The 65128-nt window shown below is 36.5% G+C and overlaps 1 protein-coding gene and 2 pseudogenes across 1 annotated transcript; all 3 read left to right on the top strand.

The window, feature by feature from the left end:
- Nucleotides 1-4492: 4492 nt before the first annotated feature.
- On the top strand, nucleotides 4493-17302 carry LOC100663954 (olfactory receptor 5D13-like; annotated as a pseudogene).
- Nucleotides 17303-34834: 17532 nt separating this feature from the next.
- LOC100676112 (olfactory receptor 5D13-like) lies at nucleotides 34835-36490 on the top strand. Its single transcript, XM_064275151.1, has one exon. It carries the CDS (start codon nucleotides 35576-35578, stop codon nucleotides 36488-36490), a length of 915 nt encoding a protein of 304 aa, XP_064131221.1. The 5' UTR covers nucleotides 34835-35575.
- Nucleotides 36491-41684: 5194 nt separating this feature from the next.
- On the top strand, nucleotides 41685-53315 carry LOC100677519 (olfactory receptor 1165-like; annotated as a pseudogene).
- The last annotated feature ends 11813 nt before the right edge of the window (nucleotides 53316-65128 follow it).

Below are 65128 nucleotides of genomic sequence, written 5' to 3'. Positions count from 1 at the left end.
CATCCCAGGGAAACTCCCTTTACATTGGATCAGGGACATGACCTGGGTAAGGATGTTACAATCCCACCCTAATCCTATTTAACATAAAATTACAATCACAAAATGGAAGAAAATCACACAATACTGGGAATCATGGCCTAAACAAGTTGACACATATTTTTAGGGGACACTATTCAATTCATTACCCTGGGAATCACAGCCTAGCCAAGTTGACACACATTTTTGGGAGACACAGTTCAATGCATAACACGTACAAAAACCTGAAGTAATTGCTATTTTATGTAAATCAGATTTCACAGTGGGAACTACCCAGACTGAATTAAGACACCTAACTACAATAGGGCTGAATGGACCCTGTGGTGGTAGGAGCCAAGTGGTGGCATTGAATAAACAAAGACAAGGAAGATGTAGTTACCACAATGAACTGCAGAGTCAAAGCAGTAATCAGAATAGTCTGATTTGTATGGAATTGTGGTGTTGTCTACTTGTCATGATGTCCCTAGGAATGAAATAGATATTTACTTGACCTGTACAAGCAGAAGAATTTTAGGTCAAGTGAACAGCAGTCTAACCTGAATCCTCAAAATTGAGAGTCACAGCACATCAATCAATTCCCATTCTTGAGCGAGTTTATGGACCCACAACTCCTTGAATGAAGGAAGGCTAGGCCTCGTTCCCTTGAGGAAGTACTTCATTACACTGGTAAAATTTACACTGTTAATCTTTCTACCAGCCTCCCCAAAGGAATCTACAACCTTTCACAAGAGATACTGTTCAGTGGGGAAAAGGAAATAATCAAAATTTTTTGGAATTACTGGATACTGGTTCTGAACTGACACTAATTCCAGGAGGCCCAAAATGTCACTGTGGCTTACCAGTCAGAGTAGGGGCAAACGGAAGTCAGGTTATTAATGGAATCTTAGCTCATGTCCATCTCACAGTAGGTTCAGTGGGCCCACGAATCCATCATGTATTGATTTCTCCAGTTCTAGAATGCATAATTGAAATAGATATGCATAATTGAAATAGATATACTCAGCTACTGGCAGAATACTCACATTGGATTCCTGACTAGTGGAATAAGGACCATTATTAGAAAAAGCCAAGTAGAAGCCATTAGAACTCCCCTACCTGGTAAATAGTGAACCAAAAACAATACCACATTCCTGGAGGGATTGCAAAGATTACTGCCACCATCAAGGACTTAAAAGATGAAGGGGTGGTGATTCCCACCACATCCCCAACCAACTCACTTATTTGGACTGTGCAAAAAACAAAACAACAACAACAACAAAACAGATGGAACTTGGAAAATGAAAATGGATTATTAAAAACTTCACCAGGTGGTGACTCCAATTGGAGCTGCAGTTCCAGATGTGGCTTCATTGCTTGAGCAAATTAATACATCTGGTACCTGGTATGCAGATATTGATCTGCTTAATACCTTTTCTCCATACCGTTTTTAAAGGACCACTAAAAGCAGTGTGTCTTCAGCTGGCAAAGCCAGCAATATACCCTCAGTGTCCTATCTCTGTGATATATCAACTCTCAAGTCCTATGTTATAATTTAGTCCACAGGTACCTTGATTGCCTTTCCCTTCCACAAGATATCACACTGGTTGTCATGAACTGAATTGTGTTCCCCCAAAATCTCCATTATCTTGGCTAGATCACGCTTCCCTTGTATGATTGTATGATTGTCTACCATTTTCCCTTCTGGTGTGATTTCCCTATCTGTTGTAAATCCTATCACTATGATGTAATAAGATGGACTAGTGGCAGTTATATTGATGAGGCCTAAAAGATTAGGTAGTGTCTTAAGCCAATCTCTTTTGAGATATAAAAGGCAGAAGTGAGCAGAGATATTTGGAGACCTCATACCACCAAGAAAGAAGCATCAGGACTAGAGCGTGTGCTTTAGACCTGGGGTTCCTGCACAGAGAATCTCCTAGTCCAGGAAAAGACTGATGCAAAAAGACCTTCCTCCAGAGCATATATAGAGAGAAAGCCTTTGCCTGGAGCTGACGCCCTGAATTTGGACTTCTAGCCTACCAGACTGTGAGAAAATAAATTTCTCTTTGTTAAAGCCACCCACTTGTAGTATTTCTGTGACAGCAGCACTAGACGACTAAGACAGAACTTGGTACCGAGAGTGGGGTGCTGCTCTAACAGATTCCTAAATGTGGAAGAGGTTTTGAAACAGTGAATGGATAGAGGAACAGCAACAACAGAGGGCCAGCAGCAGCAGAGAACTGGCAACAGCAGAGAACCTGCAGCCACAGAGAAGTGCCAGCCACAGAGAATCAGAGCCAGGAGACCAGTGCCAGACAGCATTTGAGCAAACTCAAGGAGTGAGAAAGTTGAATGCCTGTGTACAGGAGACTTCTTGGTGGAGTAGAGTGCCTCCAGGCACTTACTCGTGGAGCTACAGAACTTTGGAACACTTGCCCCATCAGAGCAGGTGCAGGCGTGAGGCCTGAAGAGCCAAGAGGCCAAGAATCCAGGAAACAGGAGCTACAGAGACAGGAACACAAGAAGCCAAGTTGCCTCATTCTCAAAAGCTATGGCCATGACCTCAAGGGTTTCAAAGGGTGGAGTCATGGCCTCTGGTGTTTCCAAGGGTGGAGGTGCCACTCAGATGGACTAGGAGGGTGTTACACCTAAAGCCAAGGGAGCAGGGTTGCCATCCTAATGGGCCTGGAAGACATTGCTGAAGCCCAGAACAGGTGGGCCTCCACTCAGAATCCAGAGTGTGGCCCGTGCCTAGGGTCTGGAGGGCAGGGATATTGTGTAAATTGCCTCAGAGAACAAAGGATTATTTTCAAGCCTTGAGGGCTAATGTAATGTGTTCTGCTGACTTGCTTGGTGCCTGTTATGCCTTCTTTCTCTCCAATTTCTTCCATTTGTAATAGAAATGTCTAGCTTGTGCTTATTCTGTACTTTGGAAGCAGATAACTTGTGTTCTGGATTTCACAGATGAAGAGGAATTTTTGGATTTTGGACTTGGTCTTGTTTTAAGGTTTTTGTTATGATATGATGAGTTGAATATGTTTTATGTGTGTCAAGGGAATGAATTTTGGGGGGCCAAAGGGTGGAAAGTCATGGATTGAATTGTGTCCCCCCAAAATATCTGTCAACTTGGGTAGTCATGATTCCCTCATATGATTGTATGATTGTCTACAGTTTTATCTTCTGATATGATTTCCCTATGTGTTGTTAATCCTATCACTATGATGTAATAAGTCAGATAAGTGGCAGTTATACTGATGAGGTCTACAAGATTGCGTATTGTCTTGAGCCAATCCCTTTTGAGATATAAAAGAGAAGTGAGACGAGAGACCTGGGGACCCCATACCACAAGAAAGAAGCCCTGGGAGCAGAATGTGTCCTTTAGACCCAGGGTTCCTATGCAGAGAAGCTACTAGTTCAGGGGAAGATTGATGTGAAAGATCTTCTTCCAGAGCATACAGAGAGAGAAAGTCTTCCCCTAGAGCTGTTGCCCTGAATTTGGACATCTAGCCTACCAGACTGTGAGAAAATAAATTTCTCTCTGTTAAAGCCATCCACTCATGGTATTTCTGTTAGAGCATCACTAGATGACTAAGACAGTGGTCCATTACACTGATGACATTATGCTGATTGGACCTAGTAAGTGAGAAGTGTCAATGACTCCAGACTTATTGCTAAAACATTTGCATGCTAAAGGCTAGAAAATTAATGTGACAAAAATTCAGGTATCTTCCACCTCAGTGAAATATCTTGGGGTTCAGTGGTGAGGTGCATGTTGAGATATTCCTTCTAAAGTAAATAAGTTATTGTATCTGCCCCTCCACCCCCACACACACACAACTAAAAATGTGACATCATACCTTGTAGGCCTCCTTGAATTTTGGAGGCAACGTATTCCTCATTTGGGTGTGCTTCTCCAGTTTATTTATCAAGTGACTCGAAAAGCTGTTAGTTTTGAGAGCTGCCCAGACCAAAAGATGGCTCAGGAACAGGTTGCAGCTGTGGTACAAGTGGTTCTGACAGTTAGGCTGTATGATCCAGCTGATCCAATGGTGCTTGAAGTGTCAGTGGCAGATAGAGATGCTGTTTGGAGTCTTTGGCAGGTCCCTATTGGTGAATCATAGCACACATCCTTAAGATTTTTGAGCAAAGCCCTGACATTTTCTGCAGACTGCATTCCTTTTGAGAAACATCTTTTGATTTTCTGCTAGGCCTTAGTAGAGACTGAATACTCAAACATAGTCCAACAAGTCACCATGTGGCCAGAGCTTCCCATCATGAACTGGGCATTGTCTGACTCACAGAGCCATAAAGTTAGATGTGCACAGAAATACTCCATCATTAAATGGAAGTGGTATATACAACATGTGGCCTGAGCAGGACCTGAAGACACAAGAAAGATCCGTGAGGAAGTTGCCCAAAAGCCGGTGGTGTCAACTGCTGTCACATTACCTTCCATCTCCCAGTCTGCACCTATGTCGTCATGGAGAGTCCTTATGATCTTTTGACTGAGGAAGTGAAAACTGGTGCCTGGTTTCCAGATGGTTCTGTGTAATATGCAGGCACCACTCAAAAGTGGATAGTGGTAGCACTACAGTCTCTTTCTGGGACCTTCCTGAAGGACAGTAATGAAAGGGAAATCCTTCCAATGGGCAGGACTTTGAGCTGTGCACTGGTTGCTAACTTTGCTTGAAAGGAGAAATGGCCAGATGTGCAATTGTTTACTGACTCATGAGCTGTGGTGAATGATTTGGCTGGATGATCAGGGACTTAAAATGAACTTGATTGGAAAATTGGAGACAAGGAGGTATAGGAAAGAGGTATGTGGATAGACCTCTCTGAATGGCCCAAAAAGTGAAAGTATTTGTGTCTCATGTGAATGCTCATCAAAAGGATGACCTCAGCAGAGGAGAATTTTAACAATCGAGTAAATAGGATGATGCCTTCTGTGAAAACCAGGCATCCTCTTTCCCCAGCTACTACTGTTATTGCCCAATGGCCCATGAACAAAGTGGCCATGGTGGGAGGTTGGAGGTTATGCATGGGCTCAGCAACATGAGCTTCCACTCACCAAGGCCAACTTGGCTACAACAACTGCTGAGTGCCCAATCTTACAGCAACAGAGACCAACACTGTGTCCCCAATAGGGCATCACTCCCTGAGGTGATCAGCTAGCAACCTGATGGTGGGTTTATTACGTTAGACTGCTTCCATCTTGGAAAGGGGCAGCATTTTTGTTCTTAGTGAGATAGACAATTACTCTGGATACAGATTTGCCTTCCCTGCATGCAATGCTTCTGCCAAAACTGCCATCCATGGACCTACAGAATACCTTACCTACCATCTTGGTAGCTGTTATGGATTGAATTGTGTTTCCTAAAAATATGTGTCAACTTGGCTGGGCTGTGATTTCCAGAATTGTGTGATTGTCCACCATTTTTTTTATCTGATGTGATTTTCCTGTGTGTTGTAAATCCTACATCTAATATGTTAATGAGCAGGCTTGGGGCAGTTATGTTAATGAGTCAGGACACAATCTCCAAGATTAGGTTGTGTCTTGAGTCGGTGTCTTTTGAGACGTAAAAGAGAGAAGCAAGCAGAGAAACAGAAGAACCTCATTACCACCAAGCAAGAAGAGGTAGGAGTGGGTGTCCTTTGGACCTGGAGTCGTGCTCTGAAAATTTTCTAGACCGGGGAAAGATTGATGACAAGGACCTTTCTCCAGAACCAACAGAGAGAGAAAGCCTTGCCCTGGAGCTGGTACCCTGAATTTGGACTTCTAGCCTCCTAGACTATGGAAAAAAAAAAAAAACCCATTGCCGTTGAGTCGATTCTGAATCATAGAGACCCTGTAGGACAGAGTAGAACTGCCCCATAGAGTTTCCAAGGAGCACCTGGAGGATTCAAACTGTCTACCCTTTTGTTAGCAGCCATAGCACTTAACCACTACGCCACCAGGGTTTCCCCTAGACTATGAGAGAATAAATTTTTGTTTGTTAAAGCCATCCACTTGTGGTATTTCTATTATAGCAGAACCAGATAACTAAGACAGTACCCTACACAGCATGGCCTCAGATCAATGGACTCATTTCACAGCAAATGAAGAGCAGCAATGGGTCCATGCTCATGGAATTCACTAGTCTTAACCAGTTCCCCATCATCCTGAAGCAGCTGCCTTGATGGAACAATGGAATGGCCTTCTAAAGACACAATTAATGGCACCAGCTATGTGGTAAGGCCTTGGGGTAATGTCCTCTAGGAGGCAGATATGCTTTAAACCAGCATCCAATATGTGGTGCAGTTTCTCACAGAGCCAGGACTTATGGATCCAGGAATCAGGTGGTAGAAATGGAAATGGCACAACTCACTATTACCCCTAGTGAGTCACTTGTAAAATTTTTGCTTCCTGTCCCCATGACCCTATGCTCTGTGGGTCTAGAGGTCTTAGATTCAAAAGTAGGAATGTTCCCAACTGGAGATACATCACTGATTGCATAGACCTGGAAGTTAAGAATGCCACCTGGCCACTTTGGGATCCTTCTGCCTCTGGATCAATAGGCAAAGAAGGGAGTTACCATATTGGATGGCGTGATCCATCGTGATCACCAAGAGGAAATTGGATTGATACTACATAATGGAGGTAAAGAAGAGTGTGTCTGGAATGCAAGAGATACCTTAGGGAGTCCCTTAGTACTACCATGCCCGGTGATTAAAGTCAATTGAAAACTACAACTGAATTCTAACAGGATTATGAATGGCCTGGACCCTTCAAGAATGAAGATTTGGGTTACCCCTCCAGGCAAAGAAGCACGGCCAGCTGAGGTGCATGCGGAGGGCAAAGGGAATACAGAATGGGAGGTAGTTTTAAATTTCAGTTACGACTACATGACCAGTTGCAGAAACAAGAACTGCAACTATTATAAGTATTTCTCCCTTGGAAGTGTGTATCTAACATTTTTGTTTTCTTCACTTATAAAATATAAGATGCAAATGAGGCTAGTTGCATTTTTGGTTGTATGAGTGTTATTTGTATCATGTTAGGCCCAAATATGACCTTATAATTGTCTTTAATAAGAGATTATGTATGCTTTAAGGAGATGTGTACAGGTGCTTTTTATACAATTCTGACAGGGGCTGATTAATTAGGAGTAAGCATCTTTCACCATGGCCTTTATAATTATTGGAAAATTACCAATGAATAAATTACTTACAGACTATGATTTCTTAAAGACAAGGAACTAACATCAAGATTGGGTGACTTTTTCATGTTTTTCTTTTCTCACAATTTGGTCTTTTGGTTCAGGGGTCCTGAGTCTGTCATGTGATGGTTGTTTTTTGTTATGAGGGCTATGCATGATATTGGGTAGGTCTTTAACTCGCTTCCTGGGGTAAATTGTTATTTAGTTTTGGTATGCATGTCCATAGTCTATTGAACAGTTTAGAGCACTCTATCCTACCCCTTTGATGTAGTTTCCTATTGTTTGAAGTCCTGCAGATTCTGACAAACATATTGGCCTTTTGTAGTTATTGCCTGCTGTGGTTAGGTTAACCTTTTATCACTTCTGCACATGAAGAAAACTAAAATTCTCATAAATGGACAAATAAACCAAAACATGATAAATGGAGAACAAATTGAAGTCGGCAATTTTATTCTACTTGGGTCAAGAATCAGTCTTTATGGAGGCAGCTGAAGAGAAAGAAATGACTTATTACACTGAGTAAATCTGGAACAAAAGAGCTCTTTAAAGTTTATAAAGCAAAGGTGTCACTTTGATGAATTAGGTGCTTTTAATCCAAATCATGTCTTTTCAATTATTTCATAGCATGTGAAAGTTGGATAATGGATAATGTGATGTTCACAAAGACTGACAAAAGAACAGTCTTAGAAGAAATACAACCAGAACGCTGTTTGGAACAGAGAATGCTGAGGCCAGCTTGCTTACTTAGACATGTCATCATGAAATACCAATTGTTAGAAAAGGACATCATGTTTGGTAAAGTAGGAAAAAAAAAAAAAAGTAGAGGGTCAGTGGAAATGAGGGAAACCTTCAATGAGTTTTATTGACACAATATTTGCAACAACAGACTCAAACACACCAAGGATCATGAATGTGGTGCTGGACCTGGCAATGTTTTGTTCTATTATGCATAAGGTCAACATGAGTTGGAGCCGGTTTAATAACAACAAATGAATAATTAAGTTGAATATCTTTCATGTGATCTTTTGATGCCTGTTTCTTTTCTTTGGTAAAGTGTCTGTTTATATCCTTTTCTCAATTTTAATAGCATTTATTTTATTTTTATTGGATTTTTAGGGGTTATTTTTGTATCTTTAGATTCTGTCTATATATATATATTTGTAAAATGTGTTATTTGCAAATATTTTCTACTATTCTGTGGTTGGTCTCTTATTTTCTTAGTGTCTTTCAAAAAACAGATATTCCCAGTGTGAGTAAAGTCTCATATGTCAATTGTGTTTTTAGCAGTGGAATTAAAAAAAAAAAAAAAAAAAAAAACCTTTTACTTCCTCAAGATAACAAAGATTTTCTTTTTTTGACATTCTATAATTTTAGGTTACACATCTATGTCTATTGTCCATATCAAGTTATTTGTTTTTTTTTTTTTTATGGTCCAAGTTATCTATTGAAGTTCATTATTTTTTTAATCTGGATATTCAATTTTTTCAGTACCATTTTTTAAAATTACCACTCTTACTTCATCGAGTTACATTTGTGCTCTTGTCAAACATCATTTTGCTATATATTCTTGGAATTATTTCTATATTATAGCCCAAGAATTTTAGAATTAGGTTGACAATGGATACAAAAGGCCTGTTGGGATTATTATTGTGATTGCATGAAATTTATATATTAACTAGGAGAGATGATATCTTAACAGTATTGAGTTTTCCAAATCATGAAAGTATTATATCTCTTCATTGATTTGGTCTTCTTTAATGTTTTGTGTGCACAGATCCTGCACATTTTCACCAGATTCATCTAAAAATTTTGAATATTTATGATATTTTATTGGAACTATATTTTAATATAAATTCTTATTCATTTTAGCTAATATATAAAAATAAAATTGAATTTTGTCTATTCAGGTTTCATGCTAGCTTTATTTCTAATGACTTTTTATGTAGATTTCATATGATTTTATTCATAAATGATCATGTCATATAGCTTTTATTAATTTATTTATTTGCATTATTGCAGTGTTTAAAACCCCCAGACAATGCTGTATCAAAGTACTGAGATTTGACACATTTTCCTGATCCTAGGAAGATAACATTTAGTCTTCTACACTAAATACAATGTTAGCTGTGGTATGTTTCATAGATGCTATTTATAGATCAAGAATTTTTTTTTTTATTCCTAGTTTTCAGTCTTTTTATGAAAAGTTGGTGTTGCATTTTGTGATATGGTTTTTCTGCATCTGTTGAGAAGATCATAAGCTTTTTCCTTTTTAGTTTATTAATATTGTGCTAAAACCAGCAGTGGAAGCTTCTAAAAACTGAAAAAGATTTTCTATAAAAATACCTATATCTGACATAGTACTGTAAGGTGAAATATTATTGCTTTTCCCTTAATATTGAGAGTAAGGCAAAGATGTCCACCCTCATAATTTTTAATCCACATTTTACTGGCTGTCACAGCCACTGCAATTAAGCAAGAAAAATGTAGCCATTATGCTAGGAAGGAATACATTAAAACTATTTCTATTCACAGATGTCATGATAACTTGCATAAAATCTAAGGACATCTACAATAATACTAGAATTGATAAGTTTCAAATCAATTCCATTTATGTAGATCCTTGCACTACAACTGGTTATGGATTAAAAATATAAATTTTATAAAAATAACAAACAGAAATAAAAATGATTACTAATGAAGAAAATAAACGATAGACGTTTTATAAATGGATTTTTTTCATTGCACATTTGTGTAATTTACATGTGTATAAAATAAACGTGTATTCATTCTGGTTAATTTTTTTTTTTTTAAGATGAATGGGGAAAAGTTAATGATACATGTCTCCAAAGCTTTAAAAAAACAATCTACAACAACATATGACATAGGACAAAGTTTATCTAATTGCTCAAATTGTGCCTCCCAGGTGATGCTTCATGATATTCTCTTTGGTCCGCATCCCAGTGGATATGATGACATATATGTGACACAGTTTGGTGCCAGAAATTAGCTGTTCAGTCTGCTTCTCTCTGCTAACACTGGATTTTCTTAATGGGTTGGAGAAAAGTTGTTTATATGAAATATTAAAGTATATGTTTACGTACTGTAGACCCATGCCAATATTTTTAGGTTGACTTATATTCTAATGGAATACTAACAAGGAGAATTCTTGGAGTTCATCAATCTTAGCAAAGGAATCTCCAGTCAATGAATCACCCAAGTCCATCTGTATTTAGGAGAGTTTATTCAAAACATGTTTTATTTCACTTTAGAAATAAAATATTGAGTTATGATAATCTTTGCAGGAAACGAACACACATGTCCATTGAATAGACAAACACATTAGTCCATTAAAATCTAGTCAGTTTGGCTTGGACAGGCCTCAAGGTGTTATGCCGTTACACATCCTTACTTTCAAATGATATTTCCCGGCTTTCTCATCAGGTACCCAGCAGTGAAAAAGGCATTTTGGTAAATAAGAAATAGTCAAATATGGGCCTCCTTCCAAAATTCCTATAATGCCTGATAAAGAAGGTGGCAATAACAGACAAATTTATAAATTATTTGTTGTTGTTTTAGATGACGTCAAGTTGGCTCCCACTCATAGTGGCCTTGCGCACAACAGAATGAAACACTGCCTGGTCCTGCGCCATCCTCACAATGGTTGTTGTGCTGACTCTCTATTTTACCAAGCATGATGTCCTTCTCCAGAGACTGATCCCTTTTGACAACAGGTCTAAAGTATGTGATACAGTCTCACCATCCTTGCTTCTAAGGAGCATTCTGATTGTACTTCTTCCAAGACAGACTTGTTCATTCTTTTGGGAGTTCATAATATATTCGATATTCTTCACCAACACCACAATTCAAAGGCTTCAGTTCTTCTGTGGTCTTCTTTATTCATTGTCCAGCTTTCGCATGCATATGAGGCAACTGAAAACACCATGGCTTGGGTCAGGAGCACCTTAGTCCTCAGGGTGACATGTTTGCTTTTCAAAACTTTTTTTTTTTAATTAATTTTTATTGAGCTTCAAGTGAACGTTTACAAATCAAGTCAGACTGTCACATATAAGTTTATATACACCTTACTCCGTTCTCCCACTTGCTCTCCCCCTAATGAGTCAGCCCTTCCAGTCTCTCCTTTCGTGACAATTTTGCCAGCTTCCAACTCTTTCTATCCTCCCATTCCTCCTCCAGACAGGAGATGCCAACACAGTCTCAAGTGTCCACCTGATATCATTAGCTCACTCTTCATCAGCATCTCTGTCCTACCCACTGTCCAGTTCCTTTCACGTCTGATGAGTTGTCTTCGGGGATGGTTCCTGTCCTGGGCCAACAGAAGGTTTGGGGACCATGACTACCGGGATTCCTCTAGTCTCAATCAGACCTTTAAGTATGGTCTTTTTGTGAGAATTTGGGGTCTGCATCCCACTGATCTCCTGCTCCCTCAGGGGTTCTCTGCTGTGCTCCCTGTCAGGGCAGTCATCGGTTGTGGCCGGGCACCAACTAGTTCTTCTGGTCTCAGGATGATGTAAGTCTCTAATTCATGTGACCCTTTCTGTCTCTTGGGCTCTTAGTTATTTTGTGGCCTTGGTATTCTTCATTCTCCTTTGATACAGGTGGGCTGAGACCAATTGATGCATCTTAGATGGCCACTTGTTAGCATTTAAGACCCCAGACGCCACACTTCAAAGTGGGATGCAGAATGTTTTCAAAACTTTAAGGAGGTCTTTTGCAACCGATTTGCCCAATGCAATGCGTCTTTTGATTTCTTGACTGCTGCTTCCATGGCTGTTGATTGTGAACCCAAGTAAAATTAAATCTTTGACACCCTCAATCTTTTCTCCGTTTATCATGATGCTGCTTATTGGTCCAGTTGTGAGGATTTTTGTTTTATTTATATTGAGATATAATCCCTACTGAAGGCTGTAGTCTTTGATCTTCATCAGTAAGTGCTTCAAGTCCTCTTCACTTTCAACAAGCAAGGTTGTATCATCTGTTTAACGCAGGTTGTTAATAAGTCTTCCTCCAATCCTGATGCCTCGTTCTTCATATACTCTAGCTTCTCTGATTATTTGCTCAGTATACAGACTAAATAGGTATGGTGAAAGGATACAGCCCTGACACACACCTTTACTGACTTTAAACCATGCAGTATTCCCTTGTTTTGCTGGAAAGACTTCCTCTTGATCCATGTACAGATTCCTCATGAGCACAATTAAGTGTTCCAGAAATCTCATTCTCCTCAATGTTATCCATAATTAGTTATGATCCACATAGTCAAATGCCTTTGCATAGTAGATTAATCACAGGTAAACATCTTTCTGTTATTCTTTGCTTTCAGCCAGGATTTATCTGACATCAGCAATGATATCCCTGGTTCCAAGCCCTCTTCTAAATCTGGATTGAATTTCTGGCAGTTCCCTGTCAATATATTGTTGCAGCCACTCGAATGATCAGCAAAATTTTGCTTGCTTGTGATATTAATGATATTATTCAATAATTTCTGAATTTCCCTGCACCATTCCTGTGGATACACTTCTAGTCGGTTGGCCAGGCAGCTGTCTTCCAAATTTCTTGGCATAGACTAGTGATCACTTCCAGTGCTTCATTCCTTTGTTGAAACATTTCAACTGGTATTGCATCAATTCCCAGAGCCTTGTTTTTCACCAACGCCTTCCATGCAGCTTGGACTTCTTCCTTCAGTACTGTTGGTTCCTGATCATATGTTATCTCCTGAAATGGTTGAATGTCAACCAGTTGTTTTTGATATAGTGACTCTGTGTATTCCTTCCATCTTCTTTTGATGCTTCCTGCATTGTCTAATATTTTCCCTGTAGAATCCTCCTCTATTGCAACTTGAGGCTTGATTTTTTTCTTCAGTTTTTTCAGCTTGAGAAATGCTAAGTGTGTTCTTCTCTTTTGGTTTTCTAACTCCAGGTCTTTGCGCATGTCTCATAATACTTTACTTTGTCTTCTCAAGCTGCCCTTTGAAATCTTCTGTTCAACTCTTCCACTTCATCATTTTTTCTTTTGCTTTAGCTACTCAACATTCAAGAGCAAGTTCCAGAGTCTCTTCTAACATCCATTTAGGTCTTTTCTTTCTCTCCTGTCTTTTTAATGTCCTCTTGCTTTCTTCATGCCCTTGAAGTCATTCCACAATTCATCTGGTCTTCTTTTATTAGTGTTCAACGTGCCAAATCTATTCTTGAGACAGTCTCTAAGTTCAGGTGAGATACACTCAAGGTTGTACTTTGCTTCTTGTGGGCTTGTTCTAATTTTTTTCAGTTTCAACTTGAACATGCATATGAGTAATGCATTATAGAATATAGCATATAGTAATAGTAAGCTATAAACCTTAAGATCTGTATGTATAGAGACAAGAAAAAATACATAATACCCATAACAGGAGAGGGAAAAATAAAGGATTACAAGAGACAGAAAAAATGGGAAAATACACATAATCCAAATGATCATGTGCTGCTTAACAGAGTTGAATAAATTCACCATGCTAAGGGAAGCAGAAGTTAGTGGTAATGAAGCTAAGACAGAACACAGAGACCTCGGACAATTTTGGGAAAGCCAGCCTCACAACATGAATTTACTAAATAAAAGCATTTGGGTCTTAAAACAACATTGACTGTCAGGATAAAGTGATCATGGAAAATTATTTTGACATGTTGCATAGAATTATTGCAAATAATTCTAAAAATAAAATTGACAAGTTTTGTTGAAAATATGCAGCCATAATCTAGCTGAGTAGTGCTGAAACCTTATATAAAATGGTAGTAAAGGAATGGTTGTTGAATTAGTCTTTGAGAAATATTTTTCCTACGTGTTCAAACCTGATGAAACTAGAGAGAGATGCAAAGTGATGGGGATTCAGAAAGGAGAATGGGGAAAATGTAATTACACATCTTAGGCTAGGAAAAAAAATTGCCACCGAATCTATTCCGACTCATAGCAACCCTATAGGACAAAGGAAACCCCAAGTGTTTCCAAGGAGCTCCTGGTGGATTCGAACTGCCGACCTTTTGGTTAGCTGCTGTAGCTCTTAACCACTGCGCCACTCAGGGTTTCCAAAACCATTGCTGTGGAGTCAATTCTAACTCCTAGCAACTCTAAAGGACAGAGTAGAATTGCTTCACAGAGTTTCCAAGTAGTGTCTGGTAGATTTGAACTCCCGACCTTTTGATTAGCAGCCGTAGCTCTTAACCACTACACCACCAGGGTTCCCTTAGACTAGGAGTGACTAAATAAAACCAGTTGTATTTCTATGAGGCATGTTCACACAGTAGAGAAGTCAGTGCCTGAGTGAAAATAATCAAATTGAAAGTGAATGTTTCCATATTGTAATCACCACTTTCAATACCACCACGAGAATGATTTCCACGAGGAAAAAAAGTGACGGTAGTCATCAATATCATGGGTTTATTTAATTTCACCTTCATGGATGGCATTAGACTTGGTGATAATTTTGCAAATTACCAGTCTTCAACTTGTGAAATATAGATAAGGAAGCATTTATATTATACTCCTTACTTGGTAACTGATATATCATTTATTTCCAGAGATCATGGTTAAATGATATCAGTGAATGGGAAGAGATAAGATATGTGTGAGAAACCATGAGGGAAAGCTTCACAGGAAAATTAGCAAGGGTCGATGAAAAATGTCCTATGCCTCTCTTGGCATCAGTAAATAACTAAGCAATAGATATTAAGGATATAATAGGATTAATTCTTATTTGTCCAATGCAACAGGAAAGAGGCTGGTAGTACTTGGGGGAAGATGGGCCTGAAGGCTATGCTGTCAGGTCCAGAAAGAGCTTTTTTCCCTTCTGTTCTTGTCCTGGAGTTTAGAGTGCAGGACTTCTCTGAGAATACAGGGATACTCTTGACTTCTGCTCCTTAGTGGCCTGTAGGCTTTTCTCATAGTCCAAGTCTCTTTAGGTATTTTCCAACTCCATGTGTATAGACATTTGACCTCCATTTAGAAAGAAAACCAGTGACTAGGCATTGTGAACTACAAAGGAAATATAAAATGACCCCCGCCAATTGTACTTGATACTGAAAACCAATTTCTCATTTCTGAGGATCTGTCCCAATGGCATCAAGCATACGATGGTACGTGTTTGAGTTTGGTCTCTAGCCTGAAATTTGGTCTTTGCATAGCTTAAAACTTGTTTCAGGAAAACTTATTTTTTCTGCAGAATAATATTTAAGAGCTGTGTACAGTGCTTTCACAGTTTTAACTATTGGTCACTTACCCATCTTTCCCAAATGCCACTTTGGAAAGGAAGTGGTTTATATGAACTATTGCTTCAACTATTTTTATTAACGATGACATAGTACAAATTTTGGTGGCGAGCACCTGCTGAAGAATGTTATGCTATCTACTAAAGAATAACATTAAAAAAAATTTTGTGATCAGTGAAAAAAAATTAGTAGAGCTGTACTGCAGATCTATAGCATGTTTAAAGTATTGCGTTAGTAGGTTAACGAAGATTCTGAAAAGGAAAATAGCCCAAGCAATACAATTTAATCTTGACTCTTTTCCAGTGTTGTTAACATTTTTTTTTTTTAAATTAAGGTTTCTAAGTTAATTGCTGATAAATGAAAAGGGGAAAATGGAAGAAACTATAGAAATTCTTAAGCTGTATTTTTTATAAAACAATTATTTTCAAGAAATTTAGATTCATGCTAACAAAGTGGCCCTTCCTGTGAAGGAGCTGCCTCTGATGATACTGATTTTGATTGTTTGAATATAGCAGGATCTAGTCTCTTTTTGTTATTTTCAAATTTGTTCTTTAATATTCCACTTGCACAAAATTAATATTTACTGTATAAGTGTGACATTAGTAAGTTTCAAATATTCAAATAATTTAAGAGGAGCAAACAAGTATTTTCCACAAAATATTTATAGACATTCAATAAACCTCTCTTTTTTAAATTTTTTTTTCATTTTCTACTGTCTAATTCAAGTATTGTTTCTCACGATAATCAAATTTCTTATTTTCTCAGCAGAAACCAAAAAAATAAGAGTACTGGAGCCACTTTCATCCTCTTGGGCTTCTCAGAATACCTGGACCTCCAGGTGCCCCTCTTCATGGTCTTCCTGACCATCTACATGGTCACCATCATCGGGAATCTGTGCATGATCATGATCATCAGGATCAACCCCAAACTCCACACCACCATGTACTTTTTCCTCAGCCACTTGTCCTTTGTTGATTTCTGTTACTCTTCAGTAGTTACACCCAAACTATTAGAAAACTTGGTTGTGGAAGACAGAACCATTTCCTTCACAGGGTGCGTCATACAATTCTTCTTTCTTTGCATATTTGTGGTGACAGAGACATTCATGTTGGCCGTGATGGCTTATGATGGATTTGTAGCAGTTTGTAACTCCTTGTTCTATACGGTTGCAATGTCCCCAAAACTTTGTCTCTTTTTGGTAGCTGCCTCATACTCTTGGAGTATAGTCTCTTCCTTGACATTCACCTATTTTCTGTTAACATTATCCTTTTGTGGGACTAACTTCATAAACAACTTTGTCTGTGAGCATGCTGCCATTGTTGTTGTATCCTGTTCTGACCCCTACATTAGTCAAAAGATCATTTTAGTGTCGGCCACATTCAATGAAATAAGCAGCCTCATGATGATTCTTACTTCCTATATTTTCATTTTTATCACTATCATGAAGATGGCATCAACTAGGAGGTGACCCAAGGCCTTCTCCATCTGTGCCTCCCACCTAACTACCATTGCCATCTTCCATGGAACCACCCTTTTTCTCTACTGTGTGCCTAATCCCAAGGGCTCATGGCTCATGGTCAAGGTGGCCTCTGTGTTTTACACAGTGGTCATCCCCATGCTGAACCCCCTGATCCATAGTCTCAGGAACAAAGATTTCAAAGAGGCAGTTAGGAAGTTAGCCAATACCAAGCTACCCTGTCACAAACTGTAAAGTCAGTATAGATTTACTTATTCATTTTCCAGAGAATTGTGAGGAATTGTCCAAGTGTTTAGCTGTTATATTGATTCAGATTCCTCTTCAAATATCAAAGCAGTGCATGTGTCTAATGTAACTCCCCATTTGATTGCTCTTCAATAACGTTGTTCCTTACAGCTTAGGAAATCAGTTGAAATATAATTAGTAACATAGTAATTAAAGCTCAGTTCATTTAAATTAAGGCTCTTGAATCAGAGTTTGGCAATTAAAGGTTTCTGAGTTAGTACACATGGCAATGTGGTTACCCATGTAAATTAAGTCATTTTGAGAATGGGTTTATTGAGATATTCTGAAAATGTATAGCTTAGCGGGAGAGAGGATACTTTATAGCATAACATAGTAAACACAGTAAACAAAGATCTATCTGTTCAATACTCAGACATGAAATATGTTGAAAATATTGATTTCATATTTTAATATGCACATAAGGCATATCTCTGCCTCAACATAGTCCAAAATATGGATGACTTAAGTTTTATTTGGTAATATAAATTTTACTTTCTTTCTGTATAGTAAGAGAGTCAAACATACTATGATCTGCTATTATTTGTGGTCCTCAGATCTAGCCTGATCTTGGCTAATGAACTTATCTCAGGGAAATAGGTGTGTACATTGATTGAGCAGGTCCATTTCATGTATCTGTGATTTTTCTTGGACCATAGTATGTTCATCCAATGTCAGTGACTGAGTCACAAAAGGAAACATGCCTAAACAAACGCTTTTCAAGCAACTGTTTTTGTATATTCTATTAGGCATTATGAATCACATAGCTGAGACGAAAGTCAAGGATTGAAGAAGTATATCTTCCTCTTGTAGAGCTTAAAATTTACATGGCAAGAAGCATAGATACACAGAGGAATGAATAATTGGATCCAATATTTCAATCTACATAAATTTAAGGTAAATACTAGCTCATGGAAAATATCCATCCTTGATATTTCAGATAAATATAACTGTAATTGGTATTATACAAGTCTTTATAAAGTAATGGATCATATTATTCATTTTATGAAATGATTGTCTTTGCTGAGTGACACTGTTTATTGTGATTGAAAATAAATGATATCTTGATAAATTTTCAGATGCCATGATTTTTTTTTTATGATCTTAATCTAACTACAAAGTGTGAAATGTAACTTGATTTGTGTAAAGCATGAGCATTTTATCCTATGTGAAAAAAATTGTATTTTCTGTCACAGTGAAGCATTACTAGAATATTTTGTATTCTATTCTGTTTGTTTAGCAACTTATAATACTGTTTTTAACATACTATGATCTATAAATATAGTATCATGCTTCTTATTTAACTTTTAATTGTCACCAGATGCCATACATAATCAAGTAAATGTTCCAGAGAAATACATTAATAGTTTGTGGAATATAAGTATAGGTACCACAGATCTCTCTTGATTACAATTTGTATGAAATATCTTTTCCATCCTTTCATATTCAATTGATTTGTATGTTTGGATCTAAAGTAAGTCTCTTGATGGTAACATATAGTTGGCTTTTTTTTTTTTCCATTCTTCTCATCTCTCTCCTTTTTGTTTATTCATTGTTTTCTAGTGTGTTATTTTGATTTCATCTTCATCTTTTTTCTGTATATTTTTTAGTTATTTTATTAGTAGTTACCTTGGGGATTATAATTAACATCATGAATGATACAACTTAGTTCATGAACAGAAAAAAAATTAAGTTAAAATATCACTTTTATAGAAATATCAAATATAAACAAAAAATAGTTGTAAAACATACTAAGTTTAAATAATAAAATTACTAAACCTTGTCAGTATCATAGCATGGAAACTTGAAAACATCAATGAGAAAAAATTTAAGTGGAACTAAATGGAGAGATACAGCATATACACTGATCAAAATATTAAGATGTAAATTCTCTCCAAATTATTGATTGAATACAGTCTCAATCAAAATCAAAAGATAGTTGAAAAAATTGACATGCTGGCTCTAAATATGTATAAAGATGAAAAATTCTAAAATACCCAAAGCTATTTTAAAAAAGAACATGGCTGGAGGGTTGGAAGATTTACTGCAAAACAATACCGGTGGCATAGCTTCCAGCATCACAGCAACACGCAAGCCCCCATCTTGCAAGAAATGGTCAGATGGATGGGGGTGTTTATTGTTGCTTTAATTGCTGAGGTGGCATGACTCAAAATGAGAAGAAACAGCAAATATCCATTAATAATCAGAATGTGTAATGTAGGAAATATGAATCTAGGAAAATTGGAAATCATCAAAAAGGAAATGAAACACATAAACATTGATATCCTAGGCATTCGTGAGCTGAAATGGACAGATACTGGCCATTTTCAATAGGACTATCATATGGTATACTATGCCGGGAATGACATCTTGAAGAGGAATGACATTGCATTCATCATCTAAAAGAACATTTCAAGATTTATCCTGAAGTACCACACTGCCTACCAGGACGACCAGTTAATATGACTTTTATTCAAATTTATTCACCAACCACTAAGGCCAAAGATGAAGAAATTGAAGATTTTACCAACTTCTGAATTCTGAAATTGATCGAACATGCAATCAGGATTCATTCATAATTACTAGTGATTGGAATGTGAAAGTTGAAAACAAAGAAGAAGGACTGGTAGTTGGAAAATATGGCCTTGGTGATAGAAACAATGCTGGAGATTGTATGATAGAATTTTGCAAGAGCAATGACTTCTTAATTGCAAATACTGTTTTTCACCAACATAAATGGTGATGCTACACATGGACCTCACCAGATGGAATACACAGGAAACAAGTTGACTACATCTGTGGAAAGAGACATTGCAAGAGCTCAATATCATCAGTCAGAAAAATGCCAGTGACCCACTGCAGAACAGACCATCAAATGCTCATATGTAGGTTCAAGATGAAGCTGAAGAAAATTAGAAGTATGACCTTGACTATATCCCACCTGAATTTAGAGACCATCTCAAGAATAGATTTGATGTGTTGAACACTCATGAAAGAAGACCAGACAAGTTGTGGAACGACATCAAGGACACCACACATGAAGAGAGCAAGAGGTCATTAAAAAGAAAGAAAATATCAAAATGTGTGTCAGAGGAGACTCTGAAACTTGTTCTTGAACATCGAGTAGCTGAAGCAAATGGAAGAAATGATGAAGTGAAAGAGCTGAACAGTAGATTTCAAAGGGCAGCTCGAGAAGACAAAGTAAAGTATTATAATGATGTGCATCTGATATCAGATGGATGCTGGCTAAAAGCAGAGAATATCAGAAAGATGTTTACCTGTGTTACTGAACAGTATCATTATCTCATGTGAACAAAATATTCCAGAAGATCATTCAAAAGCCGCTGCAGCAGTATATCAATAGGGAACTGCCAGAAATTCAAGCCAGATTCAGAAAAGGATGTGGAACCACTGATATCATTGCTGATGTCAGATGGATCCTGGCTGAAAGCAGAGAATACCAGAAGGATGTTTACCTGTGTCTTATTGACTATGCAAAGGCATTCGACTGTGTGGATCATAACAAATTATGGATAACATTGGTAAGAACAGGAATTCCAGAACAGTTAATTATGCTCATGAGGAACCTCTACATAGATCAAGAGACAGTTGTTAAAATAGAACAATGGTATACTGCGTGGTTTAAAGTCAGGAAAAGTGTGTGTCAGGGTTTTATCCTTTCACCATATTTATTTAATCGGTACGCAGAGCAAATAATTGGAGCAAATGGACTATATGAAGAAGATCAGGGCATCAGCATTGGAGGAAGACTAACAACATGCATAATGCAGATGACAGAACCTTGCTTGCTAAAAGTGAAGTGGACTTGAAGCACTTACTGATGAAAATCTAATACTACAGCCTTCAGTATGGATTACACCTCAACATAAAGAAGTCAAAAATCCTCACAACTGACCAATAAGCAACACCATGATGAACGGAGAAAAGATTGAAATTGCCAAGGAATTCATTTTACTTGGATCAATAATCAACACCCATGTAAGCAGTAGTCAAGAAATCAAAAGACGCATTGCATTGAGCAAATCTGCTGCAAAAGACCTCTTTAAAGAGTTAAAAAGCAAGGATGTCACCTTGAAGACTAAGGTGCATCTGACCCAAGCTATGGTGTTTTCAATTGCCTCATATTCATGTGAAAGCTGGGCAATGAATAAAGAACATCAAAGAATTGATGCCTTTGAATTATGGTGTTGGTGAAAAATATTGAATATATACCACGGACTGCCAAGACAACAAATAAAACCGACTCGGAAGAAGCAAAGCCAGAGTGCTCCTTAGAAGCAAGGATGGCAAGACTGCGTCTCATATACTTTGTACATGTAATCGGAAGGGATCAGTCCCTGGAGAAGGGCATCATGCTTGGTAAAAAAAAAAAAAAAAGTGAAAAAGAGGAAGACCCTTAACAAGATGGATTGGCACAGTGGCTGCAACAATAGGCTCAAACATAACCAAGGTCACGAAGGTGGCACTGGACCCGGTAGCATTTGGTTCTGTTGTATATAGGGTTGCTATGAGTCAGAACTGACTGGATGGCACCTAACAAGAACAGCAGTAGCAGTAAACACAGGAAGTACGATTTTAGAAAAAAGACAGAAAATTTGTAAATAAAATATAGTTCAGCTATAAACAAGTACATAATAGGTTTTTAAAATGTGCCAGGAAAAACAGGGTAATTGAACGGAAGAAAATAATCTTATCCTTTACTTCACTCCGTACAAAATAATTTTAAATGCATCACATACTTTAGCAAACATCTCCAGAGACTGGAAGAAAGCATACGGGTCTATCTCTGTGATAATTGATAAATGTGACTTAATCTAAAATCAAAATTTGTCATCACCAAAATATGTCATTAAGAACATGAATAGGAAGCCCACAGATTAGGAGCAAGTATAAACAGACTGGGAGTAAATGTTGACAACACATATGGCTGTTAGTTACTTAGAATAAAGAATCCCCCCAAATCATTAATAACAAGACAATTGACCAAATCAAAATGGACCAATGTACGGTGACTTCACAAAAACTGTGTAGACTGAGAATAATCACACAAAAATGTTCTAATGTCGTATGTCTTAATGGAAAAGTAAATGAAAAATCAATTTACACTCAAGAGAATTGCAAAAATTGATTAGATGGCATTGAGCATTGGTTAAAGGCAATGAAAAACTGTGGTAGTGGAGAGTGATGATGGTTGCACAGGATGAACATAATCAATGTCACTGAATTTTACATGTAAAAAATGTTGAAATGGTAAATGTACATTTATACATATATCAAAAAAGGTAAATTTTTTTACAAGGCAAAAATCTTGCCTCTTCCAATATTGTCTCCACCTCCAGAGTTCATACTCTTTCATAGCTCTTCTTCAGGTACTTTATTACAACATAAGTGGATTTATTCTTGCTAACTCTTAACTTTTCCTTCACTTCTCTATCTTTCCTTGCTGTATATTTTATAATTTCCTTGTAGTTGTCATGAAATAGTAAGTTTCTGTAATAACATTTTTTGGGGCAGAAGCCATGAACCCCTTCAGTAACTTGGTTGAGTCTATGAACCCATCTTAGAAACGCGTTTTAAAATAAATAGTATGTAATATTTTGAAATTTATATTCAATGCATTGTACTGATACAAAAGTAAGGGTATTAAAAATACAAAATCGTGATACAATAATAGTTGTACTTCCTCATTAATGTATTAGATAACGATTTCTACATACATGTCTACAAGTTATTGTAATTTGGAAACAGGAATAAGCATGCAAATATCTCTAGATATTTTATAATCTATATGTTGTATAAAAATATCTGCGATTACTATCCTCAGAGGTGCTGTTAATAGTACTCTGGTTTGTTACGTACCTTCATAATTGAAAGACTCACTAAATTTCACTTAGACTTCAGTGAAAAACAAGATGCTTCCTTTTTCCGCATACTACCTCATCATAATATGGTCGCTCATTGATTACATTTGCTTTTGATAATTTCATTTATTTTTGATTTGTTTTTCATTTCTAGAAACTCCATATAGGTCTTTTTCAAATAACGATGTGTACGATTGCTTAGCAAAAAATAGGTACTAGTTTTCTATTGGCACTATATAAACTGGTATGGGTAAAAAATGGGTTAAATCTTTTCTCATTGAAAACAACTATGACAGAAGAAGTCTGAGTGTTCCAGGAAGAGGCCTTTGCAAACACTTAGGGTTGATTGCTGACAGTGTCATACCCATGTCCACAAGGAATGTAAAAGTAAAAGTCACCCCAAGGACTTGGAGAGGTATCTTACCCTCCCCCCACCCCTGGTTTGGACAAGGGGACTATTGTCAAAGCCTCTGTAAGCTTCCTGGAGCATCATCCACTGATTTTTTCTGAAAGTGGCACTGGAGTCACATTTTGTTTATTCTAAAGCTTAAAACAATCCATTTTAAAGTGACCAGGTTTCTTGCAATAGTTGCAGATCATGGGATCTACAATCAACAGCCACGGAAGCAGCAGTCGAGAAATCGAACAATGCATTGCATTGGGTAAATCTGCTCCAAAGGACCTCTTTAAAGTGTTGAAGAGCAAGGATATCACCTTGAAGACTAAGGTGCACCTGATCCAAGCCATGGTATTTTCAATTGTATCATATGCATGTGAAAGCTGGACAATGAATAAGGAAGACCGAAGAATTGACATCTTTGGATTGTGGTGTTGGCAAAGAATATTGAATATACCATGGACTGCCAAAAGAACGAACAAACCTGTCTTGGAAGGAGTGCAACCAAAATGCTCCTTAGAAACAAGGGTGGTGAGACTGCATCTTACATACTTTGGACATGTTGTCAGGAGGGATCAGTCCCTAGAGAAGGACTTAATGTTTGGAAAAGTACAGGGTCAGCAGAAAAAAGGAAGACCCTCAATGAGGTGGATTGACACAGTGGCTACAAAAATGAGCTCAAGCACAACAACGAGTGTAAGGATGTTTTGTTCTGTTGTGCATAGGGTCGCTATTAGACGGAACCAACTCGACGGCACCTAACAACAACAACGACATGGGAGCATCGTTATTGGTAGGAGAATTCCTTTGCTTTGTCTTTGCTCCCACAGATTTCTGTAACTGCTGCAATTGGACAGCCATTCATTTTTCTTTGTTTTATTTTTTCTTTCTTCAGTCTCTTTCTTTTGCTGTTCCAAAGTGTGATCATTAAGGTTGTGTGTCAACTTGGCTTGGCCATAATTTTCAGTGGTTTGGCAGTTATGATGCAGTTTAGCAGTCATATAATAATGTGATCACCTCCATGATTGGACCTGCTATGTGTAGCCAATCAGTTGAAAAGGAGTTTTCCTGGGAGTGTGTCCTGCATCCAATATAGGTGGGCTTTCTGGCAATTCTCGTGGGGTTTTGCTTGCTCTGGATTCTGTAGCTGGCTCCTGTTCATCTGACCTCTGGTTCCTGGGACTTGAGCTAGTAATATATCTATTGATCTCGGGGTATATCAGCCTCTGCAGTCTGTGAGCCAGGGGTCTGCCAACTTATTTGCTGATCTTGGGATTTTGTTTACCGCTACAACCTGTGAGTCAGAAGCCTTTTATCTGACATGCTTATCTATTGTTCACCAGCCCCTGCAGCTACATGAGTCATGAGAAGCCTCCAGCCTGACCTATGGACTTGGGACTTTCCAGGTTCTACAACAGCGTGTGCCATTTCCTTGGTATAAATTTCTCAATATGTATATATAGATGCTTCACTGATTTTGCTTCTCTAGAGAACCTAGCCTAAGACATTTGGTTCTGAGAGTGGTTCTAGAGAAACTAAATTAAGTATGGTTTTCTAAATTGATTTTCAAGACTGGATAGTCTTAAAGATGTTAATAACTTTGCTTCCAATAGTAAAAAAGGCACTGCTAATACATGGCATGAAGTGGTAAAAGAAATACACTAACTGTCACCACCAATAGATCAGGTGTTGGTGAGTGGCGAGGCTCTGGGTGATCACATGCTTGATGCCTTACTACAATTTTGTCAGAATGAGAATTATAAGGAACTAGATTGGTTGGTCCTACTTTCACTGGAAAAAGAATTGAAAGAAAGAGATCAGTTAGGGGCATCAGAGTCAAAGCTCAAGCACTGCATAAATGGCTTCAAAGTTTCCACTTGTGCCTTGAAAGAAAGCCTTATTTCTTATAGCAACAGAGCTGTTATTGCTGAAAATCAAACCCAGAGTCTTATCTTATGGGTGGTTGAATTACAACACCAACTGAATTCCCAACCTTGAGAGGTGTCTGAAATTAAAATGAGGCATTGATTGGGAACCAATGGGATCCTGAAACTTGAAATTACTCCATCTTTGCCTGCTAAGCTGCCCTCTCCGGTAAAACTACTTGCGTTTTCACCCCCTTCTGTTGAGATTAAGCCAGCTGTGTCTGAAGAGGTTTTGTCTGAGTCATTTCCTGGGGCATCTCTTGAGGCAGATGCCTTACAAGACAATGCTGAATGTTCTCAAAACCCATCCCTACCACCCATTTTGGCTTCTAGACCTATAAAAAATATATAACTAGACTTAAATCCCAGCAAATCCCAAAAGGTAAAGTACAACATCTGACCCAGGAGCAGGTATGCTACATCCCAAAAGAACCGCTTGAATTTTCCAATATATACAAAGAGAAATCTGGAGAATATATGTGGGAATGGCTATTAAGGGTGTGGGATAATAGTGCAAGGAACATAAAGATGGATCTGTGGCCACTAAGCACAGATTCTTCATTCAGTGTTTCAGCCCGAGAGGTTAGGAAAGAACTTAATAGTTTATTTGGTTGGTTCACTGAAGCATGGAATATGCAATGGCCTACACTAAATCAAGCCGAAGTATCAGACCTGCCTTGGTATACTGTAGAAGATGGTATCCAGAGCTTAGAAGAATGGGCATGTTAGAATGGATTTATCAGGTTAGACCTAGAGATCCACACATGGAGTACACAGAGGACATGCCTTTTATCAAAACAGTGAGGAACAAATTTGTGAAGGGAACCCCAGCATCCCTGAAGACTGCTGTGATTGCAATTTTATGTAAGTCAGATTTGACAGTGGAAACTGCCCTAACTGAGTAAGACACCTAACTGCAATGGGGCTGATTTGACCCTGTGGTGGTAGGGACTAAGTCCTAAACCTAATTGGTGGTAGGGGCTAAGTAGTAGCACTCAAATGACAAAGACAAGTTGGATGTGATTACCATAATGGATAAAAAAAAAAAAAAAAAAACCCACTGCTGTCGAGTTGATTCCAACTCATAGTGACCCTATAGGGCAGAGTAGATCTGCTCCATAGAGTTTCCAAGGAGCACCTGGTGGATTTGAATTGCTGGCCTTTTGGTTGGCAGCTGTAGCACTTAACCACTACTCCACCAGGGTTTCCGCTGTAATGGATAACAGAGTCAAAGCAGTAATCAGAATAGCCTGACTCGTATGGATTTATGGTCTTGGGTACCCAGTCATGGTGTTCCTAGGAATGGAATAGAAAGGAAATCTAGTAAATATTTCCTTGATATTCTGTACAACTGGAAGAAATCTAGGTCAAGTGAACAGCATCTAACTTGATTTGTCAGAATAGAGAGTCAAGGCCCCTCAATCAATTCCAGACTCGAGCAAGTTTACAGACCCGCAGCCCTTTAATGAAGGGGAGGTCAGATCCCCTTCAGGAATGATCCCACTACAATGGCAAAAATTTATATTGCTAATCTTTCTGATAAACTTCCCCAATGGAATCTATGGCCTTTTACAAGAGAGATTGTTCACTGGGGAAAAGGAAGTAATCAGAATTTTGGGGGAATTACTGGATACTGGCTCTAAACTGATACTAATTGCAGGAGACTCAAAATGTCACTGTGGTCCACCAGTCATAGTAAGGATGTCTTAGTCATCTAGTGGTGCCATAACAGAAATACCACAAATAGATGGCTTTAACAAAGAGAAATTTATTTCTTCACAGTAAAGTAGGCTAAAAGTTCAAATTCAGGGCGTCAGCTCCAGAGGGAAGGCTTTCTCTCTCAGTCGGTCCTGGAGGAAGATCCTTGTCCTCAATCTTCCCCTGGTTGAGGAACTTCTCAGGTGCACGGACCCCAGGTCCAAAGGGTGTGCTTTGCTTCTTGTGTTGTTTTCTTGGTGGTATGAAGTTCCCAACTCTCTGCTTGTTTCCCTTTCCTTTTATCTCTTGTAAGATAAAAGGTGGTGCGGACCACACCCCAGAGAAACTCCTTTTACATTGGATCAGGGATGTGACCTTAACAAGGGTGTTACAATCCCACCAGAATGCTCTTTAACATAAAATTACACTCACAAAATGGAAGACAACCATACAATTTAGCCTAACCAAGTTGACACACATTTTTAGGGGACACAATTCAATCCATGACAAAGGACACATGGAGGCCAAGTTATTAATGGAATCTTAGCTCATGTTTGTCTCACAGTATGTCTAGTGGTTCCTTGAACCCATCCTGTAGTGATTTCCCCAGTTCCAGGGTGCATAATTGGAATAGACATACTCAGCTCCTGGCAGAACCCTAGCACTGGATTGCTGACTAGTGGAATAAGGGCTATTATGGTAGGAAGAACCAAGTGAAAGCCATTAGAACTGGCCCTACGTAGGAAAATAGTAAAGCAAAAGCAATACTGCATTCCTGAAGGGATTGCAGAGTTTACTGCCTTCATCAAGGACATGAAATATGCAGGGCCAGTGGCCTGCCAACTTACCTGCAGATCTTGGGATTTGTCAGCCTCTGTTGTAGCCTGTAAAAAAAAAAAGAATGTTTCTTTTCTTGTAGCCTGTGAGCTAGTAATTTTTTTTTTAACTCTCAAAGTTCTATATACTTTTTAGTTAGCTTATTTTTATAATTTTAAATAGTTTCATCTTTTTCTTGATTGTAAGCTTTAAATTTTCCATAATTGATTTTTGGAGGGAACACTTTGAAGAATCAGTCTGTCAGATCTCCTATTAATTTCATGGTTTTCGTTTTAACAGTTTTACTCAAGGCACCTTTAAACCCATTTCCATAGAGTTCATTCCAACACATAGCAATTTATAGGACAAAGCAGAACTGCCCATAAGGTTTCCAAGGAGCAGCTTGTGGATTCAAACTGCTGACCTTTTGGTTAGCTGTTGAGCTCCTAACCACTGTGCCAACAGGTTTTCTGAGATGCTTAAAACTTTTTCAGAATCTACTCATTTTGCTGCTTCCATCCACCGATGGATATCACCAGGACCTAACAACATGTTTATTATAGATATCCGGGGCACCAGGCTCATATATTTCCGCTTATATCCTAAAGTCATGGATAAGTTTGTGAAGATTTTCACTTGGATCAAGGTACTCTTTTACAATGGCCCTAAGCTCAGCCTTAGACCATGAGTGGAAGGAGACCTCAGGGTTCTTGCCTTGGCTCTTTTTTTAATCACCAAGGGCCTGGTGGATCCAATATTTTCTGAGCTACCAAATGGCATTTCAGACAAAATTGTATTCTCTAAGTCTGGCTAGAGATTGGAAGCCAGTGATTTGACTGAGTCTAATTTTGTACTGTCTTCCAATGCTTTTTGCGATGTTTATATTTGTTTGACTTGCTTAGACACTACTTCCTGTTTGGAGGCAAATATGTGATGATGTTGTCATTGAGACATCTCAAAATATCAAAAATCCCATTGTGGTTGCTTTACACGAGACCCTTGAGTTTCTAGTTTACATCTCAAATATAATATTTTAGCCAGATCAAAACTTTCCCATAGGGGAAAAATTTCCCTGTAAGGGAAAAATTCCCCATAGTGTCCATTGTTGAGTCTTACAGCCCTTTGTGAGATTGTGCCATTTTTCTAAATACTGACCAATATTGGGACCAAGTATGGAGCAGGTTCCCGACTCGGGGTGTGGGACAGTATTTGTCATTCTTGTTATTATTATTCTCATTTTCTTCTGTTGGTTAACACAGAAAAGAACAGGAGACAAAAAGGAGAAACAAACACATTAATACAATCAAGAAATGCAGTTTTATCAAAAAACCTCCAGATGGAGCTCTCAAACAAAAATCTCAAAATGAAGCTTCGAATATGTGTTTAAATCTTTTTCTATTTTAAATTGCATTTATTTTATTATTAATGGGTTTTTAGGGGTTACTTATATATTTTTGAATAAAACCTTTTTTTTTGGAAAACGTGCTATTTAAAAATCTTTTCTACTATTCTGTGGCTTGTCTCTTATTTTCTTACAGTGTTTTTCAACAAACAGAAATTCCCAATATGGATGAAGTCCAATTTATCAATTAAAAAAAATTATGAATTGTTTTTGGTACAGGAATAAAAAAAAAATCATTTTTCTTCCTTAGGTGACAAGCATTTTCTTCCAGATGTTTAGTAATTTTAGGTTATACATCTATGTCTATGACTCATATTGAGTTAATTTTTTGTGGTTGTCATGGATTGAATTATGTCCCCCCAAAAATGTGTATCAATTTGTCTGGGCTATGATTCCCAGTATTGTGTGGTTGTCCTCCATTTTGTGATTGTAATTTTATGTTAAAGAGGATTAGGTTTGTATTGTAACACCCTTGCTCAGGTCATATCCCTGATCCAATGTGAATGGAGTTTCTGTGGGATGCAGGCTGCACCACCATTTTCCTTATAAGGCATAAAAGGAAAGGGAAGCAAACAGAGAAGGGGAGACCTCCTATCACCAAGAAAGCAGTGCTGGGAGCACAGTGCTTCCTTTGGACCTGTGGTCCCTGCAAGGAGAAGCTCCTAGTTCAGGGGAAGATTGATGAGAAGGCCAAAAGAGAGAAAAAGACTTCCCCTGGAGGTGATGTCCTGAATTTGAACTTTTAGCCTACTTTACGAGAGGAAATTTCTCTTTGTTAATACCATCCACTTGTATTTTTGTTATAGCAGCACTAGATGACTGATACCCTTTGCTTTCATGATGACATATCTAAGTTTGCAATTCGGTCTTGCCATTCTCCCTTCCAAGGGGCACTCTTGTTGCATTTCTTCTAAGAGCGTTTCCTCTTTTGGCAGTCTTTGCCAGCATCACAGTTCAAATGCATCAATTCTTCTGTTTTCCTTTTGTATTATCCAACTAAGACAATGGTGTAAGTTATGGATTGAAGTTTGTTTTTTGTTTTGCTTTTTGCATGTGGATATCCAACTGATTCTGTACTATTTGTTAAAGGTACCACTCCTTCTCCACTGAATTGCATTTGTGCAGTTGCCAAACATCATTTTTCTATATGTTCTTGGAATTATTTCTAGGTTATAGGCCAGAAATTTTAGAATTACATTGACTACGTATACAAAAAGTCTGTTGGGATTATTATTGTGATTGCATGAAGTTTTTATGTTAATTAAAAAGAAATGACATCTTAACAGTATTGAATTTTCCAATTCATGAATGTCATGTATCTCTTCATTGATTTTGGTCTTCTTTAATGTTTTGTTGTTTTACTTGCACAAATCCTGCACATTTTTGTCAGATTTATCTATAATGTCAAATATTTATGAGATTTTATTGGAAGTATATTTTAATATAAATTTTTATTAATTTTTGGTAATATATGAAAATAAAATTGAATTTTGTCTATTCAGGTTTCATGTTAAACATAGTTTGATTCTGAATGACTTTTTATGTAGATTTCATAGGATTTTATTCAGAAAAGATCATGTTGTGTGGTTGACTTTTATTTATTTATAGATGTACATTATTCCATTGTTTAAAACCTCCAGGACAATGCCGAATGGAAGCGGTGAGAGCTGACACATTTTCCTGATCCTAGGAAGATAATATTCCGTCTTCTACACTGAATACGATGTTAGCTGTGTTATGTTTCATAGATGCTATTTATCAAGGTGAGGAAGTTTCCTTTTGTTCCCAGTTTTCACAGTCTTTTTATAAAAAGTGAATGTTGAATTTTGGGATAATACTGTTTCCGTGTCTATTGAGAAAAACATGAGCTTTTCCTTCTTAGTGTACTGATTTTGTGCTTATTTTGGAAGAAGTACAACCATAATGCTCCTTAGAAGCAAGGATTGCGAGACTGTGTCTTCCTTACTTAGGACCCGTTGTCAGGAGAGATCAGCCCCTGGAGAAGGACATCATGCTTGGTAAGTACAGAGTCGTTGGGAAAAAGGAAGACTCTTAATGAGACGGATTGACACAGTGACTGCAACAATGGACTTGAGCATAACGACAAACTGTAAGGATGGCGCAGGACCGGGCAGTATTTCGTTCTGTGGTACATAGGGTCGCTATGAGTCAGAGCAGACTTGACAGCACCTAACAACAACAACGATATTGTGCTAAAACCAGAAATACAGCCTTCCTAAAAATGATAGAATTTCTATACAAAAGCCTATACTTGACATACTTCAATGTTAAATACTGATTGCTTTTCCCTTAATATTGAGAGTAAAGCAAAGATGTCCACTCCCATAATTTTTATTCCACATTTTCCTCTCAATCTCAGCTGCTGCATTTAAACAAGAAAAATGTAGCCATGATGCAAGGAGGGTAAGCATTAAAACTGTTTCTATTCACAGGTATCAGGAAACTTGCCTAAAATCTAAGGGTATCTAAAAAATACTAGAATTTTGAAGTTTAAAATCCATTATATTTGTGTATATTCCTGCAATATAATTCGTTATGGAAATAAAAAATATAAATTTTACAATAATAAGAAAATAAAATGATTAGTAATAAAGAAAATAAACAACCTGACTGATGTTTTACAAATGATTTTTTTCATTGCACTTTTGTGTAACTTACAGTGTATAAAATCAGTATGCATTCAGTGTGGTTCATTTATTTATTTATTTATTTTAAATGTGAATGGGCTAAAGCTAAGGACACAAATGTCCCTAGAGCTTAAAAAAAATAATCCACAGCAAGAAATCACATGGGACAGTGTTTCATCTAATTGTTCAAATTGTGGCCTCCGAGGCAGTGCTTCCATGATATTCTCTTTGGCCCACATCCCAGTGGCCATGATGACACATATCTGACACAGTTTGGTGCCAGAAATTAGCTGCTTGAAGTGCTTTTCACTCTCTGCTAACACTGGATTTTCCCAATAGGTTGGAGAAACGTTGTTTATATGAAATATTAAATGAAATGTTTACATACTATGGACTCTTTCTTTTTAGGTTTGTTTCTATTTAAATAGAATACTAATCAGGCAAATTCTCAGAGTTCATCCATCTTAGTAAAGGAATCTTCAGTCAATGAATCACCTAAGTGCTTCAGTATTTAGGTGAGTTTATTCAATACTTGTTTTATTTCACTTAAGATGTAAAATATTTAGTTATGATAATCATTGCAAGAAATGAAAACATGTCTATTAAAATTTAGTCAGTTTGGCTTGGAGAAGCCTCAGGGTGTTATGCCATTACACATTCTTACTTTCAAATGATTTCCTGGCTTTCTCATCAGGTGCCCAGCAATGAAAGAGGCACTTAGTTAATAGAGAATAATCAAATGTGAGTTTTGTTCTAAAAGTTTGTACAATGCCTGAGAAAGAAGGTAACAATAACCAACAAATTTACAAATTATAGGATACAATACATATTACTTGTGATCTAAAAAAAAAAACCTTAAAATATGTAAGTATAGAGATGATAAGACAAAATACATAATATCTATAGTAGTAGAGGGAAAAATAAAACATTACGAGAGAGAACAAAATGGGAAAATATACTTTATGCAAATAAGCGTGTGCTGCTTAACAGAGTCCGATAAATTCAGCATGGTAAGACAAGCAGAAGTTAGTAGTAATGATACACAGACCTCAGGCAGTTTTGGAAAAGCCAAACTGGCAACATGCATTAACTATATAAAAGTATTTGGATCTTAAAAGACATTCACTGTCAGGATAAAGTGATCATGGAAAATTATTTTGGTATGTTGCATAAAATTATTAAAAATAATTCTAAAAATAAAATTGAGAGACTTTGTTGAAAAAAAGGAAAAAAAAACCTGTTGTCGTCGAGTGGATTCTGACTCATAGTGATGCTAATAGGACAGAGTAGAACTGCCCCATAGAGTTTCCAAGGAACATCTGGTAGATTCGAACTGCCAGCTTTTTGATTAGCAGCCATAGCACTTAGCCACCACACAACCAGATTTTCCTTGGTTGAAAATATGTGGCCAAAATCTAGCTGAGTAGTGCCTTATATAGAATGGTAGTAAAGGAATTGTTGCTGAATTAGACTTTGAGAGATATTTTTCCTGCATGCCCAAACCTGATAAAACTAGAGAGAGATACAAAGTGATGGGAATTCAGAAAGGATAATGGGGAAAATGAAATTATATACTTAGGTTAAAGCCACTGTCACTGGGTATCTTAAGTTAAAAAAAAAAAAAAAATAGGAGTGACTAAATAAAACCCAGCTGTATTTCTGTCAGGCATGTTCAGATCTTAGAGAAGCTAGTGCCTAAGTGAAAATAATCAAACTGCCAGTAAATGCTTCCATATCCTAATCATCACAATCAACACCATCATGAGAATGATTCCAATGAGGAAAAAAGTGACAGTAGTCCTCAATATCATGGGTTTATTTAAATAACTCCACCTTCATGGACAATGTTACACCTGGTGATTATTTTGCGAATGACCAATCTTCAACCTATGAAAGACATAAAGGAAGCACTTCTATTATACTCCTTACTTGGTAACTGATATTTATTTCCAGAGAATATGATTCAATAGTATCAGTGGATGGGAAGAGATAGGAGATGTGTGAGAATAGAGGAGGGGCAGATTCATACGCAGATCAGCAAAGAGTGATGAGAGAAGTCTTATGAATCTCTTGGCATCAGTAAATAACTAAGCAATAAATATAAGGATATAATACGTTTAATTCTTATTACTCCAATGCAACAGGAAAGAGCCTGGGAGTGCCAAGGGGATGATGGGCTTGCGGGTTATGCTGCCAGGTTCAGAAAGAGTTCAAGTTTCCCTTCTGTTCTTGTCATAGGGTTACGGAGTGCAGGGCTTCTCTGAGAATACAGGGAGTCCCTTGCCTTCTCTGCTCTATATTGTCCTGCAGGGTTTTCTCATACTCTTCAGGTATGTCCCAACTCCATATGAGTAGACATTTGGCACTCATTTAGAAAGAAAACCAGTAAGTAGGCATTGTGAACTACAAAGGAAATATAAAATGGCCCTAGCCAACTGTACTTGATACTGAAAACCAACTTTTCATTTCTGAAGTTCTATCCCAATACCCATTCCATCAAGTCAATTCTGACTCATAGCGACCCTATAGGACAGAGTAGAGTTTCCAAGGAGCGGCTGGTAGATTCGAACTGCCAACATTTTGGTTAACAGCTGTGACGCTTAACCACTATGCCACCAGGGTTTCCTCTATCCCAGTGGCATCAAAGATATCATGGTATGTATTTGAGTTTGGTCTCTAGCCTGATATTTGTTCTTTCTATAGCGTAAAACTTGATTCAAGATAACAATACTCATTTGTGCTGCAGGATAGCATTTAAGAGCAGTGTCCAGTACTTTCACAGTTTTAACTGTTTGTCACTTGCCCATCTTTCCCAAATGCCACATTGGAAGGGAAGAGATTTATAGGAACTATTGCTTCAACTATTTTTATCAAAGATGACACAATATGTATTTGATGGTGAGTGCCTGCCAAAGAATGATATGATATGCATTGAAGAATAACATTTATAAATGTATTTTGTGATGAGTGAAAAATTTCAGTAGACTTCTATTCCAGAGTGATAGAATATGTTGAGATTATTGGATTAGTAGGATAATGAAGATTCAGAAAAGGAACATAGCCCAACCAACAAAATTTTGCCTTGATCATTTTCGTGTTGTTAAAATTAAAAAAAAAAAAAATTCAGTTCTAAGTTAATTGCTGATAGCTAAAAAGGAGGGACCAGAAGAGCCTATAGAAATTCTTAAGCTGTAGTTTTCTATAAAACAATTTTTGTCAAGAAATTCAGATTCATGCTAAGAGATAAAGTGGTTTTTCCTATGAAGCCAGCTGCCTTTGATAATGATCTTGATTGTAATATAGTCGAGTCTACTCTCTTTGTTATTCCTCTTCCAAATTTGTTCTTTAATATCCCTCTTGCACAAAATTAATATTCACTGTGTAATGTGATATTAGTAAGTTCTAACTGTTCAAATAAAGTAACAGTGGCAAACATGTAATTTCCCACAAAATCTACATAGACACTCAATAAGTCTTTTTTTCTTGTTGTTAATTTATACTGCCTAATTTAATTATTTCCTTTCTCAAGATAATCAGATTTCTTATTTTCTCAACAGGAAACAAGAAAATCGGAGTGCTGGAGCCATGTTCATCCTCTTGGGCTTCTCAGAATACCCAGACCTCCAGGTGCCCCTCTTCATGGTCTTCCTGACCATCTACATGGTCACCGGTGTTGGGAATCTGGGCATGATCTTAATCATCAGGATCAACCCGAAACTCCACACCACCATGTACTTTTTCCTCAGCCACTTGTCGTTTGTTGATTTCTGTTACTCTTCAGTAGTTACACCCAAACTGTTAGAAAACCTGGTTGTGGAAGACAGAACCATCTCCTTCACAGGGTGTATCACACAGTTCTTCTTGGCTTGCATATTTGTGGTGACAGAGACATTCACGTTGGCAGTGATGGCTTATGATCGATTTGTGGCAGTTTGTAACCCCTTGCTCTATACGGTTGCAATGTCCCCAAAGCTTTGTTTCTTGTTGGTGGCTGCCTCCTACTCTTGGAGCATAGTCTGTTCCTTGACATTCACCTATTTTCTGTTAACATTATCCTTTTGTGGGACTAACTTCATAAACAACTTTGTCTGTGAGCATGCTGCCATTGTTGCTGTGTCCTGCTCTGACCCCTACATTAGTCAGAAGGTCATTTTAGTGTCGGCCACATTCAATGAAATAAGCAGCCTTATTATCATTCTTACTTCCTATGTTTTCGTATTCATCACTATCATGAAGATGCCTTCAACTGGGAGGCGACACAAAGCCATCTCCACCTGTGCCTCCCACCTAACTGCCATTTCTATCTTCCACGGAACCATCCTTTTTCTCTACTGTGTGCCTAACTCCAAGGGCTCATGGCTCATGGTCAGGGTGGCCTCTGTGTTTTACACAGTGGTCATCCCCATGCTGAACCCCCTGATCTACAGCCTCAGGAACAAAGATGTGAAGGAGGCAGCTAGGAAGATAGTGAATACCAAGTTACCCTGTCACAAACTGTAAATTTGGTAAAGATTTATTTATTCCTTTTCCAGATAATCGTGAAGAATTGTTTAAGTGTTCTAGGTGATGTGTTGTTTCAGAATCCTTATTAAATTAGCAAAGCAATGTCTAATGTAACTCCCCATTTGATCAATCATCCGATAGTAATGTTCTTTAAAGCTTAGTAAATTAGTTGAAAAATGATAAGTAGCACAGTATTTAGAGTGCAGTTTATTTAAATTAAGGCTCTTGAATTAAAGTTTTCAATTGAAGATTTCTGAGTTTGTACACATGACCATGTAGTTGCCCATGTAAATGAAGTCATTCTGAGAATGGGTTTGTAGAGATGTTCTGAAAATGTATAGCTTAGCAGGCCAGAGGATACATCATAGTGCAATATAGCCAACAGAGTAAACAAAGATCTGCTCAACACTCAAGCATGAAATATACTCAAAAGCATGAATTTCTTTTTACCTTTTAAAGTGTGCATAGGACATACTTCTATCAGAATATGGGTAGGATAAATTTATTTGGTAATGTAAATTTTATTTCATTTCTGTATACTAAGACAATAAAAAAATATCACTGGCTAATATTTGGGGTCATCCGATCTGGCCTGAACTTGGCTGATGAACTCACCTCAGGGCAATAGGTATGTACATTGATTGGGCAGCTCTGTTTCATGTATCTGTGATCCTTCTTGGACCACCTGGGTAGCTAGAGTATGTTCTTCCAATGTCAGTGACTGAGTCACAAAAGGAAACATGCATTAACAAAAGCTCTCCAAGCAACTGTTTTTGTTATATTTTATAATGCAATGTCAATCACAGAGCTGAGACCAAAGTCAAGGGCTGAAGAAGTATATCTGTCTCTTGTAGAACTTAAGAGTTACAAGGCAAGGAGCATAGATACAGAAAGGAATGAATAATTGGATCAAATATTTCAATCTACATAAGTTTATGATAGAAAATATTCTTCCCTGGTATTTCAGACAAATGTAACATAATTATAACTGGTTTGACAGAAGTTTTTATAAATTAATGAATTATATGATTCACTTAATGAAATGTCTGTCTGACACTGCTTATCATGATTGACGATAGATGATATCTTGGTAAGTTTACAGGTGTCATGATCCTAATCTAACTGCCAACTGTGAAATATTACTTGTCTTGTCTAAAGCATTAGCATTTTATATCTATGTAAAAAAATTACATTTTACCTCACTATAAAGAGCCATTAGTGATTTCTGTATTCTATTCTGATTACTTAGTAATATATAATACTGTTTTCAACATATTATGGTATATTTTTAAGTATATCATTATGTTCTTTATTTAACTTTTAATTGTCACCATACGTCATGCACAACCAAATGGTCCAAGGAAGTACTTTAATACTTTGTCTAATATTAGTTTAGGCATCACAGCTCTCTCTTGATTACAATTTACATGGAATATCTTTTTCCATCCTTTAATATTCAATCTATTTGGATCTTTGGATCTAAAGTAAGTCTCTGGAAGGTAGTATATAGTTGGATCATTTTTTTTCCAAGCTTCTAATCTCTCTCTTTTTGTGTTTATTAATTTTTTCTACTGTCTCATTTTATTTCATCTTAATTTTATTTTCTGTATATTTTCAAAATTATTTTATTAGTGATTACCTTCGCTATTACAGTTTAGATCCTAAATTTACAGTAATATAATTTAAATTGATGCTAATCTAGTTTTAAGAGCATAAAAATTTAAAGTTAAGCTATCACTTATATAGAAATATCAAATGTAAACAAAATAAACTAGTTGTGAAACTAACAACATCTACAGAATAAAATTACCAAACCTTGTCAAGACCTTAGAGTGGAAACTTTAAAACATTCCTGAGAAAAATTTAAGAGGGAATAAATGGATAGCTATAACACATACACTGATCAAAATTCACTATTAAGATGTAAATTTTCCCCAAATTACTGATTTAATACAACCCCAATCAATATCAAAATTTATTTGAAACAATTGACATACTGGTACTAAATATGTATGGAAATACAAAAATATCTAAAACATCCAAAGCTATTTTAAAAAAGAACATGGTCGAAGGGCTGGAGGATTTACACAAAGCAACAGTAAACAGGGCAGTGTGGTCTTAGCAAAAAACAGATAAAGTGTAACTAAAATAAAGTTCAGATATAAAAAAATATATAACTGGTTTTTAAAATGTGCCATGAAAAATAGGGCAACTGAATGGGAGAAAATAATATTATCCTTTACTTCAGTCCATAAAAAATAATTTTAAATGCTTTAAATACTTCAGCAAACATCTCCAGCTACTAGAAGAAGGCAAACAAGATGTCTTTGTGGTAATTGGTAAATATGACTTCATGAAAAATCAAAACATCCCATCACCAAAAGATATCATTAAGAACATGAATAGGCAGTCCTCAGATTAGGAGTAAGTGGAAAATACTGGGAGTAAATATTCACAATATATATGGCTGTTAATTGCTCACAGTATATAAAGAACCCTCTCAAACTATTAATAACAAGACAATCAACCAAATTAAAATGGACTAATGTATGGTAATTCCATAAGAACTATATAACCCAGTGCCGTCAAGTCGATTCCGACTCATAGCAATCCTATAGGGCAGAGTAGAACTGCCCCGTAGAGTTTCTAGGTAGAGAATAATCTCACAAAAATGTGTCCACATCATATGTCTTAATGGAAAAGAAAATGAAACATCATCTACCCTCAAGAGAATTGCTAAAATTGCTTAGGTGGCACTGAGCGTCAGTTAAAGGTGATGGAAAATTTTGGCATTGGGTAGTGGTGATGGTTGTCCTACATGATGAATGTAATTAATATCACTGAATTTTACATGTAAAACATGTTGAAATGACAAATATATATATATGTACATTGTTTTTAGGTGCCTCCAATAGGTTCTGACTCATAGAGACCCTAAGTACAACAGAACAAAACACTGCCAGGTCCTGTGTCATCCTCACGATCACTGTAATGCTGGAGCTCATTGTTGCAGCCACTGTGTCAGCCCATCTCTTTGACAGTCTTCCACTTTTTTGCTGACCCTGTACTTTACCAAGCATGATGTCTTTCTCTAGGGACTGATCTGATCCCTCCTGATAATATGTCCAAATAATATGAGAGGTAGTCTTGCCATTTTTACTTCTAAACAGCATTCTGGTTTTACTTCTTCCGAGACAGATTTGTTAACTCTTTTGGCAGTTCATGTTTTTGTTTCTGTTATGTTGAGGTGTAATTCATACTGAAGGCTGTGGTATTTGATGTTCATCAGGAAGTGCTTCAAGTCTTCTTCACTTTCGGCAAGCAGGGTTGTGTCATATATATATGTATATATATATATAACAAAAATGCAGATTTTTTCATTTTAAAGGAAAAGTTTACCTCTTCCAATATTATCTACCCCTCCAGACTTCATGTTATTTCATATCTCTCTTTTAGGTACTTTATTACACACAGCTGAATTTGTTCTTTGTGACTTTTATTTCTATCACGCATCTGTCATTTTGTCTTATTGTGGTGGCTTGCGTGTTGCTGTGATACTGGAAGGTTTGCCACTGGTATTTCAAATACCATCTGGGTCACCATTGGTGGACAGGTTTCATTGGAGCTTCCAGACTAAGACAGACTAGGAGGAAGGACCTGGCAGTCTATTCTGGAAAGTGAAGAAGACTTGAAAAAAAAAAAATCGACAAATGAAAACCTTATGAATAGCAGTGGAACGTTCATAAAATAGTGCTGGAAGATGAGGACTTCAGATTGAAAGGTCCTCAAAATACAACTAAGGAAGAGCTGCTTTCTCAAAGTAAAGTCGACCTTAATGACATGAATGGCATCAAGCTTTCAGGACCTTCATTTACTGATGTGGCACCACTTAAAATGAGAAGAAACAGCTCCAAATATCCATTAATAATCAGAACTTGAAGTGTACAAGGCATGAATCTAGGAAAATTAGAAGTCATCAAAAGTGAAATGGAACGTATAAAGTTCAATATCCTAGGCATGAATGAGCTGAAATGGACTCAAATTGACCGTTTTGAATCAGAAAATCATATGGTCTGCTATGCCTGGAATGACAAATTAAAGAGGAATGACATAACATTCACTATCAAAAAGACCATTTCAAGATCTATCCTGTAGTGCAACATTGTTAGTGATAGAATAATACAATAAACCTACAAGGAAGACCAATTAATAGGACTATTATTCAAATGTTCACAACAACCACTAATACCAAAGATGAGGAATTTGAAGATGTTTACCAACTTCTGCAGTCTGAAATTGATCAAAAACCAAATCAAGATATATTAATAATTACTGGTGGTTGGAGCACGAAATTTGGAAGCAAAGACATAGGATATGTAGTTGGAAAATACTGCCCTGGTGATAGAAATGACGCCGGAGATTACATGGTAGAATTTTATAAGACCAATGACTTATTCATTGTAAATACCCCTTTCTAAGAACATAAACGGTGACTATACTTGTGGACCTCACCAGATGGAAATCACAGGAATTAATTTGACTACATCTTTAGAAAGAGACTATGGAAAACCTCAATATCATCTGTCAGAATAAGGCTAAGGGATGATTGAGGAACAGACCATCAATTGTTTGTATACAAGTTCAAGTTGAACCTAAAGAAAATTCGAACAAGTCCATGAGAGTCAAAATATGACCTTTGGTATATCTCAACTGAATTTGGACACAATCTCAAGGATATATTTGATCGATTGAACACTGATGACTGAAGTCCAGACAAGTTGTGGGAAGACATCAAGGAGATCATACATGAGGAAAGCAAAAGATCATAAAAAAGACAGGAAAGAAAGAAAAGATCAGAATGGATGTCAGAAGAGGCTCTATAATTAGAAAATTAAAAGGAAGGAACACACTCAGCGTTTCTCAAGCTGAAAGAACTGAAGAAAAAAATTCAAGCCTTGAGCTGTAATATTGAAGGATTCTAAGGGGAAAATATTAAAATATGCAGGAAGCATAAAAAAGCAGATGGAAAGAATACACAGAGTCATTGTACCGAAGAGTTGGTGGACTTTCAGCCATTTCAGGAGGTAGCACATGATCAAGAACTAGTGTTACTGAAGGAAGAAGTCCAAGCTGCAATGGAGACATTGGCCAAAAAAAAGGGACTTCAAGATTTGAGTAAATCCCAACTGAGATGTTTCAAAAAGTGAATGCAGCGCTGGAGTGCTCACTTGTCTATGCCAAGAAATTTGGAAGAAAGTTATCTGGTCAACTGGCTGTAAGAGATCCATATTTGTGCCCTTTCCAAAGACAGGTGAATAAAAAAAATGCAGAAATTATTGAACAATATGATTAATATCACATGCAAGTAAAATTTTGCTAAAGATCATTTAAAATTGGCTACAGCAGTATATTGATAGAGAACTGCCAGAAATTCAAGCCGGATTCAGGAGGATGTGAAACCAGGGGTATCATGGCTGAAAGCAGAGAATGCCAGAGAGCTGTTTACCTGTGTTTTATTGACTATGCAAAGGCATTTGACTGTGTGGATCATAACGGATTATGGATAACTTTGGGGAGAATGGGAATTCCAGAACACTTAATTGTGCTCATGAGGAAACTACACATAGATCAAGAGGCAGTCCTTCGAACAGAACAACAGGATACTTCATGGGTTGAGGTCAGGAAAGGTATGCCTGAAGACTGTATGCTTTCACCATACCTATTCAATCTGTTTGCTGAGCAAATAATCCAAGAAGTTGGACTATATGAAGAAGAACAAGGCATCAGGATTGGAGGAATACTCATTAACAACCTGCAGTATGGTTTCCGAAAGTGAAGAGAACTTGAAACACTGATGAAGATCAAAGACTTCAGCCTTCATTATGGATTTTACCTTAACGTAAAAAAAAAAAAAAAAAAAAAAACCTCACGATTGGACCAATACGGAACATCATAATAAACGGAGAAAAGATTGAGGCTGTCAAGGATTTCATTTTACTGGATCAACAATTGAAACACATAGAAGCAACATTATGAAATCAAAGGACGAATTGCATTGGGTAAATTTGCTGCAAAAGAGCTCCTTAAAGTGTTAAAAAACAAAGATGTTAATTTGAGGACTAAGGTGCACCCGACCCAAGTCGTGATAATTTCAATTGCCTCATAAATAAGGAAGACAGAAGAAAAATTGATGCCTTTGAATTATGGTGTTGGAAAAGCATATTGAATATACCATGGATTTCCAGAAGAACGAACAAATCAGTTTTGGAAGAAATACTGCCAGCATGCTTCTTGTAGGTGAGGATGGGAGGCTTCCTCTCCTGTACTTTTGATATATTATCAGGAGGGACCAGTCCTTGGAGAATGATATCATGCTTGTTAAAGTAGATGGTCGTCACAAAAGCGGAAGACCTTTAACAAGGTGGAATGACACAGTGGCTGCAACGATATGGTCAAACATAACAAAGATTGTGAGGATTGCAGACCAGTCAATGTTTCGTTCTGTTGTACGTAGGGTCCCTATATGAGGGGGAACTGACTTGAGGGCACCTAGCATAAACAACAACATTAACGACAAATGAATAATTAAGTTGAATATCATTTCATGTAATCTTTTGTAGCCTGTTTATTTTTGGTTAAAGTGCCTGTGTATATTCTTTTCTCGTTTTCAATTGCATTTATTTTATTATTATTGGATTTTAAGGTATTTAATTTGATACAATTACTATTCTTTATTGCAAAATGTGTTGTTTGCAAATCTTTCTTACTATTCCCTTGCTTTTTTTTTTTTTCTTACAGTGTCTTTCATCAATATGGATGAAATTCAATTTATCGATTTAAAAATACATATAAATTGGTTTTTGATACAGGAATACAAAAATCATTGGTCTTCCTCAAGGTGACAAAAATTTTCTTCTATTTTTTTCTAGACATTTTATAATTGTGTGTTATTTTTCTATGTCTATTGTCCATATTGAGTTCTTTTTTTATGGTCTAATTTATCAATTGAAGTTTTTTTTTTTTAAATATTTGGATATCCAATTGTTTCAGTACCACTTGTTAAAAGTACTGGTTGTCCAACATAGTTTCAATATGTGTTTTTGGAATTTTTCTAGATTATAGGCCAGGAATTTTAGAATGAGAATGACAATGAATACAAGAGGCTGTTGGAATATTTTTGTGATTTCATGAAATTTGTGTTTTAATTAGAAGAGAAATAATATTTTTACAGTATTGAGTTTTCCAAATTATGATTTTGGTCTTCTTTAATGTTTTGTTGTTTTGTAGGTACAAACTCTGCACATTTTTGTTAGATTCATTTGTAAGTTTTGAATATGTATGAGATTTTATTAAAACCATGTTTTAGTATAAATTCTTATTCAATTTTGCTAATATATAAGAATAAAATTGAATTTTGTTTATTTTGGTTTCACACTAAACTTAGTTTTGAGATCTAATATAATATCTTTTTATGTAGATGCCATATGATTTTATTTATAAACGATCATATTGTGTGGATGAATTTATTCTTTTCCTTTTTGCATTATTTCATTGTTTAAAACCTTCAGTACAGTGCTGAATGGAAGTGGTGAGAGCTGACACATTTTTTCTGATCCTGGGAAGATAACATTCAGCTTTCTACACTAGATGTGATGTGTTGCTGTAGTGTGTTTTATAGATGTTATTTATCAGATTGAGGCAGTTTCCTTTTATTCCTTGTTTTTCAGATTCTTTTCATAAAAAGCAGATGTTGCATTTTGTGATTTTTTTCCTGCACCTAATGAGACGATTGCATGCTTTTTCCTTCCTAATGTACTAACATTTTGATAACACTAGCAGTAGAGGCTTCTTAAAACTCATGAAGAGTTTCTATAAAAATGCCTGTATCTGACACAGTGCTGTTAGGTGAAATATTGAATGCTTTTCCCTTAATATTGAGAGTAAGGTAAAGGTGTCCATGCTCATAATTTCTTTTGTACATTTTATTGGCAGTCTTAGCCACCGCAGTTAAACAAGAAAAATATAACCATGATGCTAGGAAGGAAAACATTAAACCTATTTCTATTCATAGACATCATGATAACTTGCACAAAATCTGAAGGTTTCTATGAAAGTGCTAGAATTTGTAAGTTGAAAATCAATTACATTTATGTGTAATCTTGCAATACAATCAGTTATGGAATTAAGAATATACACTTTAATAGCAAATAAAAATAAAATAAAATGATTAGTAATAAAGAAAATAAACAACTTGACTGATGTTTTACAAATGAACTTTTCCCTTGCACTTTTCTGTAATTTATATGTGTATAAAATCAAGATGTATTCAGTCTGGTTAACTTTTTTCTCTTTTTAAAGATGAATGGGGTAAAGCTAATGATACAAATGTCCCCAGGGCTTTAAAAAAAATAATTCACAACAAGATATCACAGGTGACAATGTTTCATCTAATTGTTCAAATTGTAGCCTCCAAGGCAATACTTCCATGACATTCTCTCTGGCCCACATCACATAGGCCATGATGACATATATTTGAGTGATTAACATCTACATTTTAAATACATTTTTAACCTTTGAACTTGCAATACTTGTTGAAATACTCTATACTTTAATTCAAGATGATGGTGTATTACCCATAATAAGTATCCCCATTTCTTTTATTTCTTTATGTATTTCTGCATGTAATGAAATCCTCCACTGCTCTGTTGGAGTAGTCACAATCTGGGTTTCTGATCTAAATCTATGTTCAGAGCTTCTGAAATCAACAATTTAAAATTATGAGGAAAACACATATGAAGATGGGGCATGAAAACCAGTTAGCTCTTCTTATGGATTGAATTGTGCCCCCGAAAAATGTGTATCAATTTGTCTAGGCCATGATTCCCAGTAGTGTGTGATTGTCCACCATTTTGTCATCTGATGGGATTTTCCTATGTGTTGTAAATCCTACTTGTATGATATTAATGAGGCAGGATTAGAAGCAGTTATGTTAATGAGTCAGGACTCAATCTATAAGATTAGGTTGTATCTTGAGTCAATCTCTTGAGATATAAAAGAGATAAGTGAGCAGAGACAGAGGGACCTCCTACCACAAAGAATGAAGAACCAGGAGGGGAGTGCATCCTTTGGACCCTGGGTCTCTGCTGCTGAGAAGCTCTTGGACTGGGGAAGATTGATGACAAGGACCTTCCCCCGAGCTGACAGAAAGAGAAAGATTTTTCTGGAGTTGGCACCCAGAATTCAAACTTCTAGTCTCCTAGACTGTGAGAGAATGAATTTTCCTTTGTTAAAGCCACCCACTTGTGGTATTTCTGTTATAACATCACTAGATAATTAAGACCGCTCCTTTCTTTGAACAAAACCTATATACAATCCCAAACAAAATAAGGAACACTGAATTTAAAATTACAATGTAGTGATACATTTCATCAATACTTTAAAAAGTAGAACTTGTTACACAAATGCTATTGGACCCATATGAACTTGAGCTATATTTAGCCTTTAAATTTTGGCTTAGGAACCAAAGTCAGAAACTTGAAAAATGGGAGAAAAATAGGTTTTGCCTTTCTTTAGTCTGTTTTAAAGTGGTTCTTTGCTTAGATTTTAAAAGTCTAATTTTGATGACTTAATTCCTGACTTAACTTCAATAGAAAAATCAAGCTAACTGTGCTAATGTGGGTCACTCAAAGAAACTCACATAGCTTGCTCCCTTAAAACCAGTAGGCAAATTTTGGTAGCCATCCACTTTTAACAAATAGCTTATACATGCACAGCCACCACTCATTTGTCAGTTGTGGCTTACATGTTGCTGTGAAGCTGACCAAATTTCAGTGGAGCTCCCAGATTAAAAATGAACTAGGAAGAAAGACCTGGAACCTCTGAAATTCAGCCAATGAAAACCCTATAGATCACAATAGGACATTGCCTGATCTGCAACTGATCATGTGGCCCGTGCCAAACAGGCCAGCATTTTTTGTTCAGCTGTACTTGAGTCACAACGAATCGGAGTGACTGAGTGGCAGTCAACAATGAAACTTGTAAACACGAACCTGAATTAGCTCCTTATATGTAGACCACTAATTTGGCTAAATCCACCAATATTAGTTGCACCAGAATCTTCAATCCCTTTGAATAATTTTGGTATTTTTTTTTTTCAAATGCCACTGCAATACGCCCATGTCTTAAGATTCCCTTGTCAAGGAACAAATTTACTGGCCTTTTATTGGGTCAATATTTAACACCACTTTTTTTTCTTTCCTGATTTTTATCCATTTGAGGGGTAGATACAGGAATCACATAAATGGATTTAAACTATTATCACTGTGATCTTTATGACTGTACTGAAAAATACAGCTAGAATTACAACCACAGTCAAGATACCTAACAGATCTCCACTGTCCTGGGCCCCAGATGAAAACATATTCAGAACACAGTACTGCTAAGTAGAATGTAAAACTATTTACCATGTAATGTGTTTCTACATAATATATGTGCAAAAATATAAATGCAATGTGAAAATACTGAAAAATTCATTATAAAAACATAATTATATTGGGATTATTGAAATAGATATGACTGGTTTTCTTTTGGGGAGTTTCAGAAGTATAGCCTCTGTACCCAGATAAACTTTATTTATTTATTTTTAAGATATGAATATCAATGTTAATTATTTAGAAGAAAGTATAACTTAAATTATGGAAGAGAAAATTCCTTCTAATTATTTGGTTTGTAGCTCACGAAAAAAAGCCCCAGTCACGGTTCTCAGGAGTCTGGGTCCCTAAGGTCAAACAGTTCAGTGAAAAACAAACAATGTGATCATGAGATTTAGTTTCCAGGTCTCCCTTTCTCCCCAGAATATCTCTACACTCATTCTAAAATTTCTTTACAATTGGAAAAAAGTCATTAATTGGCTGTTTCATTGAGTTGCATTTTGAAAGAGGCATTCGTTGCCTGCAAAGGAATGAAAATTTATAAGAAAATTTCAATTTTAGAAAGAAAGAGTATGCAGTTTGTTAATAACAGCAAAGAAGCCTTCAATAAAAAAATACATCAGGAAAATCTATCTTTTGGTGAGCTGATTCAACGTTGGGTTTTCTTCTCCATCTCATGTGAGGAATACTGAAATCCAGCAAAAATCTGGCAGGGAAAACCTAAGTGAGTTGTGTTAGAGTCATTTCAACCTAGTTCAGCTGATGGCGTGTATTCAAGGTGCAGAATTCTACTTTCTCCATCCCTAGGACCATTGTACTGAATTTGAAACTGTGTACCTAATTTCCATCTTACATACATTAGAGGTTATGGAAGAGATGTTACATGTAATTCTTGTCCTTAAAACATGTGAAACCTTCAAGGAAAAAAAAAGTAAAATATACAGAGGCATACATACATGCATAAAAAACAACAAAATATGCCAGTCATTGCACATAGATGGAAGATACTGGTAGAAAGAAAATAGAGCAATATAAAAAAAAAAAAAAGAGATCTGAATTAATCAGCAAATTGTTCTTGCAAGAGTTATGTAGGGATCTTATCACTGAAAGATGATGAGGGATAAATACTAAAGAAGGATAAGACCCACTTCAGAAGAAAAGACAGTGGAAGATTAGAAGGTATTAACAATTCATTTTTGAACAACAAAGGTTTAAAATATTTCTATCAATAGGGTGACAAAAGTATTTGGTTATATACTTCCAGGAGAAAAAAAAAATATTACAGGAATTTAAGTCAAATAGTTTCAATTTTAACACATTTTTGTAATAACGTAATTAAAACACTTACCCTGTGGTATCCCAGCCTAACCTAGAGTTCATTAAGTGTGAAATTTATGGATTGGACTGCATTTAGATAGGTTAGCCTGGGAAATCTTGTATCTAGATGAGTAGACGTTCATAGTGGGAATGAAGAGGGAGGGGTATGTGGAAGATTTCTCTTTGTTCATTTTTCCCTGCCTGTCTTTTCAACATCCACCAACCTGAGATGGCTGAAGGAGAATCAAGTACCAGAGAGTGATGGGAAAGCAATAGGAAAATGAAGATTATATATTGGCGGGTTGAAAAACGGACAGAAGTTTGAATACAGGACTGAGTGAAAAACATAAAATCCTTTAGTATAAACGGAGCCCAGTATACATAACTCCTTTTTAAATTATTTTCAATATTCACATTGCTATTCTGAGTCAGAATTGACTTGACAGTAACAGCTTTGGTTTTTTTTTTTTTTGTGTTTGGTCATTTTTAAATCATAGAATTAGTGATATTTTCTTGGAACTAAAAGCATTAGAAACTTAAGGTTGAATGAGCTAATATTGGAAGATGTTTAACTAAGTGTAGGATTTCTTAAATATTTTAAAATCATAGCCTTATTTAAGACTCTTATGCTGAGCTTTAAGGTACCTTGCCTAGTATTGTTACCCATATTTAATACAAGATGAAATTAAGGCTCACATAAATGAAAGAATTTGATAAAGTTATGTATGGAATAAGTTTCTGAGACTGATTCAGAACTAGTTAAATATGATTCCTCAGCCCATGGTTTCTACAAATGGCATGATGTGACGCTGTCTTTTCTCCATCCGTTCAAATCAGCCCCCTCTCTGAATAAGAAGATAAAACTGTTGAGAGTAGAGTTTCTAATACGACACTTCCCTGGACTGTCATTTCTTAATTTTATTTTTAATGCCACAGGCAAGGATGTAGTTGATCCATTCAACCCCACTTGTCCTCCCGGATACTTAATTGAATTTAAAATAACCCAAAATTACTTTAACAAAACTATCCCCATAACATTATTATTACATGTTCGGTGTCTTTTATGCATTCTTCAGTAACTTGTAAACTAATAAAGATGCCCTCAAAATGATTGTGAGATGAGTGAGGGAGTATCACATTTACTTTAAATCTTTCAGAACTCTTCCAGGTTGCTACGACTCCCTGTATTTATTTAACTTAAAGTACATGTTGAGTACAACACATATTTTCCAGGGGTTGAGATGAAAGACTTTCTGAAAGGTTTAACAAATTTCCCAAATCATATAAGAATGGAATGGGCACTGATGATTGGTAATATTAATGGAAACTGAAGGTAAGGTGAAAGCGTTCCATAAAGGCAAGACGCAGCATTATCAGGGGCTAATCAGCATGATCTAATTCTAATACAATTAGAATGAAGAATCATGCAGACAACAATGGAAATTTAGGTGCATGAAATGTAATAATGAACTCAAAATCCTCAACTTTGTCCAAAAATTCCAAATACATAAGTACAGGGTTTGTGGCTTATTGGTAAACCATTAGCAAAACTTTGCAGTTCAAATATTTGACTGTGAGTGCTCAGTCAGATGTCCTCATTAAAAGTATAGCAAAGAAAAGCAGGTTACTGAGTGGATTCTCTCTTGGCTTGGCAAGACGTCCCTGGGAAGCTTACATTTAGTTCTTAGTGCCAATTTCAACCCGGGAGGGTTAATGCTATATCAACAATATCGAGAAGCTCTTCTGAAACATTTAATAACCAACATAAGGAAGTAAATGCAAACACAAACAAACAACACTAAGGACATTTACCTAGAAAGAGAAGAGCATAAAGGGCCTACAGAAGTTCTAGTCAAATATTTGAAGAAGTATAATGTGAAAGAGGAATTAGTCTTAATTTCTGTGAACCCCAGAGAAAGAGATTCATCAGGACTTGCAACATGCCAGAAATTACAAGCAAAAAAAAAAAAAAAGACTACTTAAGAGAAATATTCAACTATATATTTGACTATTATTATTAATCTCTGGTAAGTGTCACTAACACTGTTTGAAAAGGGATCATTAATTGTGAGGACAGGTGCTTTAATGTAAGGAAGAAACAAAAAAAAAAAAGGTCCGTAGAAATATTGTTGATAAAGACAGAAAACAATGCAGGTACAAATAGCCAGGACTTTTCCATTTTTAAACTTCCATGACTCTTAAACTTGGCATAGGATCTTTAATAAATATCACTATGTTTTTGTTTAGCCAAGTTTGCTCAAACATCCCTAAGATTTCTTACTCCAGTCCAAGCTCTAGAGCCTTTAATTGATTCAGTGCCTTGATATACCTACAATGAAGTAATAGCAGATTGCACCTCCAAATTCTTAACCTTCGTGGACTTGACCCAATAACAGCAAAGATCCTGAATTGAAAGGCTGATTTTTTTTTTTTGTCAACACGAGATAAAATACATGAAGATAAAAAAAAAAAAAAATCAGCTCGATCTTCTATGAAATAGAAAGCGCAATTCTATAGCTGACGCTATGTTCGTGGGATTCCCACCCAGTGCCGTCGAGTCGATTCCGACTCATAGCGACCCTATAGGACAGAGTAGAACTGCCCCATAGAGTTTCCAAGGAGCACCTGGCAGATTTGAACTGCTGACCCTTTGGTTGGCAACCATAGCACTTAACCACTACGCCACCAGGGTTTCCGTTCCTGGGATTAGTGTCCCTAAAGGAGATGCAGGTGTTGATTTTCACAGGCAAGGCTAAAACTTTTGCCAGCTCCCAGATAGGTTCAAATTGGCATTATCTTGTCTTCTGTGTCTCCAAGTCCATTTCTAGATAAAATCTTTAGTTGTAGGTTCAGTCATGTAAAATTTCCAATATTTAACCTTCTTTTCCTTCCAAAACCAAGAAATTCACATTTATTAATCTTACATATTATTTCATCTTTTGCCACATAAGAAGAGGATTTTCTTGATTGTCATTAATAACTGACAGTGATAATTTTTATATTGTACATTTTTTGTGCTTTATAATTGATGATATATATTTTTTCTTTTTAATATGATATGTGGAAACCCCGGTGGTGTAGTGGTTAAGTGCTACAACTGTTAACCAAGAAGTTGGTGGTTCAAATCCTCCAGGTGCTCCTTGGAAACTCTGTGGGGCAGTTCTACTCTGTCCTATAGGGTCGCTATAAGTCAGAATTGACTCGATGGCAGTGGTTTTGAATATGTTATGCACTACAAGCAGACTGGATAACCAGAGGGAGATAATCAAAATAAATCTTTTAAGATTATCTCCAAAACACTTTGTCAGAAAATAGCTTTAAATAATTGAGCATTTTGGACCCATATGGAGGGGATAAAATGGAGTGAACACAGTTAACAGTGGATTGTATTGACCAGACCGCTTAAAGATTCTTTGAAGTACGTTTTTTTGACTCCTTGATAATTGGATGTATATACCTACCAAAGTAAAAAGTTCAATAATCAATACAAAATTGTGTGTCCACAAATATATTCTTCACTTAAAAAATTTACTACTGAAACTTTAATCTTCCCAAGGCCACTTTTGCTATGATCATATGACTACTGTGACGCATTAAGTGGTTTTCTTGATTTCGCTTTGTTCTTTTTTTCTCATGTAATTGTATGTTACTATGGGATATATGGAAAACCTGGTGGCGTAGTGGTTAAGTGCTATGGCTGCTAACTAAAAGCTTGGCAGTTCAAATCCACCAGGTGCTCCTTGGAAACTCTATAGGATAGTTGTACTCTGTCCTATAGGGTCACTAGGAGTCAGAATCTACTTGACCACAACAGGCTTGAATAGGATATACAATGCTGTAAGCATCATATACATTTTTACATCATTTATATTAAATAATTATATTAATAAATACTATTTTTCTTATTTTCCAGATGAAGACATTCAATTTTGAAAGACAAAGCTAATTGCTCATAGTAACAATAATAAAAATTGATAGGTTGCCAGTAAAATCCAAAGGACCAGAAAAGATAATCTTTGTCTTCACTGGTCTACATCTATCCTCTCCTGAGTTGTTCCTGTGCCTGATTGGTCAAGTTTGCTGCTCAGAGTCAATTTTCTGGGTTTTGTTTGTTTCTTTCTTTCCACAAGAGCCTTGGTACTGGATGGGAAAACCGGAGCTCTGTGACAACATTCATCCTTCTGGGCTTCTCAGAATACCCACACTTCTGAGTACTGCTCTTTCTGGCATTCTTGACCATCTACACAGTCACTCTAGTGGGGAACCTGAGTATAATTGTGATCATAAGGAGCAATCCCAAACTCCACACACCCGTGTACTTTTTCCTCAGCCATCTATCCTTTTTGGATATTTGTTATTCCAGTGTGTTTACACCCAAACTGCTAGAAATCTTGGTTGTTGAAGCCAGAAGTATCACTTTCAGAGGCTGCATGGTACAGTTTTTCTTTGTTTGCACATTTGTGATTACAGAAATGTTCATGTTAGCGGTGATGGCCTATGACCGATTTGTGGCTGTTTGTAACCCCTTGCTCTACACAGTTGCTATGTCTCCTAAGCTCTGTGCCCTCCTGGTAGCTGGGTCCTACACATGGGGTGGGATCTGTCCCCTGACACTCACATATTCTCTTGTGGAACTATCCTTCTGTGGCTCAAACATCATAAATCACTTTGGTTGTGAGTATTCTGCTATCCTATCTCTCTCCTGCTCTGACCCTTATTTTAGCCAGATGGCGTGTTTAACCATTTCTACTTTCAATGAGACTAGTAGCCTCCTGATTATCCTCACTTCCTACATTTTCATTGTTGTCACTGCCATCAAGATGTCTTCTTGTGGACTCCATAAAGCCTTCTTCACCTGTGCCTCCCACCTGACTGCCATCATCATCATCCATGGGACGATCCTTCTGCTCTACTATGTGCCCAACTCCTGAAGCTCCTGGCTCCCGGTCAAAGTGGCCACTGTGTTTTTCACAGTCATGATCCCCATGCTGAACCCCTTAATCTACAGTCTTAGGAACAAAGGTGTGAAGAATACAGTCAGGCGGTTAATCATCACCAAACTCCTTTCTCACTGAATATAATTTTTGTGTATATATAACTATACATACATCGTTAAGACATAAATACGCATATATGTGCTTCTTCAATTTTGTTAAATAAATATATAATTATGCTCTAAATCAATTTAATATTACATGTCCCTTGGTTTATAATTCCCAGCATAACTTAGAGCTTCTCTGTGTTAATACTAAAATGGTACATTCTGATTCCCTTGTTTTCAAGTAATGTGAAAGGAAGTATATTTTGTCATTTCCCATTGGACACTACAGTGTTCAGTGGAAGAGGTCTGTATTACAGATTCACTGCTCATACTATGGTTGTAGTCATGCTTAAGAAAAGCTCAGATATATACAAAAGAGCTGAAAACAGATCAGAAAAAATTTTAATGAATCCATACTCTGATCCTCAAAACCAACTCCTTAGATTCAGGTAATCACATGAACGTTGCTTTCTGATTCCTCTTAATAACTTGATTTTATTTTATATAATGATGATGAAGATAATATTGAGTTTTAATAATCTTCCTAGGAGCTAAACACATGTGGAAGTCTGTCATTAAATACACTTATTTAGGCTGAGACCTCAAAATGTTTGTCACTATTCTTCCTATTTTTCAAATGACATCCGTGAAGAATTAGCTGACAAGAATATATTTGAAAATTATAGGATACAACATATGATAATTGTGATGTTCAAACATTACTGTTTGTAAATAGACAAAGCAACAACTCTAATGCTTATAATAGCAAATGAAAAAATAAAGCATTACAAGATAGAGAACAAATGGAAAAATAAAATATATCAAATGACCATTTTCTGTTTAAGGGAGCTGGATAAATTAACCATGACCAGAAAACTACAAATTAGGCATAATGACGCTGAATGCATAGACCTGGGATAGTTGGAAAGTTCTGCAGAAAAATGTAGAATTCATGCATTTCTAATGAAAACATAAAGACTGTTATGTTACGTTGACTGTTAATATAAAGAGATCATGGAAAATTACTGTGGCAATGTCACATACAATACTTTAAAGGTGAGGCATTTGGCTTGAACATGTGACCATAATCTAGCTGAGTAATGGTAAGGCCTTATGTATTACCATAGTAGAGGAACTGCTGAGGAATTGATCTTTGGACTATATCTTTTCTACAGGCACAAGCCTGTGATAATAACCAAGGGCAGCTATAAAGTGGTGAGAAAACATATTTATGGGTCTGAATCTAAAAGTATCCCCAATGAAACTCAGTTGAAACTTACTGTCCAAGTCCATAGAGTCGATGTTTTCTATGTTGTATTCCTAAGATGAGCCCAATGTCCATGGCTGTCAAGATTGAGTCTGATTTTCAAAATTCATATATGGTTGTGAATATCACATATTTTACCCATAATTCTAAAAAATAATGAAGATGAATATTGTGTGTCAGAGGTTGTTCCGTATATTTTGCAATCATTATAAAAAAATTTTCTCTGTTCTACCAATTTAATATTTTTATTATTATTGTTGTATTGTTAGATCCCATCTAGTCAGTTCTGACTCATAGAGACCCTACGCACAACAGAACAAAACTCTGCTCTGTTCTTATAAAGGTTGACTACACTTTGAGGATGCGACTCCTCCCAGTTTAATTTTGAGTGCATTCCAACCTGAGGGGCTCATCCACTGGCCACGTATGAGACAGTGTTTGGCTAGAATTCATAAAATAAATAAGAATTCATAAAATAAATATTACCTTATGGAAAATATTCTTCTTTGATTTTGTAGGTAAATATGACAGAACTAGAACTGGGGACGAGGTGTCTCCTCAAAGTAGAGTTGACCTTAATAATGTGGATGGAGTAAAGCTTTAGGGACCTTAATTTGCTGATGCGGCACTACTCAAAATGAGAAGAAACAGCTGCAAACATCCATTAATAATCAGAACATGGAATGTACAAAGTACGAATCTAGGAAAATTGGAAATCATCAAAAATGAAATGGAATGTTAAACATCAATATTCTTGGCAGTAGTGAGCTGAAATGGACTGGTGCTGGCCATTTAAAATCAGACAGTTATATGATCTACTATGCCAGGAATGACAACTTGAAGATGAATGGCATTGAATTCGTAGTCAAAAAGAACATTCCAAGATCTATCCTGAAGTACAACAGTGTCAGTGATAGGATAATATCCACATGCCTACAAGGAAGACCAGTTAATAGGACTATTATTCAAATTTACATACCAACCACTAAGGCAAAAGATGAAGAAATTGAAGATATTTGCCAACTTCTGCAGTCTGAAATTGATCAAACATGCAATTAGGATGCACTTGATAATTACTGCTGATTGGAATGGGAAAGTTGGAAACAAAGATGAATGATTGGTATTTGGAAAATTTGACTTTGGTGAGAGGAATAGTGCTGGAGATTGTACGATTGAATTTTGCAAGACCAACAACTTCTTCATTGCAAATACTTTTGTTACCAATTTAAGTGGTGACTATATATGTGGTTCTCGCTAGACTGAATACACAGGAATCAAATCAACTACATTTGTGGAAAGAGAAGATGGAAAAGCTCAATATCAGCAGTCAGAACAAGGCCAGGGGTTGACTGTAGAACAGATCATCAATTACTCACAGGCAAGCTCAAGTTGAAACTGAAGAAAATTAAAACAAGTTCACAAGAGCCAAAATGCAATCTTGAGTATATCCTATCTAAATTTAGAGACCACCACAAGAATAGCTTTGATGTTTTAAACACTAATGACCAAAGACCAGAGGAGTTGAGGAATGACATCAGGATGTTTTATAAATGAAGAAAGCAAAAGGTCATTAAAAAGATAGGAAACAAAGAAAAGACCAAAATTGATGTCAGAAGAGACTCCAAAATTTTCTCATGAACATTGAGTTGTTGTTGTTGTTGTTAGGTGCCGTTGAGTCGGTTCCGACTCATAGCTACCCTAAGCACAACAGAACAAAACACTGCCTGGTCCTGCGCCATCCTTACAATTGTTGTTATGCTTGAGCTCATTGTTGCAGCCACTGTGTCAATCCACTTCCTTGAGGGTCTTCCTCTTTTCCTCTGACCCAAGCATGATGTCCTTCTCCAGGGACTGATCCCTCCTGACAACATGTCCAAAGTATGTAAGACGCAGTCTTGCCATTCTTGCCTCTAAGGAGCATTCTGGCTGCACTTCTTCCAAGACAGATTTGTTCGTTCTTTTCTCAGTCCATGGTATATTCAATATTCTTCAGCAACATCATAATTCAAAGGCGTCAACTCTTCTTCAGTCTTCCTTATTCGTTGTCCAGCTTTCACATGCATATGATGTGATTGAAAATACCATGGCTTGGGTGAGGCGCACCTTAGTCTTCAGGGTGACATCTTTGCTCTTCAACACTTTGAAGAGGTCCTTTGCAGCAGATTTACCCAAAGCAATGCATCTTTTGATTTCTTGACTGCTGCTTCCATGTCCGTTGATTATGGATCGAAGTAAAATGAAATCCTTGACAACTTCAATCTTTTTTCCATTTATCATGATGTTGTTCATTGGTCCACTTGTGAGAATTTTTGTTTTCTTTATGTTGAGGTGTAATCCCTACTGAAGGCTGTGGCCTTTCATCTTCATTGGTCAGTGCTTCAAGTCCTCTTCACTTTCAGCAAGCAAGGTTGTGTCATCTGCATAACGCAGGTTGTTAATGAGTCTTCCTCCAATCCTGATGCCCCATTCTTCTTCATATGGTCCAGCTTCTTGGGTTATTTGTTCAGCATACAGATTAAATAGGTAAGGTGAAAGAACACAACCCTGATGCACACCTTTCCTGAATTTAAACCAATCTGTATCCCCTTGTTCTGTCCGAACAACTGCCTCTTGATCTTGTAAAGGTTCCTCATGAGCACAATTAAGTGTTCTGGAATTGCCATTCTTTCCAGCGTTGTCCATAGTTTGTTATGATCCACACAGTGGAATGTCTTTGTATAGTCAATAAAACACAGGTAAACATCCTTCTGGTATTCTCTGCTTTCAGCCAGGATCCATCTGACATCAGCAATGATATCCCTGGTTCCATGTCCTCTTCTGAAGCCGGCCTGAATTTCTGGCAGTTCCCTTTCTATATACTGCTGCAGCCGTTTTTGAATGATCTTCAGCAATATTTTGCTTGTGTGTGATATTAATGATATTGTTCTATAATTTCCACATTCAGCTGGATCATTCTTGGAAATAGGCATAAATCTGGATCTCTTCCAGGCAGTTGGCCAGGAAGCTGTCTTCCATATTTCTTGGCATAGATGAGTGAGCACCTCCAGCGCTGCATCTGTTTGTTGAAACATCTCAGTTGATCTTCTGTCAATTCCTGGAGCCTTATTTTTTGCCAATGCCTTCAGAGCAGCTTGGACTTCTTTCTTCAGTACCATCAGTTCCTGCTCGTATGCCACCTCTTGAAATGGTTGAATATTAACTAATTCTTTTTGGCATAATGACTCTGTGCATTCCTTCCATCTTCTTTTGATGCTTCCTGCGCCATTTAATATTTTCCCCATGGAATCCTTCACTATTGCAACTCGAGGCTTGAATTTTTTCTTCAGTTCTTTCAGCTTGAGAAATGCCTAGCGTGTTCTTCCCTTTTGGTTTTCCATCTCCAGCTCTTTGCACATGTCATTATAATACTTTACTTTGTCTTCTTGAGATGTCCTTTGACATTTTCTGTTCATTTCTTTTACTTCATCAATTCTTCCTTTTGCTTTAGCTGCTCGACGCTCAAGAGCAAGTTTCAGAGTCTCCTCTGACATCCATCTGAACATTGAGTAGCTAAAGCAAATGGAAGAAATGATGAAGTAAAACAGCTGTACAGAAGATTTCAAAAGCCAGCTCGAAAATACAAAGTAAAGTTTTATAATGACATGTATGAAGACCTGGAGTTAGAAAACTGAAAAGGAAGAATGTGCTCAGCATTTATGAAGCTGAAAGAACTGAAAGAAAAATTCAACCCTCAAGGTACAATATTGAAGGATTCTACCAGGGAAATATTAAACAACACAGGAAGCATCAAAAGAATATGGAAGGAATATACAGAGTCACAACACTAAAAAAGAATTGATTGATACTCAGCCATTTTGGGAGGAAGTATATGATTAGGAACTGATGGTAATGAATGAAGAGATCCAAGCTGCACTGGCAGCACTGGTGAAAAATAAGACTTCAGGAATTGACGGAATACCAATTGAGATGTTTCAACAAACTGCCAAAAGAATGAACAAATCTGTCTAGGAATAAATATTGCCAGAATGCTCCTTAGAATCCAGGATGGTGAGACTATGTCTCACATACTTTGGGCATGCTATATGGAAGGACCAATCCCTGGAGGAGAACATCATGCTTGGTAAGGCAGAGAGTCAGCAAAAAAGAGAATACCCTCAACAAAATGGATTGACAAATTGGCTACAACAATGTGCTTGTGCATCACAATGATTCCGAGGACAGTGCAGGAGTGGGCAGCATTTCTTTCTGTTGTACGTAGGTTTACTATGTGTCAGAACCAATTTGATGGCACCTAAAACAAACAAACAAAAGTAGGTATATGTGGTTTCTAAGTGATATCCATATTGTTATTGGAAACAGACTTTCAAACATAGGTAGTTGTTCCTATCTTTGGTCTTGAAAATATTTTTAAGCACTTTGACAGTATATCAGAACTCATTTCAAAACTGTAGTAAGAAAGTGTGACATTTCTACAAGGATAAATGAATGAAAATAGGAACATAACTGAGAACCCCTAAGAGATCAACATATACCTAGATGTTTTACACATCACAGAAGTCCCTTGGTAGCACAAACTTCTCTCAGCTACTAAAAGTAAAGTTGGAAATTTGAACCTCTATACTGCCCTGTTGGCGTAGTGGTTAAGAGCTTGCCTGCAAACCAAAAGATTGGTAGTTTGAATACACCAGCTGCTCCTGTCCTATACGTTCACTATGAGTTGAGACTGACTTGATGGAAGCTAACACAGCAATAACGAAAGTGGCACTAAGGGGCTCTGGCGGTGCAATGGCTAAGCACTTGGCTGCTAAACAAATGGTCCGCCATTCGAATCTACCAGGCATTCCTTGGAAACTCTTTGGGCAGTTCTACTCTGTCCTATAGCATCAGTATGAGTTGAAATTAACTTGACGGTAAAGGAGTTTATTTTGGCAGAGGCATATGGGAAAAAAGTCCTGGTGATAAGTTTTTGTAAAGATATAGCCAATTAAACCCTAAGCACATATTATCTAAGTGATGGAAGAAATTGTGAAGTAAAAGAGCTGAACAGATTATTTCAAAGTGTGGCTCAAGAAGGCAAGATAGATTAGTGTAATGAATTTCTCAGTGATCTGAAGTTAGGAAATGATCAGCAGGGATGAAGTACTCAATAAGCAAGGTATGCAAGGGATTACTTGTGGTTACTTACTAATGTGTGGTACACATTTTCACCTGTTTTTCACTAAATCAAATCCACCCCGCATGATAGGCATTTCTGAAGTGGAAAGAACTGAAGAGAACATTCAAGCATTGAGTTGCAAGACTGAAGGATTTTATGAGTAGATAATTGAATGGCACTAGAAGGAGCAAAAAAAGATGGGGAAAATATACAGAATCACTGTACCAAAAAGATTGGTTAATGTTAAACTATTTCAGGAGGTAGCACATGATCAAGGATCAAGAAGTGCTGGTAAGAAGGAAGACGTTCAAGCTTCACTGAAGGCACAGGCAAACAAACAAACGAGTCCCCAGGAATTAACAGAATAGCAATTGAGATGCTTCAAAAAAGAGATGCAGCACTGGAAGTGTTACTCATTTTTGTCAAAAAATTTTCAACAGCTAACTGGTCAAACTACTGGAAGAGATCTCTATTTGTGTCCATTCCAAACAAAGGCAATGTAACATAAATAAAAAATTATCAAATGATATTATTCCGTATCACAAGCTGGCAAAATTTTGCTGAAGATAATTCAAAAGTAACTGCAGCCATACAGTGAAAGGGAACTGCCAGAAGTTGAAGCTAAATTCAGAAGCTAAAAAAGGCCATCATTGCTGTTGTCAGATGGATCTTGGCTGAAAGCAGAGAATACAAAAAAGATTTTATCAATTGTGTAAAGGCACTTGTCCGTGTGGATTGCAACATATAGTGGATAACACTGAAAGAAAGTGGTATTTTAGAATACTTAATTATGCTTCTGTGGAACCTGTACCTGGATCAAGATGCAGTTGTTCAAATATAACAAGAAGATAGTTTGTGGTTTAAATTTGGGAAAAAAAAAATGTTGCATGGTTGTATCCTTTTACCTCATTTATTCAATCTTATGCTGAACAAATAATATGAGACACTGGACTGTATGTAAAAGAATGAGTTATCAGGATTGAAGGCAGACTCCATAACCTGCAGTATACTGATGACACAACCTTACTTGCCAGAAATGAGGATGACTTGAAGCCCTTACTGAAGAAGGTCAAAGACTTCCGTCTTAAGTATGGATTGCACCTGAACCTGAGGAAACTAAAATCCTCATAACTGGACCAATAAGCAACATCATGATAGATGGAGAAGAAGTTGTCAACAACTTTATTCTACTTGGACCAACAATCAGTGTCTGTGGAGGCAAAAGTCAAGAAAGCAAATGGCTTATCGTATTAAGCAAATCTGTTACAAAAGACCTCTTTAAAGCTTTAAAAAGCAAAGATGTCACTTTAGTGACTAAGGTGCCTCTGACACAAGTGATGTTTTTTCAAATGTTTTGTATGCATGTGGAATTTGAATAATGGAAAAAGAAGACAGAAAAATGGATACACATGAACTGTGGTGTTGGCAAAGACTGCCAAAAGAATGGAATGTCTTAGAAGAAACGCAACCAGAGCGCTCCTTGGAAGGGAGGATGAGGAAACCAGCTTTCTTACTTAGACATGTCATCAGGAAAGAGCAATTGTGAGAAAAAGTCACCATGTTTGGTAAAGTAGAGAGTCCATGGAAGCTAGAGAAATCCTCAGGGAGCTTTATTGATACAGTGGTTGCCACAATGGACTCAAACATACCAAGAATCATGAAGATGGGGAAGAATTGGGTAATATTTTCTTCTAGTGTACATAAGGTTGCCATGAGTTGGAGCTGACTTAATAACAACAAATTAATAACTAATCTGAATATCATTTCATGTGATCTTTTGAAGGTTGTTTATTTTCTTTGGTAAAGTGTCTGTTTATAGCCTTTAATCAATTTTGATAGCATTTATTTTATTGTTATTGGATATTTTGGGGTTATTTTTATATTTTTAGACCATATATATATATATATATACAAAATGTGTTATTTCAACATCTTTTCTACTGTCCTGTGGCTTGTCTTTTATTTTTCTACGGTGTCTTTCACTAAGCAGAGATTCCCAATACAGTTGAACTCCTGTTTCAATTATTCAGAAAATTTTTGAATTGTGTTTTTGGCATGGGGATATAAAAATCCTTTGCAATCCTCAAGGTGACAAAGATTTTATCCCACTTCTTTTTTCCTAGATATTTTATAATTTTTGGATGCACGTCTTTATGGTCTATTTTTAGTTAATTTTTTATTGTGTAAGTTATTGATTCAAGTTCTTTACTTTTGTTTGCATCTGGATACGCTATTGTTTCAGTACCATTTTTTTTTTTTTAATTACCACTCTTTCTCCATTGAATTGCATTTGTACCGTTGTCAAACATTATTTTGCTACATACTTTTGGAACCATTTTTAGGTTATAGCCCAGGAATTTTAGAATTAGACTGACAATGGATACAAAAAGCCTATTGGAATTATTGTAATTACATGAAATTTATATATTGATTAGGAGAGAACTGACATCTTAACAATATTGAGTTTTCCACATCATGGATGTAATACATCTCTTCATTGATTTTGACATTCTTTAATGTTTTGTTGCTTTGTCTGCACAGATCCCGTACGTTTTTGTCAGATTCATTTGTAAATGTTGAATGTTTATGAGGTTTTATTGAAACTATATTTTAATATAAATTCTTATTCATTTTTACTAACATATAAAAATAAAATTGAATTTTGTTTGTCTAGGTTCATTCTAAAGCTAATGTGTTCTAATAATTTTTGTATGTAGATTACATTGGATTTTATTCATAAATGATTATGTTTATTTGCATTGTTGCATTGTTTAGAACCTCTAGTACAATGCTAAGTGGAACTAGTGAGAGTTGACACATTTTCCTGATATTAGGAAGAAAACATACAGTCTTTTTAATAAATATGATATTACCTATAATATTTTTGATAGATTCCTCAGATTGATGAGGTTTCCTTTTATTACTAGTTTGCAGATTCTTTTCATAAAAAATGGATGTTATATTTTTTGACATGTTTTTTCGGCACCTATTGAGAAGATTGTATCCTTTTTCCTCTTTAGTGCATAATATTGTGCTAAAACTAGTTAATTGAGTCTTCTTAAAACTGAAAAAGAGTTTCTATAAAAATGCCTATGTCTGACATAGCACCGTAAGGTGAGATATTGAATTCTTTTCCCTTAAAATTGAGAGTAAGGCAAAGAGGCCCACTCTCATAATTTCTATTCCACATATTTATTGGCAGTCTTAGCAACTGCAATTAAACAAGGAAAATATAGCCCAGATGTTTGGAAGAAAAACATGAAAATTGTTTCTATTCACAGACATCATGATAACTTACATAAAATCTAAAGCTGTCTATAAAAATACTATAATTTATAAGTTTAAAGTCAATTATACTTATGCACATTCTTGTAATACAATGAATTATGGAATTAAAAATATAAATTTTATAATAACAAATAAAAAAAAGATTACCAATAAAGCAAATAACTTCATTGCTGTTTTATAGCAGAATTTTGCCTTTCACATTTCCATAATTTACATGTGTATAAAATCAAGATGTATTCAGTCTGGTTCATTTTTTTTTTTTCCAAGATGAATGGTGTAAAGCTAATGATACAACTGCCCCCAGAGCATTAAAAAAATAATCCACAACAAGATATCACATGGGACAGTGTTTCATCTAATTGTTCAAACTGTGGCCTCCAAGGCATTGCTTCCCTGATAGGCTCTTTGGCCCACATCCCAGTGGCCAGGATAACATATATTTGACACATTTGATGCCAGAAATTAGCTGTTTGACCTGCCTTTCTCTATGCTTACACTGGATTTACTTAAATGGTTGGAGAAAAGTTGTTTATATGAAATAATATATATTATTTACATTAGATATTAAAGGATATGTGTATGTACAATGGACTCCTGCTACTATTTCAGGTTGATTTGTATTCTAATAGAATAAATAAGGAGACTCCTTGGAGTTCATCAACCTTAGCAAAGTAATCTCCAGTCAATGAATCATTCAAGTGCTTCCGTGCTCAGGTAAGTTTATTTGATACTTATTTTATTTAACTTTAGAAATAAACCATAATTTCATTATAAAATAGGAATTGTATAAAATATTGAGTTAGGATAATCTTTGCAGAAAACGAACACATGTGCCCCTTGAATGGACAAAACACATGTGTCCATTAAAATCGAGTCAGTTGGCATGGAGAAGCCTCCAGGTGTTATGCCATTACACATTCTTATTTTCAAATGATTTTCTTGGCTTTCTCATCAGGTATCTACCACTGTAATAGGTATTTGGTTAATAGATAATAATCAAATGTGAGCATTTTTCTCCAAATTTCTATAATGGCTAAGAAGGTAACAGTAACTAACATATTTATAAAATATAAGATAAAGCATATGGTAATCATAAGCTATAAATCTTAAAGCCTGTGTGTATACAGAGGATAAGAAAAAATATATAATATCTGTAATAGTAGAGGGAAAACTAAAGCATTACCAGAGAGAGGATAAAACTGGAAAATACACTTTATGCAAATGAGCATGTGCTGCTTAACACAGAGTTGGATAAATTCACCATAGTTAGAAAAGTAGGTGTCAGTGGTAACGAAGCTAAGGCTGAATACACAAACCTTGGACAGTTTTGGAAAAGGCAGCCTGACAATATGCATTCACTAAATAAAAGCATTTAGATCTTAAAAGACATTGACTGTTAGGATAAAGTGATCATGGGAAATTATTTTGACACGTTGCATAGAATTATTGAGAATAACCCTTAAAATAAAATTGAGAAGTTTGGTTGAAAATATGTGGCCATAATCTAGCTGACTAGTGCTTTGCAAAGAATGGCAGTCACCTTATATAGAGCAGGAGTAAATGAATTGTTGAGAAATTAGTCTTTGAGAGATATTTTTCCTACATGCCCAAACCTGACAAAACTAGAGAGATATAAAGTGATGGTAATTCATAAAGGAGAATGAAGAAAATGTAATTACACATCTTAGACTTAAAAAACAAACAAACAAAAAACCCATTGCCATTGAGTCAATTCCGACTCCTAGAGACCCTATAGGACAGAGTAGAATTGCCCCATACAGTTTCCAAGGAGCGAATAGTGGGTTAAAACTTCCAAACTTTGGTTAGTAGCCCTAGTTCTTAACCACTAAGCCACGAGGGTTTCCACATCTTAGACTGGGAGTGATTAAATAAAGTCCAGCCGTATTTCTGTCAGTCATGTTCAGATAGTAGAGAAGCCAGTGCCTAAGGAAAAATAATCAAATTGCCAGCGACTGCTTCCTTATCCAAATCAACACTTTCAACGCCATTACCAGAATGATTATGAGGAGCAAAAAATGATGGTAGTCATCAATATCATGTGTTTATTTAGCTCCTGCTTCATTTTTTTTTTTTTTGGACAACATTAGACCTGTTGATACCTTTACAAATAATCAAT

This window comes from Loxodonta africana, chromosome 22, assembly GCF_030014295.1.
Source record: "Loxodonta africana isolate mLoxAfr1 chromosome 22, mLoxAfr1.hap2, whole genome shotgun sequence".
Lineage (NCBI taxonomy): Eukaryota > Metazoa > Chordata > Mammalia > Proboscidea > Elephantidae > Loxodonta > Loxodonta africana.
This window is presented reverse-complemented; position numbering and strand designations above follow the sequence as displayed.

What these genes read in the sequence shown, in the direction of transcription:
- LOC100676112 (XM_064275151.1), top strand. Translation starts at nt 35,576, where the DNA reads ATGTTCATCCTCTTGGGCTTCTCAGAATACCCAGACCTCCAGGTGCCC.